This window comes from Pinus tabuliformis, chromosome Q (genome assembly GCF_031772625.1).
Source record: "Pinus tabuliformis cultivar Carrire ecotype Pingquan chromosome Q, CPIR1, whole genome shotgun sequence".
In the NCBI taxonomy this organism is placed as follows: domain Eukaryota; kingdom Viridiplantae; phylum Streptophyta; class Pinopsida; order Pinales; family Pinaceae; genus Pinus; species Pinus tabuliformis.
Genome location: NC_142296.1, coordinates 1,204,430,920 through 1,204,503,008, shown reverse-complemented (window position 1 = coordinate 1,204,503,008; position 72,089 = coordinate 1,204,430,920).

The window sequence follows — 72,089 nt, the reverse complement described above, 5'->3', positions numbered from 1 at the left end:
CATTAAAGTGATTGGAAATGTTATCCCTCCTGTATATTTTAATAGTTTGTGGACCTGAGGGATTATCCCACAAAAAAGTTTGAGTTCTTGTCCTTTTTAGCTCGTTAAAGTGATCAGAAAAGCCATCCCTTTTGTATTATTTTATCCTTTTTCAGACTTAAGGGATTATTCTACGAAAAAAGAACTTTTGGAGTTTTATTTTTTTCCCTTTTTTAGACTCTCTAAACATGAAAAGGATCGAGTTATCCTTGTCATTAAACTAGTTAAAACAATAGTGACGAACTCTTCCATTCTAGACAAGACCAAGTTTCACTGTCGCTAGACTCATTAAAACATAGCAATAGGTTTGCTCGAAGGGAAAATTATAGAAAAAGCATATGTTATCCTTGTCAAGCTTGAAAAAAATAAACAGGCACTGGTCAACAATGACTAGGGAAAAAGGGAAGAGGTTTGAAGAAATTTATGGTAGCAAGTCACTCTTGAACATGACACTTTCACTCCATCACCATTATTGAGTTGGGTTGGATTATTATGTTCACCAGTCATCTAACCATCGGTTTTTAACAGCACCCATATCTTCGGGTTAATGCTACCATTCCATTTCAGTGTCATCGACATGTTCAAGAGAAGTCATTTAGTTGAGAAACCATAATCCAGTTAATGGCTCATCCACTACAATACCACCAACCTTCATTTTTTCATGACCACCATTCCTGAACCTTGTGTCGTCAGATCGTTTTCACCTCCATAAATCATTTGCTTCATTTCGTGTCATAGATGTGGGATACATCAAGGCCCTCCTACAACAAGTCACTTCTTTTCGACATTAGCTCATTATCCAAGAAGTTGACTTAGAAACACCTCAATGGCAAGTTTCTTACTTCCGGCGATAGTTTGACATCAATGGCCTTCGACTGAAAAATTTTACGTGGTGTTCGACATCAGATCATATATTCACACCACGTGAATTATACTATAGTACCTTGAGGGTCATTATCATTATCAATGATTCCTCTCTTGCCTGTTAACAACTCACATTATTGGATGGTAATCAGGGTATGTCTTTCCAGGTTCAACTTCAGAACATCTCTTCACATGGATTAACTTGTACATTGGGTGGAGATTGAACGAGTTTGAAGACCCTAGATCTAGTTTCATCCATCTAGGCTATGATATATTTAGGGATATAAAAACATCAAATGTACAAAGGCACTGCACAAATGGTCATCCCATCTGAAGAATCACCAGTCTGCATCCACAGATGACCATCTGATCTATGTACATGAAACGAATTTATAAAGCTGAGCATGGGAATGCTTACCTCAGATAGATCATGAAAATTATATTACGATGATGTATTGTATTGTAACTTATGTAGGTCACCTTACAGTTCGAAACCTTAGATCCTCATGATAAAGCATTTCACCCAACATCAAGATTTATGACTTCATGCTTTAGGGGGCAACTGTTATCAACATATTTGGGAACATCAACCCCAAACTTATATGTCGATAAACTAGGGCTCTTCAACCCTTAAAAGAGTTGTTTTATACGCTAAAAGAATAGGGTCATATGATTCCATCATTCCCCAGAAGTTCCACCTGAAAAACAATCCAAAAATGGCCTAAACTGAACGAGACTAACTGCTCCACTAGTAAGGTGCAATGCATACTGAGTGTTACACTGGCCAGGTGTGGCACATACTATTTGGGCCTTCTATAGGGTGTGATGGGCAAGGATGGACAAATTTCCGAGACAGTTTTCTAGGTGGTTACCCATGGAATCTTCTAGAAACTTCTCCTATGACACTTGCCTCTCTAAATTCTCCTAGGGATGAGTAAGAGATCTAAGAAATCTACAAGTGGAAGCAATTGTAACAAGTGGAATGATAGCAGTCATAACCCCAGAGATGACTCACACACTTGCACACATCTATAAATGGATCCCTCATCTAAGAGATTGAGAGGCTGGAATATTGTGAATTGCAAGGAAGTGCTGATAGTTTGTATTTGAATAAAAGAGCACTGTATTGTTGGTGTGATCTTGCTATTTCATGAGGTGAAGAGGGATTGATGTTGGGAGGATGATGCTGGATCAAACAACTGGATTGTAATTCTCCCTTCTATTTAATAAAGCTCTTCAAGGTTTCTTCCATATGATTGTGCAATTTTGAATGTTATCATTTGTGAATGCTATTGTATGTTCATTATATATCTAATTCTGTAATGTTTATGTTATAATAGATCAAGATGCTTTGATGGTTCTTTGTTACTATGTTTCCATAAGTACTCTCCAAATGGGATAAGTACGAAGAGGAGTTGCAAGCTCTATCAATGGGAAGAGAGATCAAGCAAGGGATTAAGAAGAAGCTTCGGGTTAGTCCCCTCATCTTTCTCTTATCTATTGTGCATGAAGAAATCATTGAATTAGTTTAAATTGTTGTTTCTAGGGTAGCTTTCAAACCTAGAGGGCTAGTTGATTGAAAAGGCACTAATTTTCCGAGAAACATAGGGCATTATGCCCATGCTTGTATAAACCCAACAAGGAAATCATGTTTGTATTGTACTCAATTTGATGATGAAGCAGAAGACTGCGCTACATTGATAGTGAGGTTGCGCGAAAAATAGGTACTCTAGCTTCCTCCAACTCAGAATTTGCAGATGATGAGGTCTTAGTCACGCAAAGAAGACCCGAATGTAAACATGATGCATAGGAGAATTATGACCACTAACGATGATAAAGGTAAGTAATCAAAAGAAATTCCATGTCTTTGCAAGGCTCCTACAAATGACCCCAAATTTGATTTAGAACATGCGAAGGAGACATTCATGGAAGCTAACAAGAGCTTCACAGAGGCCTCCACTTCAGGTAATAAGGATCAAGTAGAACCAGGGATGGATCCTTCAATGCTCACTACCTTTCTGGAGACATGCATGAAACGGCTGAGCGACAGCAAGGCAGTAAAAGGACTATAGGAACTTATCACTAAGTGTGCGAGGTTAGGAGAACTGCGTGTGGTCCAGAAACTTAGAAAGCATGCATTGTGCACAGGAAGGGAAATGAGGCTGATGACGCAAATCAGTGAGTATGAAATGGATCAGGTAATCCTGGGTCTCAGATTAGACACAATTGTACTCCCAAGACAAACATGGGAATGCATGGGAAAACCTGTGCTAAAATGGTCTCCTATTCAGTTCTGAATGGTGAACCAATAGAATATCTTTCCCATGGGAAGATTTCAAGGGTTAATGGTGGATATTGAAGGTGTGAGTGTGCAAGTGGATTTTGAAGTAATAGAGATTGTTGACGACAATAATCGTTATCCTGCACTACTAGGAATAGACAGGGCCACCGATATGAATAGAGTCATAAATCTGAAGAAGCGCAAAATGATCTTTGAAAAAGGTTACTTCGTGTGGTATTACTACTAGATCCAGCTGAAGGAGCATGATACACTGAACTGGTGCATGACAATGATAGTGATGATGATTGTGATTTCATCTACAAGATAACTACACGAGAACAAGATTAGGTGAATCTGACTGCAAGCGGAAGGATTTTGTGGGAGCGCAAAAGCTCTTACACTTCAGATTTCGATGAAGAGATAGAGCGATGGCATAATCAGCTGCACAAAGTAACTATGCTTAATTTCAACATGATGGTTAGATCACTGTGTTGTGTGACAATAGAGGTAAGGGACCTGCCTCTGCTTGATGGGTTGATAATGGTGGATGAATTCCTGAATAAATTTGAAAGCACGGTACTAAAACAATAGCGTTTGATGCTCTGAAATGGGCACCGTTCGCAACACCCACAAGATGGTGGGGTACGCATCAGGGATGTTCTGAGGACTGGCGCTAATGAAAAAGAATGATGCACCTATGATTTAGGAAACCGCAGATACGACTGGTAGAAAAATATGACGGACAAGATAATCCATGTACACACCTCGCAAAATGGACCAGGCTTTGTGAGGAAGAGTCATAGCCCGAAAGGGTACATTTATTCTATCATACCTTGGATGTCATACCCATGAATTGGTACGCTGAGATAGAGCTTTGCCATGGTACGAGTGAATGGGAATTTTTGTGTGAGGGATTTTTGTTAACTTTCACGTTCAAAGATGATTGGTGGGATACTATTGATGATGTGCTACAATAATTAAAAGAAACTATCTTCAAAATATCCTAGGAGCCAATGGAATTACTTCAGCTAGAATGGGCGACATAGTTGAGCTACGTGCTCGAGTGTTACAATGTAAATGTTGAGGAGGATGATGAGCGCATGCGAAATATTAACATTCCATAAACAGAAGGCTATTGTGACATTCAAGGACCATCAATTGAGGATCTCGACATCACAACATTGCTAAAAACAAAGTAGGTAAACATTGGAACAGAGGTCGAGCCAAAGTATGCAACACTTGGGGACTATTATGACGATGCCATGGTGGATAAGGTCATTGAGTTACTTTCTGAATACCAAGACTTTTTCCCAACAAAAATTATGGACTTAGAAAGGATTGTGGGCGACATAGGAATGATGAATATCACCCTAAATACCGACGTGAAGATAGTTAAGCAACAGCCTTACCATTTGAATCTAAAATATAAAGAAAATGTCTACGAAGAATTAGACAAAATTCTCACAGCCAGAATTATTGAGCCACTGGAAGAATCTGACTAGATGAGTCCTATGGTAGTACAGGAGAAAAAGCAAAAGGGTGAAATAAGAATATGTGTGGACCTTAGGAAGTTGAACGATGCTTGTTTGCACGATACATTCTTGACAACATTCGTAGATGAAGTACTAGAGAATGTTGACAGTCAGGAAGCATACTCATTCACGGATGGTTTCTCAGGATACAATCAGATCAATATCATGCCGAAAGATAGGAGTAAAATGACCTTTGCAACAAAATGGGGCTACTTTCAATAAAACATTATGTCGTTTGGACTAAAGAACGTGCCAACCATTGTTTCGCGCATCATTGTGGCCGTGTTCAAGGAATACATCCATAAGTTCTTTGAGGTCTATCTAGATGATTGGACTATATTTCGATTACTTAAGCACCATGTAGAAAGCTTACGCTTGATGCTAGATACTTTCCATCGACATCATATTGCACTAAACCTTAAAAAGTGCACATTCCTTGTTTCCTTTGGAAACTTACTGGGACATGTGGTTTGCAAATAAGGACTGGTGGTGGACCCTATGAAGATTTCCATTATTCTAAACTTGGAAGCACCATGAAGTGTTAAACAACTATGCGCTACTTTGGGACACACTAGATACTATATGAAGTCCATCAACAGTGATGCCCAAATAATAGTGCTGATGGAAAAGCTATTGAAAAAGGATGTTACATATTGCTGGAATGATGATTGCATGAAGAGTTTGGACATCCTGAAGGGGAAATTGGCCTCCACTCCAATCCTAGTCTTCCCAAAATGGGATGTGGAATTTCATGTACATGTTGATGCATCATGTATTGCGCTGGGAGTCGTGCTCACATAAGAGGGCGCAGAGGGTGTGGATCACCTAATCATGTTTGCAAGTCGGAGATTGTTGAAAGAAGAAAATAAATATTCCACCACCGAGCGTGAGGGGTTAGCAATGTTGTACGTGCTCTAAAAATACTAACACTATTTACTCGGAGGACATTTCAAGATAAATACTAAACATTCTACATTGAAATACCGGGTGAATAAACCTATGTTTTGGGGGCGCATATGAAGGTGGCTCTTACTGTTCCAAGAATATGATTTTAAGGTCATAGTCAAGCCAGGACACTTGAACGTAGGACCAGGTCACATGTCAGGAATTGAGACAGGTGAGAAACCAATGAATTTGGAGGAGGGAATACCTGATGCACTACCCTTTGCAGTGCGCATTGCAGATGGACACTTTGAAGATATAATCTATTTTTTGACAACAAGGACTATGCCAAAGGAATACTCAGTCCAAGAGAAAAAAGGAATTAGTGGTGCATCCGAGGATTTTTCAGTCATCGTGGGGTACCTATACAATATGGGCAATGACAAGATATTGAAAAGATATGTACCTAAATTTGAACGAGGTCAGATCCTTGCCGAAGCAAATGGGGGCATTGTAGGAGGACGCTATGCAGGACATGTGACCACATAGAAAATTCTTCATGCCGGGTTATGGTGCCCAACCCTACACCAAGATTTGAAAGCACACTGTAAGGCCTATGACATATGTCAAAGGCCTGGAAAACCATCACGAATGGATGAGATTCCATTAAACCCACGAATGACACTGTAGCCATTCAAAAAATGGGCAATCAACTTTATGGGATCAATCAAACCTTTGGGAAAGATGGGCGCGGGCTACATCATCATTGCGATGGAGTACCTGACAATATGGGCAGAAGCACAGTCGGTCAAAGAATGAACGGTAACTATGGAAGCAAAGCTTCTGTTTGAAAATTTGTTGGCCCGATTTGGCTGTCTGAAAATCTTAATGAGTGATCACAGAACAAATTTCCTGAATGAAACCATCAGCGTACTCACAAAAAGTTCTATGTGTATCATAAAACAAAGTACACCATACCACCCACAAGCTAATGGTATAGTAGAAGAATTCAACAAAATACTAGAGATTGCACTGACCAAAGTGTGCAACGCATAGTGAAATGACTGGGACTTGCGTGTACCTACTGTACTATGGGCTTACAGGACAACGTGTAAGAAATTGACAGGACAAACACTTTTTCGGTTAGTTTATGGCATAGAAGTTGTCATACTGATGGAATACATCGTACCTATTCTGTGAATAACAATGCTCATAGGCATGATGGACTATGAAGCTGTATAAGAAAGGCTTTCGCAATTAAAAGAACATGAGGAAGAACAGTTTCTGGCTGGATTTCATCAGCAGGTACAAAAGCAGCGTGAAAAGGCCTGGCGCGACCTCCATATCAAGTTGCACACCTTGAAGGTAAACGACTTAGTGCTAATGTATGACAGTAAGTTTGACAAATTTCTGAGAAAATTCAAAATGCACTGGCTGGGACCATATGTGGTTAAGGAGGTCAAAGATGGAGGCATGGTCCAACTAGTCAAACTAAATGGAGAACGCTTCTCAGGCAAAGTAAACGGAAGTTGCTTGAAGCCCTATACGGGTGGGCCGGATATCCAACTAACCAGCCAAACCACAGTCTTCGTAACCCGAGGAGCAGGACAAGGGTGAACAACTGTAAACATATGCAGAAGATGTTGGTACAAAGGTAAGGACACAAACCAAGCATATAAGGTTCAGAAGCAAGAAGGAAGCAGCAGTGCACAGCAGACTTTCAAGCTGTCCGGGACCAGTTGGAGGGACTCTATGTCAAGGTTGTCGCACCTATAGAGTGACTCAAGGGTGAGTCATGATGTTTGTGTTGGTGGGCTGTTGGGCATGGAACCCCCCCACAACATGTTTTTTGACTCAAGGCCCAAGCTTTGGTAAAATATGTTGTAAGACTCCACGAATTGCAGGTGCGGAGCGCGAAATGTATGTTGAGTCATAAGGTTGTTCGACCTAAGTTTTGTAATGTAATGAAATGTCATGTCGACCTACCCATGGTCCACAGACCATGGGATTGTATAAATAGAGCAAGGCTCTAAGTTGTAAGGATGGTTAGAGGGATAGAGGAGCATGGATGAAGTCTAGAAGATAGTGCATAGAGAAAAAGTCTAGGTGTCTTGGGTCATAGTAGTAGGAACAAGCTCTACAGTTGAGTGTGCAGAGGCTTAGTAGAGTCTGCAACTGAGTGCGAAGACCGCTGTAGCTAAGTGCACAGGGTGAAGTTGAGTCTATAACCTAAGAAGAATAATAATAAAGAGAATTTTGATTCTAAAATACTATGTATCTATTTTTGTATGATTTTCCATGCATTTATATTGTTTTATTTATCTCGCACACTTATATAAATAATGGAAATCGTTAAGTATAATTGGGCTCATATAGATAAGTTAAGTAATTAGGAAATCTTAGGTTAATATAAGGAACTTGGGTAATAACATAAATCGTGCCTCGAACAGGGCTACGCAAAGGCAAACATTTCCCGTTGTGAGGTACTAATAGGTGCGCATAGAAATACACATGAGGGGTCAAACTGCAGACCACTCAAAAACAATGAGACATCTCTAGGGTGTGGAAACCTGGTTCTAGAACCCTCCCATACTACTTCAGGTGAGGCTTCAGTCCGCTCTCTATAGATTGTTGTCGAAACGGCCAGTAGTACCAGGATTTGTTTGGCTAAATCATCTCTGAACCTTGATCAGGCCCTTATAAGCCAACATACACTATAACTCAGTATGTTACAGAATCATTAATTTACGATAGAATTTTCCATGAATTTTTTTAAGAAACATTTTACACTAATTTCAATAGAGTTCCACCCTTAAATATCTATATCCCTAATTATGATTGTATGTGTACCAGATTCTCAAATGTCTAATTCTAACAGTGAAACACTCACTTTATTTTTTTTATTAGGGTTAAATGTTTGAAGTAGTATAAGAGTTGCATAAATTCTTTGAAATATTTTGCAAGTGACTTTTCCCTCATAATAAAAAAAAAAAATCTCGAATCATTCAATATTATTCCATTTCTAGATTAAATCTAAATTTATTATGGCCTACAACACACACACACACACACACACACACACACACACACATATATATATATATATATATATATATATATATATATATATATTATTTATTTATTGCACACAATATATTTTTGTCTCAAAGTAAGATAATTTTCCCATACAAATTGCACCACATGGGCATCATAGAGTTTTTCCTAATTTCCTCAATTCCATGTAAATATAGTTTCTTCATAAAGTTACCTCTAAATTCTAATTTTAATTATTATATCGAGCATACTCATGCAAAAGGAAATCAATGAATCGGGAATAATTTTTAAGATGAATATAAATATTGATTTCAACTACTCCATTTAAGAGGAATAAGAATAAATAAATTTCCTCATTGTATTTGCCATTGGAAATTACACTTTGAATGATCCAGGTGGATATTGGTGGCCACCTGCCATGTTCACCTCGACCCCCACCATTGTCTTTCTCAGCATTTTCAGTTTCCTTAATTGTAGCACAACTTACTATTTTTAGCAGTTTTTCGGGTCCTGAACTTCCGGAGCCGTTTTGAGGCCCTAAATGACGTTTTTTGGGGAATCTGGGGGCAACATCGGTCCATGGAATGGACCGATGTTGCCCGTTCCAACAATGATAGTGCTCGGATAGATCTTTCTAGTGAACTATTGTACGCGTCAAACGGAGATCATATGCCAAAGTTACGACCCTGGGAAGTTGATGTACCAATTTACCCCAAACGGGGCCCACAGTTTGGCGTTTCATCTCCTAGGGTTAGGTTTTGGAATGTTAAGGGTTTTTCCATTGTTTCTCAACAATAAATAGGCCTTCGAGCCTCATTGTAACACAGTTCAGAGGCATGTAGCCATCACATCTCTTCTCAGAGATAAGCTACCATCGCCCTAGCTGGTTTATTTCCATTTCTGGTTGTAAGCATATTTCAGTATTTTCCATTAATAAAATGAAGTATTATTTCCGCTGCATCTTTGTGTATATGGTTATCTCTGTAATTTGTTGCGTTTCTGTTTAAATCCGGATCAGTGGTATCATAGCGGTCTGCTTTTTTCTCTGTTTTTCTTTGCATGTCCCCAACAAGGTCGGGATATAAGGAGTTAGGGCTTGAACTGGTTGAACCTTTGCAAGACCAGCCTCGCAAATCCCGACGGCCTCCCATGGCGGACGAGAAGAAAGACGAGGGGGCAGGAGATCCCATCAAAATCTTGCTCGAAGAAGCCCTCGAGCGACAATGGAACGCGATGATGGACAGCTTTGCCCAGATCCTTCAGCGGCTACCCAGAAGCGGCGCATCGGCTTCTAGCAGTTCCTCTGGAAATGCCACACCCTTTAAGGTACAAGTTAATTTTGAAATCCCCATATTCGAGGGTCAGATAGACGCCGATGCCGTAGATAAATGGTTAAATTTGCTAGAGGGTTATTTTTTTGTTCATGAATTTTCGAGTCGGGAAAAGATTGTTTTTGCTCTTCTCAAAGCATCCCTCCACGTCAAGGACTGGTGGGAAACATACTGTGAGGAGAAGGATGAAAGTACTGGCTCATTATTTTCAGCCGCACCCACCTGGGATTCGTTCCGGGATGCCATCAAGGAGCAGTACTACCCTGTCGGAAGCTATGAGGATGAATACATAAAGTGGACCACGCTGCGGCAGGGAAGGGACCAAGACGTGCCGGAGTTCACCAATCTTTTCCATACCCTTCGCACAAAGTTGGGTATCAAGGATTCGGAGCAACATTTGATACTCAAATACCGTGGCTGCCTGCACAAGTACATCCAGGAAGAAATACAATTCCTAAACATCACCTCGCTCGGCGCAGCATACCGATATGCCGTCAAGGTCGAGCAGAAGTTTAAGCAAAAGAAGCGAGACTTTGGATCTGCGAATCGAAAGCAGGGGAAAGGTGCCCCTAAACCACAGAACAAAGGACAGAGCCAAGGCGGGACAGCCCAAGACAACCAGCCGAAGCTGCAAGCAAAGAACAACGCTGCGAAGCCGAGAAAGGACACTGGAAAATGGTGCGAGTTCCATAAGAGCTCCACTCACAACACAAGTGAGTGTCGGGCCAAGTAGTCACTGGTGGCTGAGCTAAAGGTTTCAGAATCAGATGCATGTTCTGACTCTGAGTCAAAACCCGAGAAGGGGTATGAAAAAGGGAAGTAGATCATTGATGCGGATCCCAGCGCCACTGTTGCTACCGCAAAGATCCAGAAAAATGATCCCGAAGATCCAAAGGAGGAGGAGCATCTCTTCCACTCCCAGATGTGGGTAAAGGGCTCCCCGATACATTTCATTGTTGATAGCGAGAGTCAAAAGAACCTCATTTCGGCAGAGGTCTTGAAGCGGTTGGGCTTACCGACCACAACACATCCACAACTATACACCATTGGGTGGCTTCACCAAGGGCGAGATCTTCGCGTGAGCCAGCAGTGTCGCCTTCCATACAACATCAAGCCCTTCACGGATGAGGTATTGTGTGACATTGCTCCCCTTGAAGTTTTTGATGTATTACTAGGACAACCATACTTGTGGAAGCGACATGTTGTGTATGAATCAAGGCCCCGTGCTGTTATTATTACATTGGGAAATAAGTTGTTCAGGATACCAGAGGTAGCACCACCTGCTGCCATCTCTTTGATTATTGCAAAACAATGCAGTAAGATCATTTCCAAAACCAGGAAATTTGTTTTCCTGATGATACGCCCTCAAGGGGAGAAGAAGACAGTGGCTGCGGCCTCACAACGGGGTCCCTCTGCACGACAGCTACAGATGGACAAGATTGTGGAGGAGTACGAAGACATTTTCACCTCCCCGGCAGGGGTTCCTCTGCACTGTCAAGTCAAGCACTCCATCGACCTGACCCCAGGTGCGCCGCTACCCAATGGACCAATTTATCGACGCTCCGTTCTGGAGAACAATGAAATCAAGAGGCAGATTCAGGAGCTCCTGCAGAAAGGTCACATCCGTCTGAGTTCATCACCCTGTGGGAGCCCGATCGTGTTGGTACAGAAGAAGGATGGGATGTGGAGACTCTGTATTGACTATCGGGCGCTGAACAAGATCACTGTCCGTAATAGGTACCCGATCCCACGGATTGATGACCTCCTAGACCAACTAAAGGGGGCGAAATATTTCAACAAGATCGATCTGAAGTCAGGATATCACCAGGTACCAATCGAACCCTCAGATGTGTGGAAGACTGCCTTCAAATCCAAGGAGGGCGTCTTTGAATGGTTGGTCATGCCTTTCGGATTGACGAATGCTCCTCCAACCTTTATGAGGCTAATGGATGACATCTTACGGCCATTCACCAACTCCTTTATAGTAGTATACTTGGATGACATTTTGATCTTCAGCCAGAGTTGGGAAGAGCACCTCCACCACATCCGACAGTTTCTCCAAACACTGCGGCAACACAAGCTATGTGCCAATTTGGAGAAATGCACTTTTGGCATGACCGAGGCCCAGTATCTGGAATACATCATTGATGAACAGGGGGTGCATGTCGATCCAACCGAGGTCCAAGTCATTCGGGATTGGCCCTCTCCAACCACTCTAACAGAGCTCCGCAACTTTCTAGGTCTTGCCAACTTCTACCGCAGGTTTGTGCTGGGGTTTTCTCATATTTCTTGGCCGTTGAGTCAAGTCACCAAGGGAGGGGTGAAAGCAAAATTCTTTTGGTTTGAATCTCAACAGAAGGAATTCATGGAGTTGAAGGATCGCCTCTGCACGGCACCAGTGCTCGCGTTACCAGATTTACAACAACCATTTGAGGTCGAGACAGATGCCTCTGACTATGCTATTGGGGCAGTCCTTACTCAACATGGACATCCAGTGGCATATCACAGTGAAACGCTTTCAGACACAGTCTGGAAGTACCTCACTTATGATAAAGAGATGTATTCCATTCTACAGGCCTGCCGACAATGGAAGCATTACATTTTGGGGAAGGAAACGGTCATCCACACAGACCACCAACCCTGCAGTTCATACAGACCCAAGGGAAATTGCAGAATGATCGCCATCAGAAGTGGTCTACATACCTGCAACAGTTTCACTTGAATATCAAGTATAAAAATGGCAGCACTAATAATGTTGCAGATTGCCTCAGTCGACCACCGATCATGGCACTGACCACCATGCTCAACTCTTGTGGGCACGAGACTTCTGATTGGCCACTTCTCTACGAAAGCGACCCAGAATTCGGCCACACATACCAGACACTCTTGGAGGGTCAGCATGTTGCAGATTTCCACCTCCAGGATGCCCTATTATGCCACCTCAGTCACCTTTGTGTTCCTTCAAGCGAGCGTGCCAAGATGATTTGGGAAGCACACTACAGTCGGGCTGCTGGGCATTTCGAGGTCGAGAAAACAGTGGCAGTACTGCAAAATTATTTCTATTGGCCGAATCTTCGACAGGATGTTGGGAAGTACATCCGATCATGTACTGTCTGTACCATTGCCAAACCGACCATTAAGAAGCAAGGCCTCTACACCCCGTTGCCTACCCCTAGTCGACCTTGGGAATCCATCTCCATGGATTACATGTCAGGCCTTCCTTCCATTAAGCATGGAAATGACTGTGTTTTTGTGGTCATCGACAGGTTCTCGAAGATGGCCATTATGGTGGCCTGCAAGAAGAATATCATAGCAGAAGCCACTGCTAAACTCTTCTTTGAACGAGTGTGGGTGCACTTTGGGATCCCACAGTCTATCATCTCAAATTGGGACAGTCGGTTTCTCAGCACATTTTGGTCCAGTCTCTGGTCAATGCTGGACACCAAACTCACGAAGTCCACAACCTTCCATCCTCAAATTGATGGCCAGACAGAGGTTTTCAATAGGATGATTGTGCACATCCTGCGCATGTATAACTCAAAGCATCCACGCACATGGGACGAGAGCCTCCCCTATGTTCAACACAGCTACAACCGAGCTCTTCACAGCTCCACTGGCCATAGCCCTTTTCAGGTGGGTTTGGGATTCCAGCCACTATGCCCCATTGATGTGGCCATGCCACTTGCAGCTACTCACATGAATTCAGCTCATGTCCAGTCCGAAACAGATAAGGCCACCAGCTTCATTGTGTGCATCCAACATATTCGCCAGCAGGTCCATGACATTCTTGAGAAATCAAATGCCAAGTACAAGCAGCGACATGATCAACATCGGGTGCCACACAAGTTTCAGGTGGGCGTCAAAGTCTGGTTGCATTTGCAAAAGGAACGCCATACTGGAGCCTATCGGAAATTGAGACCACTCCAATATGGTCCTTACACCATTACTAAGGCTATGGGAGACAATGCATTTGAGCTCAACATTCCCCCATTCCTTGGCCTGCACCCAGTGTTCAATGTGGACCACCTTCGGCCATACTTTCCACCATTGCTAGACACATCCGACATTGCAGAACAACTCAAACCCACAGAATTAAATCCAAATTGCATGGAACAAGCCGCAACTGATCGAATCATGGACACACAGATCAAGAACACTCGCCAACAGAATATCCAACTGTATCAAGTTGTTAAAGCAGTCCAACTCCTTCAGCAGGGCAAGTGGCTCACCAGGGAACAAGTTCAGCAGAAGTTTCCTCATCTCATGGTGGAGCTCAACGCAATGGAGACCATTGCTTCCTAAGGGGGGAGGAATGATCCAGGTGGATATTGGTGGCCACCTGCCAAGTCCACCTCGACCCCCACCATTGTCTTTCTCAGCATTTTCAGTTTCCTTAATTGTAGCACAACTTACTATTTTTAGCAGTTTTTCGGGTCCTAAACTTCCGGAGCCGTTTTGAGGCCCTAAATGACGTTTTTTGGGGAATCTCGGGGAAACATCGATCCATTTCAGTTCCAACAATGATAGCTCTCGGATAGATCTTTCTAGTGAGCTATTGTATGCATCAAATGAAGATCATATGCCAAAGTTACGACCCTGGGAAGTTGATGTACCAATTTACCCCAAACGGGGCCCACAGTTTGGCGTTTCATCTCCTAGGGTTAGGTTTTGGAATGTTAAGGGTTTTTCCATTGTTTCTCAACAATAAATAGGCCTTTGAGCCTCATTGTAACACAGTTCAGAGGCATGTAGCCATCACATCTCTTCTTAGAGATAAGCTACCATCGCCCTAGCTGGTTTATTTCCATTTCTGGTTGCAAGCATATTTCAGTATTTTCCATTAATGAAATGAAGTATTATTTCCGCTGCATCTTTTTGTATATGGTTATCTCTGTAATTTGTTGTGTTCCTGTTTAAATCCGGATCATTGAAAGAACATTATCCTCCTGACCATGAACAGATATACCAGTTCCCCCCGAGCTAAGATAAATTTCCCTCCTTCCAAAAAATAACCTGTTGTCATTCAAATTAAGGTAATTTATACCTTACCTCCCTAACATATTTTTCCTCAATGATGTCCTACTTCTTAGGCCAAGAATCAAGAAGGAAGTGAAATTGAGGATGATACGAAATGCTGAAATACAATTAAATTTCAGCATTTCGTATCATCCTCAAATGGATGGACAAAAATAAAGGACCAATCAAATCCTGGAGGAGATGTTGTGAATGTATGTCATGTATAGGCTACCGAATGGAAGAATTTTCTACACTTAATAGAGTTTGGTTACAACAAGGCGATAAATTACACCTATTTAAATAAGAATGTCTTTGCAATCTTAGGAAAGATTCTTATTGTTTTTCTCCCCAAGGAAAAATGAAAATTATATTTAGAGAATAAAATTACATTTTGAAGATGCTTTAGAGAATTCGACCATATTATTCAATGAAAGGTATACAAGAAAACAAAAACGAAAAAAAGAACCATAGTCGCAAAAAAAAATGGGAGCTAAGTGTGATGCGCTAAGCTACCCTTTTTTGCCTTTATTTTTGTTCACTTTATACCAATCATTAATGTTTCAAGTGGAGGTTAAAATAACCATCTAACTATCTTCCATAATCATAGAGAACTTGAAATTTCCAGGGAATGAATTAATTTTTGACCACCCGCCTCTGTTTTAGGAGGGTTATTCCCATTTTGCTACATTTGGATTTTAGTTTCCATTGAGTTGTGATTTCTCAGTCTTTGAGCCATAATTCCCTCTTTAAACTCAATTATTTCTTCCACTACTATATCTTGTGATTTCTACACAACACTATTTGTAGCTTGAATTTGAGATGTCTTACTCCTCTATGTCTAAGAGATGTTTTTTTGAAAACTGTTATTCCTTTCACTTTCAGGCCTTCTTATTTTATATTTTTAGATATTTCTTTGCCCTAGGAAATAAATTTTGTAAATTTCTTATTTGTAAAAAAAATTAACAATTATATGTAATGTTTTCAAAATATAAGATTTTGGTCCATTGAATTATATTATGAAGTAAAGTATGTGATCTAGTAAATCTTTGCTAAGGTCTACCTCCACACAGATCCTAGAAATGGTAAAAATTTCCCTTTCTGCTTTATCCATGTATCAAAATTTATGAATTTCCCCAATGTATTTCCAATTCCTTCTAATAGTTTCTCATTTCATAAATGCAAGGGAAGATTATGTACGGGCCCAAACAAGAATTTTGGAAACCACCATGGGATTTCTGTCAAAACTCAGAAAACAAGTGGTCATAAGAAGGTCTACATTTCCCCAAAACCATGGACTCCCTTTGAGAGTGAAATCCATATCCTTCAATATATGAAATTTCATAATAAGGAATCCATAGGAGCATAAATTAATACCATATTTTTTGGTCTGTGTGGTGTAAATCCATTAACATAGATCCTTCAAATTGGGCCAAAATATGTTAAATCTACATATAACTGCTCAACAATAAAAATCACACTTGGCACCTTGGTAATGTTTACCATCAAAATTCGAACTCGATTCATGTATTCCACTATGTAAGGACAAAGATGGGTTCTATTGAACTACATAATCGATTGTTGGAATATCCTATCTCTAAATTTCCCTCTGTTTCTAGTCTCCGAGCATTGAAAGGGACAATATCTAAATGATCCATGTCTACTAAAAAACCCCATAGATAAATAGAGACACAAACTTTTGCATTCTAGACTATACATCTTGGATGGAACATGAAAACGAGGATCCAACAAAAAAACCTTGCTGCAATATTCATACGATGGAAAAATCATGCTTGAAAATAAAATCATGAAGTCTAATATTCCTTATCAGATATGTTTTATAATCCTAACCAATCATATATTTGATGCTTTCATCCATAGATTCGAGAATCATGAGATAGATGGTTCCATTGATCTACATAAACAATTGTTGGAACATTGTATCTCTTTCATTATGTTTCATGGGGCCTTAACATTTGTGTGCTTATCAATTGGTAATCACGGTTTCATTCTCATCCCCAGTACTAGCATTTTATAACTATGCCCTAAAGCTATAACTTTTGAGAATCTTCCCCAGGGTTCAAAAATCGTAACTCTTAGGTAACATATTCTATATAGGATCTTCGCTTTCTTTACACATATTTTAAAATTTAAATGAAAAGAATTGTATGTCCTGTTCAACTAATTTTGGAATTTTATGTCATGAATTTTTATCCTTTTTTGGGTCTACAAATATCTGTTCTGATTTTCCCTAAAAATTCCTATACCCATGGCCGATTTAACCATGGTGGTAGGTGTTCCGAAATTTCATTTTGTCATCCTACCCAGTGTTAGAGACGTATTTGGGCATTGCAACCCCAATCACATATGTCCATAAACAAAGGGATTATAAACCCCTAAAAGTGTTGTTTCATACCCTAAAGGAACAAAGTCAACTGATTACATCATTTTCCAAAAGTTCCACCTGAAAAACTGCTCAGAACTGCTCAAAATTGGACCATACAGACTGCTACATGTTGAGGGTGTGATGCATCTCACCTATTGCACCTGGGGGGTGCGATGCATACTAAAAATCCCTTCTATAGGGTGTGATGGGAAGGAGTAGACAAATGGCAGAGGTAGTTTTCTAGGTAGAAACCCAGAGAATCTTCTAGAAACTGCTCATTTGACACTTGCCTATCTGAATTCGCCCACGGATGAGTAAGAGATTATGAAATATCCAAGTGGAAACAAGAACTATCAGAGAAATGACATTAATCAAAATAACAGAAGCTCACTCACCTACCTGCAAATATCTATATATGGATCCCTCATCCTATAGATCCAAAGGCTGGAATTTTGTATTTTGTAAGGAAGTGTTGTTGGTTTCTCTGTGAAACATCATATTGTTGGGTGATCTAGCATTTCATGAGGTGAAGAGGGCTTTCATGCTGGGAGGATGGCGCTGGGTCAGACCATTCGGTTGTAATCCTCTCTTCTACTACTTTTATCAATAAAGCTATTTGAGTTTTCCTCCATATTCTTGTATATTTCTGAATCTTGTATTGGTGTATGAATTTGTATGGTCAATATACATCTGATCCTATATTGTTTATGGTTATAGATCTCTATGCTTTGATGGTATTATGCTGCTTTGAGTCTACAGGTGTTTTTTGAAGCGGGACAAGTGAGGAAAAAGTGGAAATGCTCTGTCAAAGGAGGGAGGAAACAAGTAAGGAGGCAAGTGAAGGTTGAGGTTGGTACTATCTCCTTCTCTCTCATCTATCTCTCATAAACGAGACAAAAGTAACTTTAGTTTGTTTGTTTCTAAGATAGCTACGCGTCTTAGTGGGACTAGCAGCTCTGAATGGACACTAGTTTTCCCAGTAACAAAATGGCGAATCTGCTGGGTAGCGAATAGTTTGATTGTTAGTTATTGTTGTTTGCTTTATAAACTACAGACGGAGCCTGAAGTTAAGCCATCTAGCCTTCAAATTGATTTTTCTATGCAACTACAAAGTAGATCAACGCTGCTTCAGTCAATCTCTGGGTTAGTTTATGAACTGAACATTTGACTTGCTAACATTCTAAGTTCCCTGGTGGTAGCTCAAATAACCTCATTAGATCAGCCCATATACTTTTCTTTTACTGCCTATCATAAGCTTAGCCTAAACCCTTGAACCTAGCTGCAAACAATGAGAAAAAACCAAACTCAGTCTCATCCCTGGACCATCGCACTATCTCCCATTGCCAACCTAGATGCATCACACCTCCTGTGCGTTTTAGGTGAGATGCATCCCTGTTTCCTTGTGTTTCAGGTGCGATGATTTAGTGAGATTGTTTCTGCGTCCAGATTTTGGTTTTTTCATCATTGTCTTCAGCTTGATTCAGTAGTTTTTCTATCTATGATCAAATATCACTATTGAAACTCTCTTCCTTTGCATTAGTCAGCCTCCATTGATAAAGCATTGTGACTCTTTTTTATGTATTTTTCATCATTTACAGTTCTCCTTTGTAAACAGTAGCTTAATCGAACTGTCGTCTTTTGATTTGAAAGTGTCACAAGTGTTGTTTTGAGTCAAAGAAAAGAGTTTCATAAAGGCTTCATCTTGTAGATAATCGATTGCAATTTTGCTATTGTATTTGATTTGGATCATCAATTCTTTGAAGTGTCGAAAGCAGTTTTCAAGTCGAAGTTGAAAGTGTCGTCTTAGTCTTCCTTTCATTTTGAACAAGATATTGCTAAAGTGTCGCTTTGAGGAAAGATAGTTCAGATCTGTACTTAGTTTTCTTTTTCTCATTCTCACATTAAGGAAACTAAAAAACAAATACATGCATGTGCATTTGCATTTAGACTACATGTGGAAATTGATTTAGGATAGTGCATCTTAGTGTGTGCTCTCTGCTCTATGTTGAAATAATTTTACTTATCTTTCCTTAGTAGCTAGGATTTTCATTGCAAAAACAAAAGTAAACGATTGTTTATCATGTTAGATTGCATATTTAGGAATTGTATATCTAGATCATGCGGTGAACCTTAAAGGAAAACTTCTTAAGAAAGATCAACTATAAAATAAACCTCAATGAACATAAAAACGCTTTGGAACCTAACGCACAACATCTACAAATCTAGGCTAGAGACGTATTCCAGTGTCGTAAAGCCTGGTAACTATCGTTTTCATCGTAGGTTGGGTGATTCCTCATCCTTGTTATGGTAAGTGCCAATACAGACTTGTGCTCCCATGTACAATTGAGTATATGTTGGGAGACCACAATAGGCTATATCCTTTATCCTTAGGAAGCTGTGTCTACCGTCCTATCGATCGCAATGCACTGAACACAACATTCAGGATGATTGACTACCGCACATAAAAAGTATTCTACAGTTTTGCGATTGGTTGGTAATCCCTCTACTTAGATTTCCAGAGAACTCACTTCCATTCCTTTTCAGACTCCTTAAAAGAAAAGGTCCATCTAAGCACTTGTCACTTTAGGCTCATTAAAAATCGAAGGAAACTAGAGTCATCTTTAGCTTTTTCTTAACTCTTTAAAATTGAAAAAGCAAGTTGTGTCAAAGTGTTATAAAACTTATTTTAATTAGAATAACATCATTGTTCCCTCGTTGATCTTAGGTTGAGAAAATGGAGTCTACCAATCAAGGATTTCCCCTTGGGGGGAATCCTAGTCCCTTCTCATTTTCGGGAGATGATGGTGCTCCTCATATGGCTACTTTGTCCCTTCCAGTACTTACAATCGGCCTGCTAGTATGGATTTTCTCGACTACTATCATTCAAAACACTGTGATTCCTGATCAATCAAATCAGCAACCAGATGATACTAGAGTTACCTCCCAACCTTCTACTTCATTTTTTTCTCCCTCTCCTTCTTCCTCTTCGCTTGCTGAAGCTAGTAACACTAAAAACCAAGTAACTGAGAAGAAGAAGAAAAGGAAGGAGAAGAAGAAGAAGAAGCTAATGGTGAAAGGAGGCAACCATGCATCATCTAGCAAAAATCCACACACTGCATGATCCAAACCTAAATCTCCATGTGTCATTTGCAAACGGGACCACTATCATCATGATTGTCCTTGCATCCCACGGATCTTAAAGGACTGGTCTCCGCACTTGCAAAATCTGGTGTCTTCAACCTCTAATGATCATGTTGAGAGCACACCATCAGCTAGTGAATATGAGATCAATGGACAGAAGGGAAGATCTAAATTTCCTTGTAGATTGTGTGAAGGCAATCATGCCCTCCACTATTGTCATTTCCTAGATGAAGCTAAAAGAATCTTGGATAACCATCCTGCTTCACCGCAGCAACTTCCTCCTAGATACAAGAAACTCTTGTCGATTCCATCGCTAGTTGAAAATCCAACTGACACACCTTTGTTGTCGGGCGAAGCACCTATCATTGAAGATAAACCCTCTGAGTCCACACTAGACCAAAGTCAACAGGTCAAGATGGCAGTCAACCCAGTCTTGTCTTCAGAAGGTCCACCTTCAGATGATACAGTCCCCAAAGAGAATTAGAATGATACCTTTCAAATTCTTTTTGTTAACACAGAATCTGACGAACCTAGAACCAATCTACCCGTTCCTTTACTGCGGGAAGTGAGTTCATCAGAGATTCATCCAGCCATCTATTCAGTCCCTCCTCCAAGCAATCTAGTCATTTCCTTCGATTGGAATCTAGTAGGGAGACCACGCCTACCATCTAATGTACCATTTTGAATCATAGTACAAGCTTACAGAATGATCATGGCCGGTACTATCATCAACGAAATGGCCTCCATCGCTTCTACCATCGCTTCTACCTAAGATTCGAAATCTATTAGGCTTCAACAAAGGAACTAGTCGACCATTAGGGATCCTTCCAAATTTTCCTATAACTTTGAGAAGGAAAACCATTTATCTAAACATGATGGTAGTCCAAGCACCATTAGATTACGATGTACTCCTTAGACATTACTACATTTATAGCATGGGAGCTATTGTTTCCTCACTCTTTAGGGTGATGTGTTTCCCGTATGAAGCTAGATTGGTCTAGCTCATTGACTAGCTTTCATTTCCTGGTTCAAACATGGTTAATAGTCAGATACCATCCCTAACTGGTCTTTTTGCACAAGGAATGTCTCATCAACCTCCAGTCCATCCACCTGATGAGCGTGAGTGATTCGATGAATGTGACTAAACCCAGGGGCATGCACCCTGGTTTGCTTCAGTAGGAAAACCTCAGATATAAGGTAGGTTTCTGCATAGCATATATGAATAGTCTGACACACCCATCCATTTAGGAAAATGGGATTAGACTGGAAAAGGATTCCCTTTTCAAACATTACGTGAGTGGAAGCTCCCACCATTCACCTTTGTCTATTTCGATGGATAGAGCCAAGGAAGTGCTTTGTTTGCAAATGAGGATGGAACAACCTTGCTTTAACGTGAGAACTTCCATATGGTAACCTAGAAACTCTACTTCTCTTTATACCTAGGTGCCTGCAAACCTTTTGCATGCGAGTGAAAAAAGACCTTTTATTTTCGTAGTTTGTAGGCTTATTTTCTTAGTTTGTAGGCTCTCAACCCTTTAACCTCTTAGGTTGGTCATTCCTAGCTTGCATACAAAAGGCTCCGGAGCAAAGTTCCGCATGGGGCAAGCTCCCTAAAAAATGAACCTACCGATGAGAGATATCCTTATTATACGACTGACATGAGAAATGTTTCCGTAAAGTTCAAGCTCGTTAAAAAATAAACCTAGTTATGAGCATATGTTCCCCCAGAGTTCAAGCTCATTAAAAAATGAACCCACTTTCGGTAAATAACCTTTGTGATTGCATTACTATCAGCTTTTGAGCCTTGGTTGTGTTCTTACCATCACCTCCACTTTTTAGCTGATCATTCGCCTCCACTTGATTGTTTACCCTTTTGAGGAACAACTGTGATGAGTTATTCTGTTAGCCACCTTCATTATACTACCATGATTGAAAAGTTCCAAACCTTACCTGGAACTAGATGCTACCCTAAAATATCACTCATTCCTCAAAGACGAGTCTCTTTTAAGCTCTTTTTAGACTCGTAAAATATAAAAATATTGCCGATCAATTGGCCTATCTAGCTCGTTAAAGTGATTGGAAGTGCCATCCCTCCTCTAGATTTTAATCCTTTTGGACCTAACGGATCATTACACAAAAAGATCGAGTGCTTGTCTTTTTCAGCTCGTTAAAGTGATCAAAAAAGTCATCCCTTTCATATTATCTTATACTTTTTCGGACTTAAGGGATTATACTATGAAAAAGGATTACTGGAGTTTCCTTTCTGTCTCTTTTCAGAATCTCTAAAACTGAAAGGGACCGATTTATCTTTGTCGTTAAACTTGTTAAAACAATGGCAACAAACTTGTCCATTACAGACAAGAGAGAGTTTCACTGTCACTATGCTCGCTAAAACACAGCAACAGGTTTGCCTGATGGGAAAATTATAGAACAAGCATATGTTATCCTCCTCAAGCTTGACAAAAATAAAGAGGTACTGGGCATAAATGACTGTGGAAAATTGGGAAGAAAACTTGAAGAACTTTATAGGTAGCAGGTCGCTCTTGAACATGACACTTTCACTCCATCACCATGATTGAGTTGGGTTAGGTTATTCCGTTCACAAAACATATTAACATTGCTCCTCCATGCCATACATTTTTGGGGTTAATGCTACAAATCCATTTTCACTGTCGCTGATATGTTCTAGAGAAGCCGCTCAGAAAATTCACCAACCTAGCTTACGCCTCATCCGTTGTAATACTTTCATGCTCCATTCTTTCATGATCGCCACCCTGAACCTTGTATCATCATATCGTTTTCACCTCCACAAAATCATTTGCTCCATTTCTTGTCATAGATCTGGGATTCATTAAGGCCCTCCTACGATGGTCCACTTCTTGTCGACATCAGTTCATTATCCAAGAAGTCGACTTAGGAACAACCCTTTCAATACTTTGAAGCTTGCATGCCTCAATGGAAAGTTTTTCACTTCTGGCGATAGGTTTACATCAATGACCTTTGACTGAAATATTTTACATGGTGTTCGACATCGAATAAGGTATTCACACCACGTGAATTGTACTACAATACCTTGAGGGTCATCATCATTATCGGTGATTCCTCTCATGCATGTTAACAACTTACATCACTTGTTGGTAATCAGGCGATGTCTTTCCATGTTCGACATCAGAACATCTTTTCACATGGATCGACTTTTACTTCAGGTGATGATTGAACGAGTTTGAAGACCTCGAATCTAGTTTCATCCATCCGCGCTGTGATATATTTAGGAAAAATAAAGAAATCAAATGTATGTACATCATAGCTGCACAGATAATCATCCAAGCTATTGGATGATGGCTCTACCATAATCATCAGTCTGCCACATAGATGGTTGTCTATCCTATGTACATGAAATGAATTTATAAATTTGAGCATGGGAATGCCCGCCTCATCTAGATCATGAAAATATTATGAAGATAATGTATTGTATTGTATCTTATTACAGGTCACCTTCCAGTTTGAAAAACCTCGGATCCTCATGATAAAGCATTTCACCCGACATCTGAAGATTTACGACCTCATGCTTTATGGGGAAATTGTTATAGACATATCTGGGAACTAAAAACCCAATCATACATGTCCATAAACCAAGGGATTCTAAACCACTAAAAGTGTTGTTTCATACCCTAAAGGAACAAAGTCAACTGATTACATCATTTTCCAAAAGTTCCACCTGAAAAACTGCTGAGAACTGCTCAACATTGGACTATACAGACTGCTCCATGTTGAGGGTGTGATGCATCTCACCTATTGCACCTGGGGGGTGCGATGCATACTAAAAATCCCTGCTATAGGGTGCGATGGGAAAGAGTAGACAAATGGCAGAGGCAGTTTTCTAGGTAGAAACCGAGAGAATCTTCTTGAAACTGCTCATTTGACACTTGCCTCTCTGAATTCGCCCACGAATGAGTAAGAGATCATGAAATCTCCAGTGGAACCAAGAACTATCAGAGAAATGACACTAATCAAAATAACAGAAGCTCACTCTCCTACCTGCAAATATCTATGGATGGATCCCTCATCCTATAGATCCAAAGGCTGCAATTTTGTATTTTGTAAGGAAGTGTTGTTGGTTTCTCTGTGAAACATCATATTGTTGGGTGATCTAGCTTTTCATGACGTGAAGAGGGCTTTCATGCTGGGAGGATGGCGCTGGGTCAGACCATTGGGTTGTAATCCTCTCTTCTACTATTTTTATCAATAAAGCTATTTGAGTTTTCCTCCATATTCTTGTATATTTCTGAATCTTGTATTGGTGTATGCATTTGTATGGTCAATATACATCTGATCCTATATTTTTTATGGTTATAGATATTTATGCTTTGATGGTATTATGCTGCTTTGACTCTATAAGTGTTATTTGAAGGCAAACAAGTGATGAAAGAGTGGTTGAGCTCTATCAAAGTAGGGAGGAAGCAAACAAGGAGCCAAGCGAAGATTGAGGTTGGTACTCTCTGCTTCTCTCTCATCTATCTCTCATAAAGGAAGACACAAATAACTTTAGTTTGTTTGTTTCTAAGATAGCTACCCGTCTTAGTGGGACAAGCAACTCTAAATGGACACTATCTTTCCCGGTAACAACCAGGGCACCAATTTTGTTATTCTACTACCTAACTAAGACTTTTCCTGTATTACGAGTGGTGGCCATGATTATTAAATTGAAAATATTTTGTCCCCTTTTCCATTAGTCTCTTAGTATTCACAATATACATGGGAATTGCTGATTTAGTGAAACAAATGATTCACAGTTGCCACGTTTATGACTTAAACTAACATTCTCATCGTCGACCACTTTTATAGGAATTCATTGCTCCTCCCGACTTAATTTGTGTTTTGTTCTCTCAGTTACAGTATCACTCATTCTTTTACAAAATCATTAATTTATGTTAGAATTTTCAATGAATTTGTTTAATGAAGATTCTACACTAATTTCAACAGAGTTTCCACTGTTAAATATCCATATCCCTAATTATGATTGTACGTGCACCACATTCTCTAATGTCTCACTCTAGCAGTCAAACACTCAATTTCTGTTTTTTATCAGAGTCAAATGTATCAAGTAATAAAATGAGTTGCATAAATTCTCTGAAACATTTTGCAAGTGACTTTTCCTTCATAAAAAAAAAACATCTTGAATCATTCAATATTATTCCATTTCTAGATTAAATCTACATTTATTATGGCCTACAATAACATATATATATATATATATATATATATATATATATATATATATATATATATATATATTGCACACAACATATTTTTTTCTCTAAGTAAGATATTTTGGCCATACAAATTGCACCACATGTGCATCATAAAGCTTTTCCTAATTTCCTCAATTCCATGTAAGCAAAGTTTCTTCATAAAGTTATCTCCAAATTGTAGTTTCAATTATCAGATCTAGCATACTCATTATGAAGGAAATAAATAATTTGGGAACAATTTTTAAGATGAATATAAATATTGATTTCAACTACACCATTTCAGAGAAATAAGCATAAATAAATTTCCTCATCGTAATTTCCATTGGAAATTACGCTTGGGAAGATCATTATCCTCTCGACATGAATTGATATACCAGTTCCCCCTGAGCTAAGATAAATTTCCATCCTTCCAAAAAACAACCTCTTGTCATTCAAATTAAGGTAGTGTATACCTTACCTTCATAGCATATTCTTCCTCAGCGGCATTTTTCTTTTTAGTGTCTATCATCCCACTAGCATAGGTTTTTTTTTTATCCCTTAAATCCCACTTTTCTCTCCCGCAGTGCTTTAATCCACCCTTTCGTTAGTGCTTTTTTTCAACTATGCGATATAATATATTTTCTCTCCCATCATATTAAATTTTACAAATCAACCATTAGGGGTTTTTAGGAGTAATTTAAGGGAAGATTGTCTTGATATTGTCCATAAACCTTGGTCTACATCTTGGAAAATATCGCTTTGACTCCAGTGTTCCCTTCCCAAGTAATTTCTATCCTTTTTATCAAATAAAATCCATTTATTACATCACCATACTTCATTTTAAGTCGAGTTCACTATGGATTTCTAGCCACCATAACTAAAATAGTTCAATCTAGAAAAAAAAAATATTTACATAAAAACAGAGGGGTATCACATCTTCCCCTTCTTGAAAATAACATCATCCTCTATTATTATTATTGATTTGCTTCATCCTTAAAAAATGGTAGGTAAGGTTCCTTCATTTTATCCTCCTACTCCCAAGTAGCTTCCTCAAGTGTAAAGTGTCTCCATTGCACTTTAGTCTGAGTAGCGGCTGAATTTTGGAGCAAGATCTATTTCTAATCTAAGATGTGGAGTGGATCTCGTAGAAAATATCCTTTAGGTTCCACTTGTATCAAGTTCCAATTAATTACATGAGAATTATCATGGATATAATTCTTTAACAAAAACAAACGAAAACCATTATGAACATTAATACAACTGAGAAACCCTAGTTCATATTCTACTTCACCACCTTTGTCTAGGATTTCAAAAGGCCGAAAAATTTTTGGTGCCAACTTTGCAAAAGTCCTCGTCCTTCGAATAGCTTTTCTCAGATTTAATTGTAAGTAAACATGATCTCCAATTTTAAATTCTTTATAAATTCTCTTCTTGTTAGTGTAACTTTTTGTTTTTCTTGTGTTATTTTCATATTTTATCTAATCTTCTGCGTCATCTATTACATTTTCTGTAAATCATCAGGTCCCAATATTAATCTATCCTTTGGGTTACTCCAATTGAGTGGTGTATGACATTTTAGTCCATAAAGAGCTTCAAAAAAATTCATTTAATTAAATTTTGGTAATTGTTGTTGTAAGCAAACTCTGTTAAGTGCATAAAACACTTCTATTTGGTAGACTTGTACATGACATACATTCGCAACATATCCTCTAGGATTTGATTTGTCCTTTCTTTCTATCCATCTATTTGAGGATGATATGCCCCTGGATTATTTTTCAAGAAAAAGGATGGCACTTTTAGAATGTGCATTGATTATTGCGAATGATACAGGATATTTCTAGGATGATATGAGCTCCTTATCGAATGAGGATGATAAGAAAACTCCTTTAAATGTAGAAAATCCTTCCATTCATTAGACGTGTACATGACATACGTTTGCAACATATCCTCCAGGATTTGATTGGTCCTTTCTTCTTTCCCATCCGTTACAGGTAGTTAACCTAGAAATATCTTTCGAAAAACATCTTGAAATTCACTCATAACAACTAGTGTCCCTAAATTTTCATTTTATGGTTGTGGTTCATTTGTTTCCACTTGCACCATGTATATCTGATATCCTTTTCTTACATTCCTTTTCAATTGTAAGGATATAAATCGTCAAACAAATATTGGTTTTGTTTTCTCTCTAATTACTCAAGTTTTCCTATTCTGACCCATACAACTTATCATTTTCTCCAAACAGTTTATAACAACTCCCTATTTCTCCAACCAGTTCATGCCCATTAATATATCATGGGATCATAAAAGAAGAATGTTCAAATCCACTTATATTGGGGTAACCATTCAAGTCAATGTGACATTATTTCATTTGACTGGTCACCTTTCTCCTCGTACCAAGTGTTAATTGAACCAACCGCGAATTCTTAAATTTTTCTAGTTATTTACATTTTTCATTAATTTGGAGACTAATATAACTTAAAATAGCCCCTAGATCAATGACAACTAAAACATATTGATTTAGAATAGTACCTTCGATCTCAATCATATTAAATATGCTCAACATGTCTATCTTCTAGGGCTATGCTGATCCGAGGAATGTTTGTGGTGACGTCATTCACACTCATTTCTTCATGGACTTCTTGAATATTTTGAATAGATCTTGGATTATGCAGGCATTCCTTTAATAGGTAAGCTTTGCCACAACCCCAACACTTCAATGGTTATATGATCATTCGAAAAAAAAATAAGGTAAGAAGGTTTTTTCCTTTTCATATTCATTTCAAACCTGGTTTTATCCTTATGTTTCCACCTTTTTAAGCCTTCACTCCTATTTTTTAACTACTAGTTGCACATTCTAGCTTTTGTTATTGCCTTGTCCATGGAATTAGGATAGTCAAAATGAATCCTTTCTTTCTAAGGTGGTGGTAATTAATTCAAAAAGCTTTATACTTTTTTCTCTTTTCTAATATATGGAACATACCATAAAAATTACAATTTTTGTTGAAGACTCGTCCATAGTTAATTTTCCCTGCCTTAACTCATGGAATTCCTTGGCACGATCATCAAAGTATCACTCCCATGAAATTGTTTTCTCCTCCAACAAGCATACACTTTTCTCTTTTTCTGAGAAGAGAGTAGCTTTTCCATGTAGCTAGCACAGAGTGAGTATATTCTTCAAATTGCTCTCATATTCATATACTTGGAAATATTTTTTGATATTAAGAAGCCATGATTTTGCATCCTTCTTCACAACTCCACTACCACTTTATGCATGGTTCTCGTATTACCCTTTTCTAGAGAGGTCCAATTTTGAGATCAAGCAACTCAAGGTTCATGACAACCAATTCCTTCATGGCTTCAACCCTAGAAATTATATCCTCATTATCATTTACCTTGTTCTCATAAGGATTAGATTTGTATTCTTGAAAAGCTATAATTTCACGTACGAAAACATTCCACTACCCATTTATGGATGTTTGTTATGTTACCCCTTTTTTGAGGAGAGATCCAATTTCCAGATCAAACAACTAATCCATTTTTTTAAAGAATCTCAAAATGGCCTTATAAATTTTTAGGAAAAGTTTATTCCTTAACAATAGTAATTTAAATATTAAAGGCTCTTCCTCTAACGAAAATATTATTACATTGTCATTTTCGTTAACATATATATAAAAATTTTGCCAATACAAAATGACTTAAGCCTTTTCTTAACCATAACCATTTACTCTTTCATTTCTTCAGGAATGTTAGGTCCAAATCTGAACTCATCCTCTAACTTATCCCAATTTAAAGGTGTTTGGTAAATTCTTCCATATTGAACCTCATATGGGGCCACATGAATGGAGCTATGAATACTATTATTGTATGCAAATTTTTCTAAGACATAATAGTTCTCTCTTGTTTCAATAAATAACTAATTTTATTTTCACATGGTTTTTGCATGATATGCATTACTAAATTTGAGATGAATAGCCATGGAGGTTAGGAGGAATTGAAAAAATATGGAAGCTAACCAACTTAATTGGATTATATGCTTTAAGATACTCAATGCAAGCAAATGATCACTTTTAGGAAAACACGAGAAATGGATGGTGCTATAAAGGTTCTTTAAGTTGGAATGAAGTGGCCATTGTTGGTTACGTGATCACCATGATTGAGTTGGGTTAGGTTATTCCGTTCACAAAACATATTAACATTGCTCCTCCATACCATACATTTTTGGGGTTAATGCTACCAATCCATTTTCACTGTCACTGGTATGTTCTAGAGAAGCCGCTCAGAAAATTCACCAACCTAGCTTACGCCTCATCCGTTGTAATACTTTCATGCTCCATTCTTTCATGATCGACACCCTGAACCTTGTATCATCATATCGTTTTCACCTCCACAAAATCATTTGCTCCATTTCTTGTCATAGATCTGGGATTCATTAAGGCCCTCCTACGATGGTCCACTTCTTGTCGACATCAGTTCATTATCCAAGAAGTCGACTTAGGAACAACCCTTTCAATACTTTGAAGCTTGCATGCCTCAATGGAAATTTTTTCACTTCTGGCGATAGGTTTACATCAATGACCTTTGACTGAAATATTTTACATGGTGTTCGACATTGAATAAGGTATTCACACCACGTGAATTGTACTACAATACCTTGAGGGTCATCATCATTATCGGTGATTCCTCTCATGCATGTTAACAACTTACATCACTTGTTGGTAATCAGGCGATGTCTTTCCATGTTCGACATCAGAACATCTTTTCACATGGATCGACTTTTACTTCAGGTGATGATTGAACGAGTTTGAAGACCTCGAATCTAGTTTCATCCATCCGCGCTGTGATATATTTAGGAAAAATAAAGAAATCAAATGTATGTACATCATAGCTGCACAGATAATCATCCAAGCTATTGGATGATGGCTCTACCATAATCATCAGTCTACCACATAGATGGTTGTCTATCCTATGTACATGAAATGAATTTATAAATTTGAGCATGGGAATGCCCGCCTCATCTAGATCATGAAAATATTATGAAGATAATGTATTGTATTGTATCTTATTACAGGTCACCTTCCAGTTTGAAAAACCTCGGATCCTCATGATAAAGCATTTCACCCAACATCAGAAGATTTACGACCTCATGCTTTATGGGGAAATTGTTATAGACATATCTGGGAACTAAAAACCCAATCATACATGTCCATAAACCAAGGGATTCTAAACCACTAAAAGTGTTGTTTCATACCCTAAAGGAACAAAGTCAACTGATTACATCATTTTCCAAAAGTTCCACTTGAAAAACTGCTAAGAACTGCTCAAAATTGGACTATACAGACTGCTCCATGTTGAGGGTGTGATGCATCTCACCTATTGCACCTGGGGGGTGCGATGCATACTGAAAATCCCTGCTATAGGGTGCGATGGGAAAGAGTAGACAAATGGCAGAGGCAGTTTTCTAGGTAGAAACCGAGAGAATCTTCTTGAAACTGCTCATTTGACACTTGCCTCTCTGAATTCGCCCACAGATGAGTAAGAGATCATGAAATCTCCAGTGGAACCAAGAACTATCAGAGAAATGACACTAATCAAAATAACAGAGGCTCACTCTCCTACCTGCAAATATCTATGGATGGATCCCTCATCCTATAGATCCAAAGGCTGCAATTTTGTATTTTGTAAGGAAGTGTTGTTGGTTTCTCTGTGAAACATCATATTGTTGGGTGATCTAGCTTTTCATGAGGTGAAGAGGGCTTTCATGCTGGGAGGATGGCGCTGGGTCAGACCATTGGGTTGTAATCCTCTCTTCTACTATTTTTATCAATAAAGCTATTTGAGTTTTCCTCCATATTCTTGTATATTTCTGAATCTTGTATTGGTGTATGCATTTGTATGGTCAATATACATCTGATCCTATATTGTTTATGGTTATAGATATTTATGCTTTGATGGTATTATGCTGCTTTGACTCTATAAGTGTTATTTGAAGCCAAACAAGTGAGGAAAGAGTGGTTGAGCTCTATCAAAGTAGGGAGGAAGCAAACAAGGAGCCAAGCGAAGATTGAGGTTGGTACTCTCTGCTTCTCTCTCATCTATCTCTCATAAAGGAAGACACAAATAACTTTAGTTTGTTTGTTTCTAAGATAGCTACCCGTCTTAGTGGGACAAGCAACTCTAAATGGACACTATCTTTCCCGGTAACAACCAGGGCACCAATTTTGTTATTCTACTACCTAACTAAGACTTTTCCTGTACTACGAGTGGTGGCCATGATTATTAAATTGAAAATATTTTGTCCCCTTTTCCATTAGTCTCTTAGTATTCACAATATACATGGGAATTGCTGATTTAGTGAAACAAATGATTCACACTTGCCACGTTTATGACTTAAACTAACATTCTCATCCTCGACCACTTTTATAGGAATTTATTGCTCCTCCCGACTTAATTTGTGTTTTGTTCTCTCAGTTACAGTATCACTCATTCTTTTACAAAATCATTAATTTATGTTAGAATTTTCAATGAATTTGTTTAATGAAGATTTTACACTAATTTCAACAGAGTTTCCACCGTTAAATATCCATATCCCTAATTATGATTGTACGTGCACCACATTCTCCAATGTCTAACTCTAGCAGTCAAACACTCAATTTCTGTTTTTTATCAGAGTCAAATATATCAAGTAATATAATGAGTTGCATAAATTCTCTGAAACATTTTGCAAGTGACTTTTCCTTCATAAAAAAAAAACATCTTGAATCATTCAATATTATTCCATTTCTAGATTAGATCTACATTTATTATGGCCTACAATAACAATATATATATATATATATATATATATATATATATATATATATATATATATATATATATATATATATATATATATATATATATATATATATATATATATATATATATATATATATATATATATATATATATATATATATATATATATATATATATATATATATATATATATATATATATATATATATATATATATATTGCACACAACATATTTTTTTCTCTAAGTAAGATATTTTGGCCATACAAATTGCACCACATGTGCATCATAAAGCTTTTCCTAATTTCCTCAATTCCATGTAAGCAAAGTTTCTTCATAAAGTTATCTCCAAAATTGTAGTTTCAATTATCAGATCTAGCATACTCATTATGAAGGAAATAAATAATTTGGGAACAATTTTTAAGATGAATATAAATATTGATTTCAACTACACCATTTCAGAGAAATAAGCATAAATAAATTTCCTCACCGTAATTTCCATTGGAAATTACGCTTGGGAAGATCATTATCCTCTCGACATGAATTGATATACCAGTTCCCCCTGAGCTAAGATAAATTTCCATCCTTCCAAAAAACAACCTCTTGTCATTCAAATTAAGGTAGTTTATACCTTCATAGCATATTCTTCCTCAGCAGCATTTTTCTTTTTAGTGTCTATCATCCCACTAGCATAGGTTTTTTTTTTATCCCTTAAATCCCACTTTTCTCTCCCGCAGTGATTTAATCCACCCTTTCGTTAGTTCTTTTTTTCAACTATGCGATATAATATATTTTCTCTCCCATCATATTAAATTTTACAAATCAACCATTAGGGGTTTTTAGGAGTAATTTAAGGGAAGATTGTCTTGATATTGTCCATAAACCTTGGTCTACATCTTGGAAAATATCTCTTTGACTCCAGTGTTCCCTTCCCAAGTAATTTCTATCCTTTTTATCAAATAAAATCCATTTATTACATCACCATACTTCATTTTAAGTCGAGTTCACTATAGATTTCTAGCCACCATAACTAAAATAGTTCAATCTAGAAAAAAAAAATATTTACATAAAAACAGAGGGGTATCACATCTTCCCCTTCTTGAAAATAACATCATCCTCTATTATTATTATTGATTTGCTTCATCCTTAAAAAATGGTAGGTAAGGTTCCTTCATTTTATCCTCCTACTCCCAAGTAGCTTCCTCAAGTGTAAAGTGTCTCCATTGCACTTTAGTCTGAGTAGCGGCTGAATTTTGGAGCAAGATCTATTTCTAATCTAAGATGTGGAGTGGATCTCGTAGAAAATATCGTTTAGGTTCCACTTGTATCAAGTTCCAATTAATTACATGAGAATTATCATGGATATAATTCTTTAACAAAAACAAACGAAAACCATTATGAACATTAATACAACTGAGAAACCCTAGTTCATATTCTACTTCACCACCTTTGTCTAGGATTTCAAAAGGCCCAAAAATTTGTGGTGCCAACTTTGCAAAAGTCCTCGTCCTTCGAATAGCTTTTCTCAGATTTAATTGTAAGTAAACATGATCTCCAATTTTAAATTCTTTATAAATTCTCTTCTTGTTAGTGTAACGTTTTGTTTTTCTTGTGTTATTTTCATATTTTATCTAATCTTCTGCATCATCTATTACATTTTCTGTAAATCATCAGGTCCCAATATTAATCTATCCTTTGGGTTACTCCAATTGAGTGGTGTATGACATTTTAGTCCATAAAGAGCTTCAAAAAAATTCATTTAATTAAATTTTGGTAATTGTTGTTGTAAGCAAACTCTGTTAAGTGCATAAAACACTTCTATTTGGTAGACTTGTACATGACATACATTCGCAACATATCCTCTAGGATTTGATTTGTCCTTTCTTTCTATCCATCTATTTGAGGATGATATGCCCCTGGATTATTTGTCAAGAAAAAGGATGGCACTTTTAGAATGTGCATTGATTATTGCGAATGATACAGGATATTTCTAGGATGATATGAGCTCCTTATCGAATGAGGATGATAAGAAAACTCCTTTAAATGTAGAAAATCCTTCCATTCATTAGAAGTGTACATGACATACGTTCGCAACATATCCTCCAGGATTTGATTGGTCCTTTCTTCTTTCCCATCCGTTACGGGTAGTTAACCTAGAAATATCTTTCGAAAAACATCTTGAAATTCACTCATAACAACTAGTGTCCCTAAATTTTCATTTTATGGTTGTGGTTCATTTGTTTCCACTTGCACCATGTATATCTGATATCCTTTTCTTACATTCCTTTTCAATTGTAAGGATATAAATCGTCAAACAAATATTGGTTTTGTTTTCTCTCTAATTACTCAAGTTTTCCTATTCTGACCCATACAACTTATCATTTTCTCCAAACAGTTTATAACAACTCCCTATTTCTCCAACCAGTTCACGCCCATTAATATATCATGGGATCATAAAAGAAGAATGTTCAAATCCACTTATATTGGGGTAACCATTCAAGTCAATGTGACATTATTTCATTTGACTGGTCACCTTTCTCCTCGTACCAAGTGTTAATTGAACCAACCGCGAATTCTTAAATTTTTCTAGTTATTTACATTTTTCATTAATTTGGAGACTAATATAACTTAAAATAGCCCCTAGATCAATGACAACTAAAACATATTGATTTAGAATAGTACCTTCGATCTCAATCATATTAAATATGCTCAACATGTCTATCTTCTAGGGCTATGCTGATCCGAGGAATGTTTGTGGTGACATCATTCACACTCATTTCTTCATGGACTTCTTGAATATTTTGAATAGATCTTGGATTATGCAGGCATTCCTTTAATAGGTAAGCTTTGCCACAACCCCAACACTTCAATGGTTATATGATCATTCGAAAAAAAAATAAGGTAAGAAGGTTTTTTCCTTTTCATATTCATTTCAAACTTGGTTTTATCCTTATGTTTCCACATTTTTAAGCCTTCACTTCTATTTTTTAACTACTAGTTGCACATTCTAGCTTTTGTTATTGCCTTGTCCGTGGAATTAGGATAGTCAAAATGAATCCTTTCTTTCTAAGGTGGTGGTAATTAATTCAAAAAGCTTTATACTTTTTTCTCTTTTCTAATATATGGAACATACCATAATAAGTTTACAATTTTTGTTGAAAACTCGTCCATAGTTAATTTTCCCTGCCTTAACTCATGGAATTCCTTGGCACGATCATCAAAGTATCACTCCCATGAAATTGTTTTCTCCTCCAACAAGCATACACTTTTCTCCTTTTCTGAGAAGAGAGTAGCTTTTCCATGTAGCTAGCACATAGTGAGTCTATTCTTCAAATTGATCTCATATTCATATACTTGGAAATATTTTTTGATATTAAGAAGCCATGATTTTGCATCCTTCTTCACAACTCCACTACCACTTTATGCATGGTTCTCGTATTACCCTTTTCTAGAGAGGTCCAATTTTGAGATCAAGCAACTCAAGGTTCATGACAGCCAATTCCTTCATGGCTTCAACCCTAGAAATTATATCCTCATTATCATTTACCTTGTTCTCATAAGGATTAGATTTGTATTCTTGAAAGGCTATAATTTCACGTACGAAAACATTCCACTACCCATTTATGGATGTTTGTTATGTTACCCCTTTTTTGAGGAGAGATCCAATTTCCAGATCAAACAACTAATCCATTTTTTTAAAGAATCTCAAAATGGCCTTATAAATTTTTAGGAAAAGTTTATTCCTTAACAATAGTAATTTAAATATTAGAGGCTCTTCCTCTAACGAAAGTATTATTACATTGTCATTTTCGTTAACATATATATAAAAATTTTGCCAATACAAAATGACTTAAGCCTTTTCTTAACCATAACCATTTACTCTTTCATTTCTTCAGGAATGTTAGGTCCAAATCTGAACTCATCCTCTAACTTATCCCAATTTAAAGGTGTTTGGTAAATTCTTCCATATTGAACCTCATATGGGGCCACATGAATGGAGCTATGAATACTATTATTGTATGCAAATTTTTCTAAGACATAATAGTTCTCTCTTGTTTCAATAAATAACTAATTTTATTTTCACATGGTTTTTGCATGATATGCATTACTAAATTTGAGATGAATAGCCATGGAGGTTAGGAGGAATTGAAAAAATATGGAAGCTAACCAACTTAATTGGATTATATGCTTTAAGATACTCAATGCAAGCAAATGATCACTTTTAGGAAAACACGAGAAATGGATGGTGCTATAAAGGTTCTTTAAGTTGGAATGAAGTGGCCATTGTTGGTTACGTGATCACCATGATTGAGTTGGGTTAGGTTATTCCGTTCACAAAACATATTAACATTGCTCCTCCATACCATACATTTTTGGGGTTAATGCTACCATTCCATTTTCACTGTCGTTGATATGTTCTAGAGAAGCCGCTCAGAAAATTCACCAACCTAGCTTACGCCTCATCCGTTGTAATACTTTCATGCTCCATTCTTTCATGATCGCCACCCTGAACCTTGTATCATCATATCGTTTTCACCTCCACAAAATCATTTGCTCCATTTCTTGTCATAGATCTGGGATTCATTAAGGCCCTCCTACGATGGTCCACTTCTTGTCGACATCAGTTCATTATCCAAGAAGTCGACTTAGGAACAACCCTTTCAATACTTTGAAGCTTGCATGCCTCAATGGAAAGTTTTTCACTTCTGGTGATAGGTTTACATCAATGACCTTTGACTGAAAGATTTTATATGGTGTTCGACATCGAATAAGGTATTCACACCACGTGAATTGTACTACAATACCTTGAGGTTCATCATCATTATCGGTGATTCCTCTCATGCATTTTAACAACTTACATCACTTGTTGGTAATCAGGCGATGTCTTTCCATGTTCGACATCAGAACATCTTTTCACATGGATCGACTTTTACTTCAGGTGATGATTGAACGAGTTTGAAGACCTCGAATCTAGTTTCATCCATCCGCGCTGTGATATATTTAGGAAAAATAAAGAAATCAAATGTATGTACATCATAGCTGCACAGATAATCATCCAAGCTATTGGATGATGGCTCTACCATAATCATCAGTCTGCCACATAGATGGTTGTCTATCCTATGTACATGAAATGAATTTATAAATTTGAGCATGGGAATGCCCGCCTCATCTAGATCATGAAAATATTATGAAGATAATGTATTGTATTGTATCTTATTACAGGTCACCTTCCAGTTTGAAAAACCTCGGATCCTCATGATAAAGCATTTCACCCAACATCAGAAGATTTACGACCTCATGCTTTATGGGGAAATTGTTATAGAGATATCTGGGAACTAAAAACCCAATCATACATGTCCATAAACCAAGGGATTCTAAACCACTAAAAGTGTTGTTTCATACCCTAAAGGAACAAAGTCAACTGATTACATCATTTTCCAAAAGTTCCACCTGAAAAACTGCTGAGAACTGCTCAAAATTGGACTATACAGACTGCTCCATGTTGAGGGTGTGATGCATCTCACCTATTGCACCTGGGGGTTGCGATGCATACTGAAAATCCCTGCTATAGGGTGCGATGGGAAAGAGTATACAAATGGCAGAGGCAGTTTTCTAGGTAGAAACCGAGAGAATCTTCTTGAAACTGCTCATTTGACACTTGCCTCTCTGAATTCGCCCACGGATGAGTAAGAGATCATGAAATCTCCAGTGGAACCAAGAACTATCAGAGAAATGACACTAATCAAAATAACAGAGGCTCACTCTCCTACCTGCAAATATCTATGGATGGATCCCTCATCCTATAGATCCAAAGGCTGCAATTTTGTATTTTGTAAGGAAGTGCTGTTGGTTTCTCTGTGAAACATCATATTGTTGGGTGATCTAGCTTTTCATGAGGTGAAGAGGGCTTTCATGCTGGGAGGATGGCGCTGGGTCAGACCATTGGGTTGTAATCCTCTCTTCTACTATTTTTATCAATAAAGCTATTTGAGTTTTCCTCCATATTCTTGTATATTTCTGAATCTTGTATTGGTGTATGCATTTGTATGGTCAATATACATCTGATCCTATATTGTTTATGGTTATAGATATTTATGCTTTGATGGTATTATGCTGCTTTGACTCTATAAGTGTTATTTGAAGCCAAACAAGTGAGGAAAGAGTGGTTGAGCTCTATCAAAGTAGGGAGGAAGCAAACAAGGAGCCAAGCAAAGATTGAGGTTGGTACTCTCTGCTCCTCTCTCATCTATCTCTCATAAAGGAAGACACAAATAACTTTAGTTTGTTTGTTTCTAAGATAGCTACCCGTCTTAGTGGGACAAGCAACTCTAAATGGACACTATCTTTCCCGGTAACAACCAGGGCACCAATTTTGTTATTCTACTACCTAACTAAGACTTTTCCTGTATTACGAGTGGTGGCCATGATTATTAAATTGAAAATATTTTGTCCCCTTTTCCATTAGTCTCTTAGTATTCACAATATACATGGGAATTGCTGATTTAGTGAAACAAATGATTGACACTTGCCACGTTTATGACTTAAACTAACATTGTCATCCTCGACCACTTTTATAGGAACTTATTGCTCCTCCCGACTTAATTTGTGTTTTGTTCTCTCAGTTACAGTATCACTCATTCTTTTACAAAATCATTAATTTATGTTAGAATTTTCAATGAATTTGTTTAATGAAGATTCTACACTAATTTCAACAGAGTTTCCACCGTTAAATATCCATATCCCTAATTATGATTGTACGTGCACCACATTCTCTAATGTCTAACTCTAGCAGTCAAACACTCAATTTCTGTTTTTTATCAGAGTCAAATGTATCAAGTAATATAATGAGTTGCATAAATTCTCTGAAACATTTTGCAAGTGACTTTTCCTTCATAAAAAAAAAACATCTTGAATCATTCAATATTATTCCATTTCTAGATTAGATCTACATTTATTATGGCCTACAATAACAATAACATATATATATATATATATATATATATTGCACACAACATATTTTTTTCTCTAAGTAAGATATTTTGGCCATACAAATTGCACCACATGTGCATCATAAAGCTTTTCCTAATTTCCTCAATTCCATGTAAGCAAAGTTTCTTCATAAAGTTATCTCCAAATTGTAGTTTCAATTATCAGATCTAGCATACTCATTATGAAGGAAATAAATAATTTGGGAACAATTTTTAAGATGAATATAAATATTGATTTCAACTACACCATTTCAGAGAAATAAGCATAAATAAATTTCCTCACCGTAATTTCCATTGGAAATTACGCTTGGGAAGATCATTATCCTCTCGACATGAATTGATATACCAGTTCCCCCTGAGCTAAGATAAATTTCCATCCTTCCAAAAAACAACCTCTTGTCATTCAAATTAAGGTAGTTTATACCTTACCTTCATAGCATATTCTTCCTCAGCAGCATTTTTCTTTTTAGTGTCTATCATCCCACTAGCATAGGTTTTTTTTTTATCCCTTAAATCCCACTTTTCTCTCCCGCAGTGCTTTAATCCACCCTTTCGTTAGTTCTTTTTTTCAACTATGCGATATAATATATTTTCTCTCCCATCATATTAAATTTTACAAATCAACCATTAGGGGTTTTTAGGAGTAATTTAAGGGAAGATTGTCTTGATATTGTCCATAAACCTTGGTCTACATCTTGGAAAATATCTCTTTGACTCCAGTGTTCCCTTCCCAAGTAATTTCTATCCTTTTTATCAAATAAAATCCATTTATTACATCACCATACTTCATTTTAAGTCGAGTTCACTATGGATTTCTAGCCACCATAACTAAAATTGTTCAATCTAGAAAAAAAAAATATTTACATAAAAACAGAGGGGTATCACATCTTCCCCTTCTTGAAAATAACATCATCCTCTATTATTATTATTGATTTGCTTCATCCTTAAAAAATGGTAGGTAAGGTTCCTTCATTTTATCCTCCTACTCCCAAGTAGCTTCCTCAAGTGTAAAGTGTCTCCATTGCACTTTAGTCTGAGTAGCGACTGAATTTTGGAGCAAGATCTATTTCTAATCTAAGATGTGGAGTGGATCTCGTAGAAAATATCCTTTAGGTTCCACTTGTATCAAGTTCCAATTAATTACATGAGAATTATCATGGTTATAATTCTTTAACAAAAACAAACGAAAACCATTATGAACATTAATACAACTGAGAAACCCTAGTTCATATTCTACTTCACCACCTTTGTCTAGGATTTCAAAAGGCCCAAAAATTTGTGGTGCCAACTTTGCAAAAGTCCTCGTCCTTCGAATAGCTTTTCTCAGATTTAATTGTAAGTAAACATGATCTCCAATTTTAAATTCTTTATAAATTCTCTTCTTGTTAGTGTAACTTTTTGTTTTTCTTGTGTTATTTTCATATTTTATCTAATCTTCTGCATCATCTATTACATTTTCTGTAAATCATGAGGTCCCAATATTAATTCATCCTTTGGGTTACTCCAATTGAGTGGTGTATGACATTTTAGTCCATAAAGAGCTTCAAAAAAATTCATTTAATTAAATTTTGGTAATTGTTGTTGTAAGCAAACTCTGTTAAGTGCATAAAACACTTCTATTTGGTAGACTTGTACATGACATACATTCGCAACATATCCTATAGGATTTGATTTGTCCTTTCTTTCTATCCATCTATTTGAGGATGATATGCCCCTGGATTATTTGTCAAGAAAAAGGATGGCACTTTTAGAATGTGCATTGATTATTGCGAATGATACAGGATATTTCTAGGATGATATGAGCTCCTTATCGAATGAGGATGATAAGAAAACTCCTTTAAATGTAGAAAATCCTTCCATTCATTAGACGTGTACATGACATATGTTCGCAACATATCCTCCAGGATTTGATTGGTCCTTTCTTCTTTCCCATCCGTTACGGGTAGTTAACCTAGAAATATCTTTCGAAAAACATCTTGAAATTCACTCATAACAACTAGTGTCCCTAAATTTTCATTTTATGGTTGTGGTTCATTTGTTTCCACTTGCACCATGTATATCTGATATCCTTTTCTTACATTCCTTTTCAATTGTAAGGATATAAATCGTCAAACAAATATTGGTTTTGTTCTCACTAATTACTCATGTTTTCCTATTCTGACCCATACAACTTATCATTTTCTCCAAACAGTTTATAACAACTCCCTATTTCTCCAACCAGTTCACGCCCATTAATATATCATGAGATCATAAAAGAAGAATTTTCAAATCCACTTATATTGGGGTAACCATTCAAGTCAATGCGACATTATTTCATTTGACTGGTCACCTTTCTCCTCGTACCAAGTGTTAATTGAACCAACCGCGAATTCTTAAATTTTTCTAGTTATTTACATTTTTCATTAATTTGGAGACTAATATAACTTAAAATAGCCCCTAGATCAATGACAACTAAAACATATTGATTTAGAATAGTACCTTCGATCTCAATCATATTAAATATGCTCAACATGTCTATCTTCTAGGGCTATGCTGATCCTAGGAATGTTTGTGGTGACATCATTCACACTCATTTCTTCATGGACTTCTTGAATATTTTGAATAGATCTTGGATTATGCAGGCATTCCTTTAATAGGTAAGCTTTGCCACAACCCCAACACTTCAATGGTTATATGATCATTCGAAAAAAAAATAAGGTAAGAAGGTTTTTTCCTTTTCATATTCATTTCAAACTTGGTTTTATCCTTATGTTTCCACATTTTTAAGCCTTCACTTCTATTTTTTAACTACTAGTTGCACATTCTAGCTTTTGTTATTGCCTTGTCCGTGGAATTAGGATAGTCAAAATGAATCCTTTCTTTCTAAGGTGGTGGTAATTAATTCAAAAAGCTTTATACTTTTTTCTCTTTTCTAATATATGGAACATACCATAATAAGTTTACAATTTTTGTTGAAAACTCGTCCATAGTTAATTTTCCCTGCCTTAACTCATGGAATTCCTTGGCACGATCATCAAAGTATCACTCCCATGAAATTGTTTTCTCCTCCAACAAGCATACACTTTTCTCCTTTTCTGAGAAGAGAGTAGCTTTTCCATGTAGTTAGCAAATAGTGAGTCTATTCTTCAAATTGCTCTCATATTCATATACTTGGAAATATTTTTTGATATTAAGAAGCCATGATTTTGCATCCTTCTTCACAACTCCACTACCACTTTATGCATGGTTCTCGTATTACCCTTTTCTAGAGAGGTCCAATTTTGAGATCAAGCAACTCAAGGTTCATGACAACCAATTCCTTCATGGCTTCAACCCTAGAAATTATATCCTCATTATCATTTACCTTGTTCTCATAAGGATTAGATTTGTATTCTTGAAAAGCTATAATTTCACGTACGAAAACATTCCACTACCCATTTATGGATGTTTGTTATGTTACCCCTTTTTTGAGGAGAGATCCAATTTCCAGATCAAACAACTAATCCATTTTTTTTAAAGAATCTCAAAATGGCCTTATAAATTTTTAGGAAAAGTTTATTCCTTAACAATAATAATTTAAATATTAGAGGCTCTTCCTCTAACGAAAGTATTATTACATTGTCATTTTCGTTAACATATATATAAAAATTTTGCCAATACAAAATGACTTAAGCCTTTTCTTAACCATAACCATTTACTCTTTCATTTCTTCAGGAATGTTAGGTCCAAATCTGAACTCATCCTCTAACTTATCCCAATTTAAAGGTGTTTGGTAAATTCTTCCATATTGAACCTCATATGGGGCCACATGAATGGAGCTATGAATACTATTATTGTATGCAAATTTTTCTAAGACATAATAGTTCTCTCTTGTTTCAATAAATAACTAATTTTATTTTCACATGGTTTTTGCATGATATGCATTACTAAATTTGAGATGAATAGCCATGGAGGTTAGGAGGAATTGAAAAAATATGGAAGCTAACCAAACTTAATTGGATTATATGCATTAAGATACTCAATGCAAGCAAATGATCACTTTTAGGAAAACACGAGAAATGGATGGTGCTATAAAGGTTCTTTAAATTGGAATGAAGTGGCCATTGTTGGTTACGTGATAACTACTAATATTATGTTGTCATGCATTTACAAGATCATAGGTAAGCCTATCACAAAATACATTGAAGTAACCTCCCATTTAGTTTACGGTATATTATAGGGTTGTAACAAACCAAAAAAGTGGTGTTGTTCTTAATTAACTTGTTGATATTCCAAGCATTAAACTACAAACCATCAAACTTTTTCTTAATCTCATTTCAAAAAAAAATAATTAATATTATAAGGGTTCTCCCCATTACCAATATTCTTAGATAATTATTCCTTAAAACATACTTCCTAACCTTAAATCATAGCAATCCATAACTCTTTAAGATGTACCCCTCTCATTTAGATCAAAATAATACTCTATATCGTATGGTGGTTTAATTTGTTTGTAAGAGCTATCATTTATAATGTGGTTTAGAATATGGTCTCTTAAATATACCTTAAGTTAAATCCCTCCTCAATATGTTCCTTGAGTTACACACTCAACTCATTAGCTGATATGATTTTGAGGAGAGAAACCTATACTTAAGATCAATATTAATGGACATTCCTTTCCTTACTAAACCCACAAAATATTAAAATTTCAAAAAAGACCTCAACAGAAGAATAACCCATTCCTTAACAACCCCACATATCTTAAAATGAAGAATAACCAATTCATTAACAACCCCACATATCTTAAAATGCTAGATACTAGAAGGACATAAACATGAAGATATAGTAACCACTTGAGAGAAATTAAGAACTTAGGTTGGAAACTGATCTCTTCTAAACTTTTGAGGAAATGTTCCAATGTACATCAAATTCATGAAAGGAAAGTGGCTTAAGAAGCTTCGAAAAGAAAAATTTCTTATATTCAATGTCGTAGGATAGTTGATTGACCTTATACTTGCATGTTGTTCATTTCTAAGTACTTGGATTCAGAAAAGTGTATCATGGATTTCTATGATCCAAAACACTCTTTCCATATATAAATTGTGATTGCATTTTATATATAATGAGAAAAAAACTAACAATAATTGAATTTTATTATTATAATAGTCATCTGATGTGACAATATGTCACATGCAGGTCAAATTAATTTCCTTTGATTTTTTGTTTCAACCTTAACAAATTCTGCATATTATAAGGTGGTGGATTACATCTTTTAAAGAAATATCTCTGCAATCTTTATAAAGAATAAAGAATATTTTTCTAACTCATATAGCCAAATATTTAGGAACTTTTTGGAGGTAACGGTGCAGGTACACCCTCGTTTGAATTCTGACCACCATGTTCCAACGATTCTCGGGGAGGTGATGATTGAGGTACAGGAATGTTTGCAAGCTGATTACCATGTTCGAATAATTGCGTCAGAGGTTGCCGTGGAGGGGCAACCATATTTGGAAGTTCATATGATCGATTTGAAAGTTGATCAACGCGTAGATTGGGTTCATGGGGATGTCTAATTTCACATGGACGATTCTCCTGTTGATCACCCTGTATATTAAATTCCTGCGGAGGTTTAATTTCACATTGAAGACTTGTGAGCCGATTGAGGGGACGTCCAATATCCAGATCATGCAATCCACGATTCATGCGAACCATTTCCTTCAGGGCTTCCACACTAGCAGCCAGAGCCTCACTATCTTCTCCCATGGCGTCCAACGTAGAAGCCATAGGCTCATTATCTTCTATCTTATTCTTATAAGAATGAGATTCGTATTCTGGTGGAGGTATTTCACACGGCATTCTCACACGAATGAGATCCCTCTGCCGCTCTGTTTTTCGTGTTACCCATTCGAGGGGAGGCCCAATTTCCAGACCACGCAACTCAGGATTTATGGCAGCCAATTCGTTCAAGGCTTCCTCCCTAGCAGCCAGAGCTTCATTGTCTTCTATTTCTGTCTCATAAGTATGACATTTCTTGCATTTTGGACAGGGTTTCCCTGGTTCCCCAACACGTGGACTACAAAAGCAAAAATGACCAAATGAAGTTTTTTGTCTACAAATGTAACACATTTGGTTCCCACACCTACATGTCATCACATTGCATCCATCCGACTTAATTATGGGCAAGCTGCAAACGTTACATTCTCTTACAACAGCTTTTGTCATCCTCTCTTCAACTTCTCTACGAAGAGCCGCTTCAGCTGATTGTTTATCAACCTCTTCACAACGCAGTGGTAAGTGAGTCAAACCCTTGCATTTGATACATGAAGCTTTTAGACATCTGGGGTTTGGACAGTCCAGGACTTGTGCACACTTGTCTATTTCATATGCAATGCTACAAAATGGACAATAAATTAAATTCTCAATTTTGGCTTCAGCTAAATCGTCTTCGGCCTGGCGATATTCATATCTTTCAACAACATCATTTGCAATAGCTTTCCTAATCTCTGACAAAGGAATTGATTCCTTGCAGTGACCAATACTGATGCAAGATAAAGAGCCATGTGCCCTTAGACCTCCATAAAGGATTTCATTTACCTGTTTCTCTATACATTCAAAGCAAATCAGATGCCCATCGCCACACTGTACCGTATTTTCAGATTGATATTCGCGATAGCAACAACTACATTCTATACCCTTTGCCCCTTCTCCATCCATTTCATCTACTTGTAAATTCTCTGAAGTGCCAACTGTTTCGACAACCAATTTAGATCTTTCTGCTTCTGTGGTCCTCCGTTGGTCGCCTGCTCCCATGTCTTCTGAATCGCCTACGGTCATGCCTCCCAAAGTGTTTGAAGATTTTCTGATTGAAATTTCAGGAGGCCTGCCAGAGATGATCAAAATCACTAATGCAAAAGAATGATACCTCACGACATGATCAATGTATGTCACTTAAATATAAGTGTACCGACACACCGCTTTTGAAACGAAAAAATCTACCGACACACCTAGAAAACAGGGAGATTAATTCGACAATATTCTTCAAGGACCACCGAAAACCCTGAGATTTTGGTGCACGACTTCTTTTACAAAGTCCACCAACGGATAAAAACTATTCGGGTTAATGTGTTAGTTGATTAGGGCCATGGAGCATGAGAGGGTTTATGAACATTATTGTCATCGTTTAAGGGTAATTATTCATTCCTGTACGTTTGCTCATGCTATGCGATGGTGGAGTATACAAAGTTGATTTGGGATATTTAAGAAGATCAACTACACTAGTTGATTCAAAATCATCTGCAAATGATTTTCTATATTATTTTGCTAAAATTATTCTCACAATCATGTCATAATCATGATATCTCATTTAACAAAGAAGAAAGAGAAATATTTTAAATAATAATTTTAATAGTTTAAACATTTAAATAAATTCAAAATCCGTTCATATTTATGTATATTTTATTTCCAAATAAGGTTTTAATTTGATTATCAAAATAAGATTGGATAGTTTCAAGGATGGTTTTAATCGTTTAAAAATTTAAATGGTGGGATATTGTCAAGACTTTAGGAAGGAAATTATGTCGAGATTAACATTTTCCCTGCACACTACACTTATCTTATTTTGTCTATTTTATAATAAAAGTGCAAGTATTTAACGATACCAAATATTATTTTTAATAGTTTTGAGAAATTATTTAAAACAAAATTATGCTTTTGTTGTTTTTCAATTTACTTTAAAAAATGTTAAAAGTAAATAGAAAATATAGAAAATATAAACCATAAGCGTTGCTTAATTATTTTACATTGGATACAATATTTTGATACATCATGTTTTTTTCATATTTAAAATATATTGGTTGTGAATTTAGGCCAATGTGATTTGTAATATATTTAAGAATTCTTTTGGGTAAAAAAACACATTTAGATTATTGAGTAAAGTCTTTGGAATTGTCCAGTGTGTCTTATCATTATGAGAGTTTGATCTTTGCTTGAAAATAAATAATATAGAGATGAAGAGAAAAAATAACTCCTAATGATAGAGATGTGATGGTAAAATATGAAAAATAATATAATAATAAATAGTCGAAGGTTAATGTAACTTAAATTTTTATTTATTAAAAACTAGTTAACAACAATTAATCGATATAAATATTAAATAATGAAAATAAAAAGAAATATAATAAAGCTTAGTAAAATCAAGAACAATAACACTCGCTCGGGTGGCATGTTTTATGAGCAAGAGGGCTTTGGGATCTCAACCCTTAGCCATATGTTAGCCATGCATTTTGTTATGCGGGAACTTAGTGGGCTTTTAGCCCAAGGAAGGATGGTTATGGAGAATGATATAATCTCTTATATGTTGCGGCTCAAGGTTGATTTTTCTCGGCTATGGTGGGTGATGTGAAGAAGAGTGATGGATTCAGCAGGTGATTATAGTTGCAACATAGGTCAATGTGGAAGTTGAATGATTAGGGAGGTGAGGAGGAAACCTTTCAGTACGAACCCTGCGATTGGTTCGGTGTGCATATTTAGTTTCGGACCCAGGAGAGAAATCATGAGGGGTTGATGCTTTGGGTGGTGGTTGGATTTCTTTTGCATGGTTGATCCTCCCTTAGCGGAGATATCATGTAGAATTGGAGGTGTCACTAGGGTCTGCGAGTCTGCCTAAGGGAGGCCTTAGTTAGTTATTTTTGTCTGAGTCCAATTCTATTTCTGGTACTTGCGGCATGGTTATTCTCCAAGAGCCTAGGGGGCATCGCTGGTTGCTATTTTGCTTCTTGGTGGAAATTTGTGTTTCTTGTGTACTAGGTTCTCATATTAGAGTGGATATTGTCCTTATTCAATGGCCCAAAACCTATGGGAAGTGTATTCTACGTCTACTTTGTGACAGTCAGGGGAAATTAAGCTTGCTTTGTGTGTTTGATTCCCTTATTCTTTGCGAGCACTTTCTTAATACATCATTTATTTGGTTAATATGGCTTTGGTGCCCTCCAGAAATAAGATGTAAACTATTAAATCATCTGTTATATATTCTAGCTTTCCTTGGCAACACATGTGGTGAGAATGAGACAGGACGAGTCGTAGAAACTATGTATGTAATTATTTTCAGACTAGTAATATAAATTGAATGTTTTAATTTTTGAGAACACTATTTCCCCCTTCAGCTCATCGAGCATGTCAACAATCCTCGAAAAAGGGTACATGTTCTTGATAGTCACTTTGTTCAACTACCTGTAGTCAATGCATAATCTGAGGATACCATTTTTCTTCCTCACAAACAATATCGGTGTGCCCCAAGCTAATACACTTGGCCTAATGTATCCCTTTTCCAACATTTCCTTTGACTGCAAAATTAACTCAACCAACTCAAGTGTGCTCATCCTGTAAGGTGCTTTCAATGCTAGAGCTGCCCCTGGCACTAACTCAGTTGAAAAGTCTACCTCCCTATGAGGTGTAAACTTTATAATGTCCTCAGGGAATATTTCCTGAAACTGCTCCAAAACTGGGTACCTGTTCAACACATATACGTCCTTATGCTCCTTATCGTTATCACTAGAAATGTGTAGAGCAAATATCTTGTACCATTTCTTGCAACTATGTTTTTCTTGCATAGTTGTCAGCATCCTAATTGATGTGGCTTTCTTCTTACCTTGTAAGGCTTTTGGTTCCCCATTGTCATCAACGCACTTAATAGATTTTTCATAGAAGTCTACCTTGGTTCTATGAAGATACAACAAATCCATGCCCAACAGCATACTATATGAACCCAAGAGTAATACATTTAAATGTGTTGTTGTAGGCATACCATTCAAATCAAATTAAAAATATCTTACCTAATGATGAACTTGCTTCTTTGTACCTATAGCCAAGTACACCAACCAATACTCTACATGAAATTCCTTACACAAGCCACACTTATCCACCAAGTCAGGACTAACATAGCTATAATTATATCGAGTGTCAATCGAAATAGAAATTCTTACTGTCCATCTCAATGATAGAGTCTTGGTATTATGCCCACCTGTTTTCCACTACTACATAGATATGTGGAATACTCTAACCAAAATCTCCAATAGACTATGCCTCTTGTGCACTATATATCTTATGCCTACCATCCTTATGTTGCAGACAATCTCTCTTAAGGTGTTCTTCATCACATGTCCAACACTCCAAATAGCTAGTGCCCTCACCTCTGTTATTACTGTTGTGACCCATTTCCCTGTCTAGCTACATTAAATCTCTTCTGCGGTGCCAAAATTTCTTTCCCATATGCATGTTGAGGCCCTGTACTCTTAAGTTGCCATTTACCTCTACCTTTTCTCTCTCCCTTCCATCCATGCTGAGATTCATTCTTACACTTTGACTATTCATAGAAAATGTGTCAGTTTCCTAATTACTTCCTCAAGTAGCCAAGCTCATCGTACTCAATCCGATCTCTAAATGCTAATGGAAAACCACTGAAAAATATTTGAAATTTAGCCTTCTCATCAGTAATATATAGTACATACCTCAATAGCTCTAGAAACTTGGTCGTGTACTCTTTATCTACCATTCATTCCATCTTTAGCTCATAAAATTCTTTGGCCTTACTATCGTAGTACCTCTCTGACAAGTACTTCTTATAGAGAAGCATCTTGAACTCCTGCCAACTCAAATCATATATCCTGATGTCTCTGACTCGCTTAACATCTTCGCACCAGATGTTTGCTTTACCTCTCAAGCTGAAGATGGATATTTTGGCCTTCTTGTTATCTGTGTACTAACACAACTCAAAAAATTTGTTCATACCATGTATCAAAGCCTCTGCATCTTCTGACTCCTTCACATATCCATCAAAATTATGTGTGTTCTATTTCTTGAATTAATCCATCTAGTATATCCTATCATTCCTTGTGTTAGGATGATAGCGATGACAATCATGATGTCTATCAGAACCAGAACAAGAATAGTACATGTACTCATTTCCCCTCCTATCTGGAGTGTCCATCAACCTGCCATCTCTCACTTTATCATATTGATCTGACCTATGTCTACCAGGAGACCTACTGCCATATGCCCCATGAATTCGATCCTCATGCCCATGGCTAATCCGAAGCGGCCCTTGTCGCTCCCACTCTGAGAAATATGAAGAAGTATAGAACTAACTTGTGCCTGCTTCTCTTGTGCCTATATGGTCTGGTCATTACCTTCCTTATAATTCCTTAACTCTTTCTTTAAGCTTCTTAGTGTAACTGCCAAGTCGAAAGGATTCCCAACACGATACTGCTCTTCACATTCATAGGGAGAGTCTTCGTAGTCAAGCATCCTCCTATCCATTTGATATTTCTTCCTGCAATGCATAATATGTCAGATAAACCAAATCACAATAAATTGACATACCTTAGTATAGCTAGGGGAGGATACCCTATCTACAAGATCACCAATCTAGTGCGATACATGTATACCATAATCATAACGTCATATAGAAATACGCAAATAAATGTATCAACACATAAGCGTCACTCTAGTTAGTGTCCAGTCATCAATGCAATGGCATATCAACAATGCATGCTATGACCACATACATGACCGCGACCAATACTCCATTGTACACATTACCACATGAAATCATCAACATGCATAACCAATGACAAATCAACTACACATACGCATAAACATAGGTAGTCGAACATAAGAGATTAATTCTTGTAATCAACCTACAAGATTGATACATGTAATCCAAAATATTTAAGAATGTAACCTTACATACAAGGATGTAAGTAGGTAGCCTAAAATCAACATGTAAGTGTCATATAACCATATGTAAGTAGTCACATACTCATGACATATGCATTTCAGAAAATCAATATCAAATTCTCCATGATAACCATACTAAAACCATAATCAATCATCAAGAAAGTGCAACAAGCACATGAAATGCAAGTGTAAGAGACACACATGCAACTAAAATGCATCTATGGCCAACACACATTGCCCATCCAGTCTGAGAGTTAAACCATATTCTGATACCGCTTTTTAACACACTCCTCCCACATGGACCGAAGTAACCATGCCAACTAGGGTAAACATGAGACGAAAGGCTACTATGATCAAATTCAACCTCCTATACAACCTTAAGAAAGCGGAATCGATAGAAACATCACATACAAACATCCAACATCAACAAAAGAACCCTCAGGAGACATGTCAGCCACTTAGACATCTTGTCCCTAGGTCCCATTAGTGTTCTGAATCTCTTAGGCAATAGCCACTCTCATATTATGGGCAAGGGAGTGACCGGCAACCCAAAGTATCTCTCATAGGCTTGCCTACCTATGACCAGGGACCAAAATTTCCAATTTTGTGCCAGCAACCTGGTGATCTAAGCCACTTTTTCAAGCCTAGAGCCTAGGTCACTACCTAGAATGGAGTGATAGCTTAGAATTAGTAAAATCACATGGAAACAATGATGGAAAACAAATAAGTTGATCAAGACAATAAAGAGACCCCTAGTATCCATAATAAGAATTTTGTCAAACATATCATCAACTTGTAACCTACAGGTGTAAACAAGAGAATCAAGTGTAGGGATCTCATACTTATTTGAGAATCTCTATGAAGCATTGTTCCCTCATGTCATTTATTGCATTATCATCTATTAGGTCATAGACACATTATCCATTCATATATAAGTAAAAACATGCTGAGAGCCATACACAGATGTTGTCATAAAATATACATATAACCAACATAATAGGAACAAAAATAACATAAACATATCAAACATAAAAATCCATATATACATCAGTACATTTACACATGAAAATCAAGGGAATGAATTTCTCATTAATGAATGTGATGAACCAACTGGGGATGGGACTACCACATTCCACCCAACCATAGTTTGGCTTAGCCAAGTCTCTGTTCAGTTAGTCACTCTCGTTCCATATTCTAAGCATCAATGTGGGACTCATAAAACACATCAAAAAGCACCAATCAACATGGATTCCACCAGATTTCTCCACCTACACCTTGAGGAATTTGAGTGCCTCCTAGTCACTCATGCTTTACTGTGCATCCAGAGTCCAATCTAGGGATCACTATGCCATACACCAAGACATACTCTTTAGGCTTTACCATGCCTCCCATCGTGGGACTACTAGGCCCAACGGAGTGAAAATCCACCTCTTGGCATTACCATATATCCCAGTATTCACCAGCAAGGATTCGTAGGCCCACTAGCGCACACAATCTAGATTCACCGCAACCCACATTTTGCTTCAAGGGTTACTAGGCCATTGACTTCATGATCCACAGTCTGGTTCAAGGACCACTCAGACCACATGTTTATCAATTTAGAGATCCAACACACTCAACTTTGAATCCAATCTTGTCATCCCTCATAAACAAAATGAGAGAACCCATACCATCAAAGCTATCAGGAAATGGCAATGATAGGCTGAAAATATTGTCACACCTAGAAAAAACCATCCCATGGTAGAAAAGAAATATATGCAATCCCATGCATGCCAAATATAGCATGGGAAATACCATGCAAGTCGATACTTGCAACTAAGCCTGTTGCAGGTGCCTGATCCTACCTTTCCCTCCTTGATCTTTACCTCATCTTGCCTTCTTTTCCTTTCTTGGTCCAATGCCAAAGTGCTCCAAGAAACTATAAGTGTCCAAGACTATGAGAGAGAGAGAGTAATCGAAGATCTCCATCACTGAACTGACAAAAGGTTACCGACGGATCCTCAAAAGCCTTTTCATGGATGAGGCCCCTATTTTCTTCATTTTCCATTATTCTCCTTCGTTTTCCTCCTCACATGCAACCTGTGACCTTTCACCTCTTTTTTCTCATAATTTCCATTATTTTTATAAATAATTGTGCGAAAAATTCCATTTTCGATTTCCAAATCCTTATCCACTGCCTATGCCAATTTTCTTACCCATAAATAACCAAATGAACACCCCTTAGGATGGCTTGCCTAACATTCAGCTTGGAATAAGTGTCCCATCGACCGTGGTTATTTTTTTAACATTTATTACATGGAATTTTCACCACGTTGTTACATGGAGGGATAAAGGGTAAGGGCTTTCATAGTTGTGTAGTTTAACAGGTCAAGGTCAAGGACTTTTTCTTGATATTGCATAGTGCATAGAAGAAGGTGACTAGAAGGCACGGATCACGTAGTTCTAGAGCTCAGGGGTCAAGTATGAGCATTAAGAACTTGTACTACATAGTTCTAGAAGGCAGGGACTACACATTGCATAATTACAAGAGGGAAGGTCTAATTTTTAGGGTGGAAACTACGTAGCATATCATTCAGGAAGGCTAAGTGACGTCAAGTTTCTTAGGAAGGCACTTCTATATATTTGCCTAAGTGTGAGATCAGTGAGGGAAAAGTGAAAAAGGATAAAGCTTGAGCATGATCACACACATAGACTAATTGATTACACAACATTGATGACTCAAAACACATGAACAACATACTTCCCCCAATGTGATGAGTACAAGATAGCTTTTCTGAAGTGGCACACTAAAGATACACTTCGTGACGAAGGTGAAGACACTTGTGAAACAATGCTTGAACCTTTGGGAATGAGTTTGATACATGTATATATGATAGGAATGACTCATTAGCACCAATATTACCCCTTGAAACAAACAAAAAATACATTTTTTTGATGTGTGATGCTTTCCATGCTCAAAATATGATACTTGCGGTGATAAGAGGAAAGTGAAAATGACACTTGCAAAATGCGAATGACATTGAAAGAAACACATGTGAGAAAGAATATGGAATTAGAAAGACATGTATTAAAGTGGAAACAAGAAAAAGTGACAATGTAAACATGAAAGTGACACTTGTGAAAACGAAGGTGTGAAAAAGTGATAGTTGGAAGAACTTGCCAAAACATAAGAACAATCACAACGGAAAGTGAGAAGCTTTCAATGAGAGTGCACACTGACTATTGACATAAGTTGAACATTGCATAGGCACTAGCTCGATGGACTTGTACTGTGCCTATTCAATCTTGCATAAAAGAGTGCACTGATGAACTTGTTATGGATTTAGCATGTGTGAGCATGGTCCTTTAACACTTAAAAACTAAGAAGAAGGTTGGAATAATTAACAAAGAACCGATCGACCATAAATTGACTATGGAATGAACAATCGTATGATTCACAATAGGCTCCAAAATTCAATTGTAAACCAAAATTTCGAGGGTGTTTGTCACAATGACAAAAAAATTAGTTAGATGTGTGATTGAGTATTTTAGGTAATATTAAATTTCAAAATACGTGAAACCATGAATTCAAATTCAAGTAAGTTGGTAGTAGAAGATGTCAGAACATGTGAAAATGTATATATTCTAGATAAATGTATATATTCATTCACTTCTGTTTGAAAAATGAATGAAATATGGTTGTGGAATAAAATATTGGGACATATCAGTTTCAAAAACCTTGTGAACATCTCAAGACTATAAGTTGTTATAGATATACCTAGAATTTCTAAGCTTCACAATGAAATTTGTGAAGCATGTCAACTTGGAGAAAACAAAGTCTTCTTCAAGGAGAAAGAGTATTCAACTTCTCAACCATTTAAAATTATTCACAAATATATCTTCAGACCATCCAAGACACACACTTTAAAAGCTGAGAGATATTTTATGTTGCTTGTTGATGATTTTAGAACTATTTCATGGGTTAGCTTTCATAAGAAAAAAGCTGAAGTATTTGAAAATATTGAATATTTTCAAGGATATCATAGAAAATGGAGTAGACTTAAAGATTAAATGTCTAAATATCAAAATAGGAGGAGAATTAAATTGACGTAAACTCAATAAATTCTATGAATATCATGGCATTAGAAGACAGATCACTATTGCAAGGTCATGTTAGAAGAATAATGTAGCTCAATGGAAAAATATAACAGTTCAGGATATGGCAAGAATTTTTTTTTTTTTTAATGTTGACTATCAAATTGATTCTGAGTATAAGTAATAACTAGAACTATGTATGCTTTGGATATGTCTCAAATCAGAACTAGAAGCTCCAAACACCCTTATCAAATATGGAGAGGAAGACTGCCCATTGTTAGACATTTCAAAGTATTTGGAAGCAAATGTTACATAAAGGTGAACGAAGAGAAACTTGGGAAATTTGAAGCTAGGGATGATGGAGGTATCTTTTGAAGGTATTCCTATCGAAGTAGGGTTTAAATATGATGTAACAAAATAATGCACAAACTTATTGATAATATTGATGTAAACATAGATGAGTCACTTCCACACAATGAATTTCTTCGTCAAGCTTATCCTAACACTCATGTCTTTCAAAAATCCCCTCCATAAGAACAAGAAGATGAGTAATTTGAAGAATTTTAGGGGGAATAACATGAGGCTATGCAAGCAAAGACTCCATCCAATTATGTACAAAAAAAGACATTGAGGTCATTCAATTTTGGGAAACAAAATTGTAAGAGTAGAAACCAGAAGAAAACTTGTACGTGCATCATCTCAAGAGATGATATATTTTTTTTCACTCATGGAACCATATAATTTTTTCCATGTTAGCAAGGATGAGTACTATATCAAATCCATGGATGCATAATTGAATTATATTTAAAAGAATCAGACTTGGGAATATGTACCAAGATTAAATGACATACATGTAACTGAAACCAAATTGATATGCATAAATAAAGTTGATGGAAACGGACATATAGTAAGAAATAAAGAAATACTTGTCTTTAAAGGTTATGCATAGGTAGAAGGCATTGATTTGGATGAAATATTTTCTCTAGTCACTTTTTTGGAGGCCATCAATGTTCTCAAATTTTGCTTGTTTCAAAGATTTCAAGGTATATTAAATGGATGTAAAATAAACATTCCTCGATGGAGAACTCAAGGAAGAAGTATATGTGGAACAACAAGAAGGATTTCATTTAACAGAAAAAAATATTTTGTATGTAAACTAATGAAATCCTTTCATGGTTTAAAGAAGACTCCAAGGACATAGTACTCTAGATTAGATGCTTATATTCATTAACAACATCTCAATAAAGGATCATTTGATGGTAATATGTAATCAAGATTGGAGAAAATAGCATTTTGATCATTTTTGTTGATGTGGATAATATAATTTTTTATAGAAATGATGATTCCATGAGCGAGAATTTTGCGAGAAATATAAATAGAGAATTTAAAATGTCCATGCTAGGTGACTTTTCTTTTTTTCTTGGAGTACAAGACAATCAATCCAAGTAAAGAATATATATCTCAATACAAACATCTTAAAGAAAATGTTATATAAATTTGGTATGGAAGTTTTTGTACCAGTTTTCACTCCTATGGTTATAGGTTTTAAACTTAACAAAGATGATGGATCTCCTAAAGTAGATCAACTTATGTATAGATAAATGATCATTAACCTTCTCTATTAGAAAGCATGAATGCGCAAAATTATGCAGGTTGTGGAACTGGTGGGAATATTTCAACCATCGCCTATAAAATATAATGTATTTTCAATTAAAAGGATAACCAAATATTTTTTTAACTCTATGATGTAATATTGTACACACTACCCTTGATTTTTCTTGAACTAGTGCCCTAGATCCATTATTATTCTAAATGTATAGTAAGGTAGAAGTGTGATTTTATGAGGGTTTTAAATCCTCCCACTTAGTCACAAGTGGATCTACCTCCATCCTCAAAGTATCCATATGGCTTTCCCACTAGCTCAATGCCTCACCCTCTAATTTCAACCATGCAAATGAAATCATTTGTTCTTCCTCAATATTATGAGCAATAAAATAACCTTCTAATTGATAAAAGAAGTGATCTAAATTCAAAGATTCAATCTCCCCTTGATATGGCTTACTATCAACCTTTTATTCCAATTTAAATGAGGACTATGAAAGGTTCACGTCACTTGAAATAGCTTTATCTTTTTCATTTCCTTCTTTAGCTCCTTTTTTTCTTCACGATCTCTTAATCTCCCCTATAATTTTTTTTCTATGTTAGAAACCCCATTTTATTTGACTAGACCAGCCTTATTTCTAAACTCCAACATGAGGAGATTCACATTATGGCTTATATTTGTAATGTGCTTCTAGTCACAAAAAAAATCTCCTTTGTAGGATCATGAGGGTTATTAACAAGTTCGTTAACCATGAGTAGGGTTTTCTAATTTTCTGAATAGATGATTTAAATCCCCTAAAAATCCCCATAATATACAGAAAGGAACCATCTATGGTACTAATATCATCTTTATTCTACTATGCATATTCCACATGACAAATCATCATAACATGTTTGATAAATCTATATTTAAAAATATGAAATCTATAGTATTAGCGATTATTGTTATTTAGATTTATGGATATGTAGATTAATATTTATTTAGTATGAATGCATATTAAAATTTATTTAGAAATTATAGAACAAAAAAATAAGAAAACTCATGTACAGTTGTTCGACACAATATATAACTTGGAAAACTCTTTTTAGAGAAAAACTAACTAGAAGGTGAGACCACTCTCCTCTCTTTCTCTAAATATAAAATAGTTCCAAGTATATAGAAGAAAGGCTTTTATAATGTGGGATAATACATTGCACAAATATTGTCTATGTACACTCTCGCTATACCTTTTTACTACTCCCTCATCTATGGAACAAATTGACTCAAAAAGAATGGAACCCCTTTTACACCTAGTGGCCTAGTGAAGCCATCCTACTCGTGGTTAGGTTAGACACCTACATCTCTTAAGTAGAGCTACAATACTTACTCTTCTAGAGTATTATTTATAACAATCATATGGATATTGTCACTTCCATGGGTTATGGATATTTACATTCCATACTCTTGAACTATGGTGGCCAAAACAAAAAGGTCAACTTCCAAGTTGTTGTGTATGTAGAGAATTGCCTTATAAAATATTGTAATTTTGTAGTCAATATAGACTTTTCCTTAGGTGGAAGATCTAACTGTAGAATTTATGTTAAATTTAAGGTTTTTTTCCTACAGGTAAAAATCAAGTTATAATGAGGACACTGTGCACCTGAACGTTCTTTTATGAGTGAGAAAGGAGACTGTGTGAGAGAAAAAAGGAAGTTACTTCAGATGTGTTATAGGTTGTAACCCATTAGTTTGCTAGATAAAATAAAAGAAATGATTAGATGTGTCTCTATGGGCATAGCCTAGATTTGGTGAACCATTTGTTTTTGTGTTTCTCTTGTTCTATGCTTCTCCATGTTTTCGAAATTTTTGTGTCATTACTCTGATATTCAGTTCCTAACACAAGTAGGATAAATTAAGCATGTAGAAAATATATTTAGTGCTTCTTATGGAGTTGGAATAATACCCATGCATAGAGTAGCAGAAAATAGTGGAGCACTAAAGAAGTAACATTTTACACCAAAAAAACAATTATTTGATACCTTTGTTATAACCTCATTAGATGCTATGATTTTCAAGAGATCAACCTCTACTTAGAAAAGGTATTAATGGACCTTACTCTCACTAATAAACACACAAAACATTGTAATTAAAAAAATAAGAATGCCTCACCACAATAGTAACATATTCCTTAGTAACCCCCAACGTATATTAAAATCCTAGATATAAGGTCACCTAATCATCTACAAAAAATGAGCTATCAAGGGAATTGGAGAATTTATGTTCAAAATTCCTCTTCTCCAATCTATTAAGCACATGTTCCTATGTATATAAATTTTATCAATGGAGAGTGGCTTAAGAATATTGGAAGAGAAAAATGATTTCCCTATAACAAATGTTGTAATGTTAGTTGATCTTGTTATTGCAAGGTGTTTACCTCAAAATACTTGGATATAGGAAACCATTTCATGGTTTTCCATATAATAAAAATTATACTGCAAAAAACGTTTACAAGGCTAAGGGTATCCGTCAATGTGATTCCAAAGGATACACTAAAATAGAGAGCTACAAATGATGCATTAAAAGAGTATGATACAAAAAACTTTAATAGGGCTAGGGGTATCCATCAATATCATGATAGAGAATACTTTAAAATTTCATTTGCAATTTACTTTGCTAGAAATAATTATGTGTTGCATAGCCAAATTACACATTAAATTAGAAATAAATTCCTTGCAATAATCTATGTCGACCCTTATCAAGTTACTCACTATCCCTGAATATAAACTTTTGTACATATAGACTGTGATTCCATTAGGTAGATAATGGAAAAAAAAACTAGTAAAATGATTCAGTGGATTTTATTACTATAATAATATGAGGTTACAATCATTCATAGGTCACAATGCTTCACATGGATCGAAAATAGAACGCTTTTGGATATTCTTTATATCAAGATTAATGAATATCGCATACAATAGGGTTGTAAATTACACCTATTTAAATAAAGAAGTATTTTCAATCTTAGTAAGATTGTCCTAACTCAAATAACCAACTATTAAGGAACTTCGTGGAGGTATCCATGTGGGTATAACCTCATTTACAATCTTACCACCATCTCCCAATAATTCTTAGGAAGGTGACATTGGCTTGCAGGTAACATTAGCTTTCAGTGGATGTAGTAGTTGAGGTAAAACCATATTTGCAGGTTCTTACGAAGGTATAATTTCACATAGACGATTTACAAGTTGATCATCATATAAATTTAATTCTTTCATAAACCTGATTTGAAATGGATGAAAGCATTGTAAATGGTTCCTCTAGCCCTCTATGCACTACTACATAAAGGGGGGTTTTAAGACAATATTTGAGACAATTTTTGGGTGAATTGTCTTAACTTGAGACAAAAAAAAATTGGTGTATTGTTTTAAATATTGTCTTTAAGTGGGTGTCTCAAAATTTATTGTCTTCAAAAATATTGTCTTCAAAAATATTGTCTTAAAAAATATTGTCTTAATGATTATTGTCTTAAAAGATTGTCTCTATAAAGACAATATATAACACAAGAGTTATTATCTCTTAGGAGACAATTTCATTTTTGTCTCTCTTGAGGCAATTTCATTTTCTCTCTCTAGAGACAACACTCTAATTAGAGACAGTATGTTTTTAATACTACCTATTGTCTCTCTAGAGACAATAAATATTTTATTTAAAGATCACTTTTGTCTCTTTAGAGGCAATATGAAGCAATGAGTCCAGAAATATCTCACCATTGAAATAAATCATATAAAAAACCATTTAATTAAAAATAAGCTACAAAATCATTGATTAATTCATGTTAGCGCATGGTGGAATCGAACCACCAACCTCTTGCTTGTAAGGTAGTCGCTCTTCCATTGAGATAGCACACTTTAAAGAATTACATGAAGAGTTATGGCAATCCTGAAAAATACACTTATAGTAACTTTGTAAGTGTGTAAGTGAATCTTTAGAATCAGGAGAAAAAAGAGCATTCAATAAAATTTAATTTACTAGCATTTTCACCGAAAGGTGCAAGGGAAGACTGAAAGTGTTTTAGGGTCTTTTTAACCCTTCGAATATATACATATACATATATATATATATATATATATATATATATATATATATATATATATATATATATATATATATATATATATATATATATATATATATATATATATATATATATATATATATCTAAACAATTGAAATACATGCAGAAGGATATGCAGTCTTGGAAATGAAAACAATGTTAAAGGATAGGTGGGCCCAATAACAAAACCATTAATGGTTTGGGAGACACCTCTTCCAATTTTGAAAACCTGAAGTGGAGGAAAGAAATGCCGAAAATAATACAATGTATATATTTTGTATAAGGAAAGTAGAGTGTATTTTTTGAATAGTGAGTTGTGGCCTATTATGTCCCAATCACAAGTGGCTACTAGTAATAGACTATGAACTAGCATTTGCACCCTATTCTGCAAAGGAAACTCCGTAAGTCAGTATCACATATGGATGAAGAGCATAAATGAAAAAAAAGTCATATGTTAGGTAATCTAACTTTATCCAAATCAATTTCACTATTAAATGAAAGTTATACAACTACCTTACATTACCTTTGTCTTAAGGCATGCTTTTAAAAGCTAATCACTCTGACGGGAAGCAATATCTTCAAGGCAAAGATCAAGAACCTAAAACTCTTTTATTATGTACGAAGCACTTTCCAGTACAATGATTCAATACAATTATTCTTCATTTTGATTGGTTTCCTTTGTCATTGCATGAAAGGCTTCTTGAGCATAGAGACCGAAAGATGGAAACATGGTTATTCTGAGATATTCCTAACAAAAACCAAAGATCAACATCTAGATCACATGAAATAGGAAGGAAATGAAAGTGATGGTGGGCACCAGAGAAGGAAGGGTATTAGCAAGGAGGGAGGTCAGAGGGGGGAGGTGGGAGAGTTTGAAGGGGGCCTTTTCTGTTCTTTACTACCCACACAATTTTCATTCCCCACGATGTGTGAACCTCCAAATGACAGTGCGTGAACCACAACCATGAATATATTCCATGGATATTCAGTAAAAAAACATTACTATAATTTTCATCTATGCAATGATGTGATTTAACTCAAAGTTGAATGGGAAATGAGTTGATATTGTGTGAATATTTTGTACGTATTACCTGGACTGTCTGCATGGAATCTGATAGTAGCCCAACCTACTTTTGGAACTCCCACAATGTTTCTCTCAATAGGGTCAATGAGGTTAAAGTTGGGTGCATCTGTTGATTCATTGTAGTTTCTAGCACCTTGGCCCACCACAAAGAAATTGAAACCATGGAGATGGACAAGATGGTTGTATGCGCTGAAGATGCTGGTACCTTGAAGAATTAATTGAACAATTGTGTTGAAGGGAAGGACATTTACTCTAGTCTCATTCACATCCTTTGTATTATTGGGTGGAGTGCCATTGTAATAGAATGGGAATGGAGGATTGTCTGGAAAATTGGTCTTATAGACTCCTTTCATCTACTTGAAATAGTCGGACTGAAGAAGAGACGTGTTTTGGAGAACAAAAGAAATGTTGTTGATAGAGGTAGTGAATCTTGTTCCATTGGGTTCCTATCACGTGGCATTTCACATCCCCTTTGGATAAGGATTCAATCCCAGACCAACTGTAAAGAAAAACTTCCTGTCAATTGTTTGAGGAACTAGTTCAGGGAATTGTGAGTTAGTCAAGCTTCTTAGTTTTGCACTAAATTTGGCTACAAAGGAAGTGTCATTAAGTGCAGGGAGTTTAGGAATCATAACGATGCAAGAGGTATTAGAGTTGGAAATGTTGTAACTCACAATTTTTGCAACATTGGAGTTATCAAATGTTCCACCACCTGTAACAAATGGGCGAGTTTCTATGTAAAATTGGTTAACTCCTCCAACAGTAATAGTAACATTAGTAGTGAATAGCATAGTGGTGGTTTGGTCATGTGTTATAACAAGAGTGTTTGTCTAGAAAGGATTCACATAAATTGCATCTACTTCAACCACAATCATGCTTTGATTTGCAATGGAAAGGAAGAGCTCATCATTGAGGGAAGCATTAATGATTCTAAGGAGATATCTCTTCCCAGGATTGACATTTTGAGAAAATGTATCTACGCAGCATGCCATGGTTAGTAAATGAGTGAGATCCTCTTTTTGTAGCCAATATGTCACATAAATAAAAAATTTAAATACAATCATCATCACCATTGGAGCAGTTGTATAGTGGTCCACGACATCCATTCATAGTGTAGCCATCTCATACATTTGGACCTCCTCCTATTTGGAGGGCCTATTGAATAAAATTTTCAATATCTACATTCCACCATTCTCCTACAAGGTGGTATGTGTAAAACCATTAAATTCCATCTCGTATTTTCTCTGGCCATTGCTACAAGGTCGAGATTATCCGCAAAAGGTATTAAGATATATGAACTTACCTATAATAATGGTGACTTATTTGGATGACTTCGGAAATGGGTAGGGACCATGTGGCTTAGGATATATAATAATGGAACCATGTACACTAGCTCTTAACCATGAAATGTGTGCTTGCCACCATAGAGTTCCTCTCTGTCCTATGATGGTGAAGTTATAAATGTAACTCATTCCAGTTTTAATTGGACATTGGGTAATATAACCAGGACCATCTGCCCAACCAGACATCAGTTGTCGAATCCCATGCTTGCATCCATAAATAATATACGTGATATCTACAACTATTTAGTAGCTGCATGCAATCTAGATAATTACTATGATCACATATAAAAATCAATTCATAATAATCATCAAAACACTTACTTTATCATACATATCATAAATTTCTCCTTACTAAAATTTAAAAAAACCATAAATATAACTACCAATGAATATTCACAACTTCCTTAACGTGGTTTACCAGCTTTATAATTACTTGATCTCCCTCCTGATCAAAAGTTGTGCGTCCTGGATACTGTCCATTCACTGTGATCAAAGGTTTTGTGTTGCAAATAAGTTTCACATTACTTAGCCTCACCTACAACCCAATGCATGTATAGTTAGGTTAATATAATCAAACGCTATAACACCTGAGTAAACACCAACATAGTGTAAATGATTTGCACTCTATATGGTTACATTGAACTTGTAGTGCCTGGTTCCCTGCTAGTGCTTTCCACCTACTATATCCAGGTTCTGAATGATGACCAACAGGATGAAAATTAAGAAGTACTTCACACTCATTGCCCAATAAGGGCAAGGGAAGAATAGTGTCTTTGAGTTCAATTTTCCTCCTGCTAACTTGAATTAGAAACTGTGACACCTTAGCTTGAATATTGTTGTGATCAGCTCGGAAACCACGACATTTACACATGTACCAGGATTTCCCTGAAGATTTCCCCTGAAGAATGAAAGTTGTGGGTTATAATTTGGTGGTGAATTGGTCGAGTAAAAAATAGGAACACACACCCACAAACAACCTTGGACATTGCACAAATAAACAAAATTGTCTAATTTCTTCTATGGAGGTGAACCAACTCAGCTAAGAGAATTATTCATTGTAAGAATGAATGGATGTAATTCAGTTCAATGGAGATTAGTGTGAAATTGAAAGAATTAATGTAGGGTTAGGACATCCATGCTTTTGTAGCATGGCACGAGGTCATATATATGAGTTAAGATATGTTAATCAAAAGATCATAAGCTTGCTGAGGGCCACCATGAAATGATTGTCTCCTGTAAGTCAGTAGCACATATGGATGAAGAGCATAAATTAAACAAAAGTGATATGTTAGGTGATCTAACTATAACCAAATCAAGTTCACCATTAAATCAAAGTTATACAACTACCATACATTACATTTGTCTTAAGGCATGATTTTAAAAGCTAATCACTCTAATGGGAAGTGAAAACTTCAAGTCGTAGACCATAGATAGAAGAAACAAAAACTCATTTATTATGTACCAAGAACTTGTATGTACAATGATTCAATAAAATTATTCTTCGTTTATATTGGTTGGATTTTTCGTTGGATGAGAAGGTTGCTTGAGTAGAGAGAACAAAAGATCACAACATTCTTATTGTGAAATCTTCCTAGAAAAAACCCAATGTCAACATCTAAAACAAATGAAATAGGAAGGAAATGAAAGTGATGGTGGGCACCCGAGAGAAGGAAGGGGATAAGCAAGGAAGGAAGTCGGAGGGGGGAGGTGGGAGATTCTGAAGGGACCCTTTTCCATTCTTTACTACCCATGCCATTTTCGGTCCCCATGATGTGTGAACCTCCAAATGACAGTGCATGAACCACACCCCTGCATATATTCCATGGATATTGACTAAACAAACATTATTATAATTTTCAACTATATAATGATATGATTTAATGCAAAGTTGAATGGAAAATGAGATGACATTCTATGAATATTTTGTAAGTATTACCTGTATTGTCTAAATGGAATCTGATAGAAGCCCAACCTCCTTTAGTAACTCCCACAAGGTTTCTCTCAATAAGGCTAATGAGGTTAAAGTTGGGTGCATCTGTTCATTCATTGTAGTTTCCAACACCTTGGCCTACCACAAAGAAATTGAAACCATGGAGACGGATAGGATGGCCCTCTGTGCTGAAGATGCTGGTGTCGTGAAGAATTAATTGAACATTTGTTTTGAAGGGAAGGACTTCTACTCTATTACCATTCACATCCTGTGTATTACTGGGTGGAGTGCCAGTGTAATTCAACAGAAATGGATGATTATGTGGAAAATTGGTCTTATCGACTCCTTTCATCTACTTGGAATAGTGGGACAGAGGAAGAGAAGTGTTTGGGAGAACAAAAGAAATGTTGTTGACAGAGGCAACGAATCTTGTTCCATTGGTTGCCTGGCATGTGGAAATTCCTATCCCCTTTGAATAAGGATTCAATCCCAGACCAACTGTATAGGAAAGCTTCTTGTCCACTATTTGAGGAACCAATGCACGGAATTTTGAGTTAGCTAAGCTTCTCAGTTTTGCACTAAATCTGGCTGCAAAGGAAGCATCATTAAGTGTAGGGAGTTTAGGCATCATATCAATGGAAGAGGTATTAGAGTTGGAAATGTTGTAGCTCACAATTCCTGCAACATTGGAGATATCAAATGTTCCACGTCCTCTAACAAATGGGTGAGTTGTTATGTAAAATTATTTAACTTTTGCAACATTAATAGTAGCATTAGTAATGAATAACACATTGGTGGTTTTGTCGGGTGCTATAACAAGAATGTTTGTCTGAAAATGCTTGACATAAACTGCATCTAGTTCCACCACAGTCATGTGTGATTTACAATGGCAAGGAAGAGCTCATCATTGAGGGAAACATTGATGATTTAAAGGAGATATGTCTTCCGAGGATTAACATTGAGAACAAATATACATAGCATGCCATGGTTAGTAGATGAGTGAGATCCTATTTTTGTACCCAATATATCAAATAAATAAAAAATTAAATACAATTATCATTACCATTGGAGAAGTTTTACATCTTTTACAAAATTATTTCCATAAATAAGTATGTTAATTCAATTCTACCCATGGAGAACACATCTCGAAAAGGTACCCATTGTGTGCAGAGCCTCCATGAGGTGAGGAAATTTTTGCTAAACTTGGTCCTTGGTGAGATATTTATCAATCTCTGATGTGTCCAGTAATGGTGGGAATCATGGTTGAGGGTTGTCCACATTGATCACTCGGTGCAAGCCAAGCAATGGAGGAATGTTTTTCTCCAAATCATTATTTCCCACAGCCTTGCTAATGGTGTAAAGACCATATCAAAGTGGTCTGAGTTTCTGATGGGTTCTTGTAAGGTCTTCTTTCTGCAAATGTAACTAGACTTTTTCACCCACCTAAAACTTGTGTGGCACCCGATGTTGATCATGTCCCTGCTTGTACTTGGCATTTTTGAAAATGGAGAAACCATATATCAGACTGTTAGGTAGAGGCGCTTTGGGAGTCAGATGGAACAAATGCTTAACCTGAAAGTGCAACGATACCCCTGTGGGTGAGGAGAAGATATCCCTGTATCATTTCCTTCCTGTATCCACTTTCTTTTGCTGCGTGGAGGAACCCTTCCCAGGGGCCATGTATGTGGCTATGATCTTTCCCTTACTTTGAGAGTGAACCAGAAAGAAAACAAATTACCTAGTCTGGGAGATGATCTTACTGCATTTCTTGGTAGTGATCAAAGAGGTGGCAGTAGGTGGGGCTACCTCTGGTATCCAGTATAATGTATCAACCAAAGAAATAATCACGGAGTGATGTTTAGACCCATATGAGGCATCTCCCTTCCACAAGTATGGTTTTCATAATAATACATCATTATAGGAATTTAGAGGGTAATTTCCTTAGATAGAACGCTAAAGGACATCGCTCACCAATAGATCACATATTAGTACACCAGCATTCTTGACATGGTTAAAACCCTCAAAGAGGGAAACAATCCTGGACATGAGCCAACAAGACCACTTTAGGAAATTTATTAATGTAAAAGAAAGAAAATTTGCATAAGCTTCTCTCATCAACAGATACCTTACAAATGACCCTTCATGCTCTTTAAATAGAGATAATGGAGCAATCGGGTGTTAAGCCATGGATCAAGTGTTGGTAATACCAATGAGAGAATGAACCGTCAGATCATTTGATGTCTATAACATATTATGACTATCAGATTGTAAGTTACAAAAATTACATACTAAAGAAATACACTTTACCTAACTATACACTAGACTAAGTTGTACTCAACTATTTCCTATGTGTCGAAATATCCTAACATCTCCCCTTAAGAAAAACTTGGGATAGGATTGAAGGATGTATAAATATGACATAAAAGGAGAAGGAAGGAGGCATTAGAGCCCACCTCCCCTTAGTGACAACTTCCTAAACTCCAACCATAAATCAATTGTAGTAAACGTTTCCTCTCTCAGAACCTTTGTAAAAAGGTCTGCAACTTCATCATCAGTTGAAAATATTGCACTTCAAGAACATGGACATGAATGAGATTTTTGATGAAGTGCATGTGTAGTTCAATGTGTTTGCTACAATGATGTTGGATTGGATCTTTTCATAGTTAAATGGAACTTTGAGTATCACACCAAAGTGTAGTTGAATGTTTCTACTGAAAGCCAAACTCTAACAGGATCTGACGAAGCCACAAGGCTTCCTTACTAGCTTCTACAGTTCCACGATACTCTGCCTCTACTGAAGAAAGAGAAGTGGAACTTTGTTTCTTGTAATCACATGTAATAGGTCCAGAACCAAGACTGAAGACATAACCTACAGTAGACCTCCAATCATTAGGGTCACTAGCCCAATTGGAATCAGTGAAACCAACCAATATAGGAGATGATTTTGCACTATAATTAATCCCAAACTTAATTGTACCTTGAACATAAGGAAGTATTCTTTTAGCTTCTTTCCAATAACTTACATGTGGGTTTTGCATAAACCAAGAGATAAGGCCAACAACAAAGGAAAGGTCAAGATGGGTATGGGTCAGATACAAAAGTTTTCCAACAAGTTGATGGTATAAGGTATTATCAATTTTAGGGGAATTACAAGTGACTAAAAGTTGGGCTCTAGACTGAAAGGAAGAAGGGGTTGGGTTACAGTATTACACATGAAAGTGGCGTAGAAGATCACAGGCATACTTGGACTGGGAAAGGTAAATACCTTCCTTGGATTGCAAGACTTGAAGACCAAGAAAATATTGCAAGTGTCCTAAGTTTGTCATTTGAAACGTCTTTTTAAGGCTCAACTTCACATGGTTTGTAAGGTTGGGATCACTAAAATAAGGATAAAATCATCAATATGAAGACCAAGAATGATAAGGGACCTACCCACTTTCTTGATGTAGACAGTATTGTTAGAATGACACCTAGAAAAGTCGTTATCTAAAAGAAATCTATCCATTTTGGCATACTGAGCCTGAGGGGCTTGCTTGAGACCATAAAGGGATTCCTTAAGATGAAATACAAGGTTGGAGTCTATTTGTATAAAGCTAGGAAGTTTTTCTATATAGATTTCTTCATGTAAGTCCCCATGAAACAAGGCAGGTTTAACATCCATCTGATAGACTTTCTATTTAAAAGATGGAGCAAGGGAAAGAAGAAGGCAGAAAGAGCTCATTTTGGCAACAAGGAATAAGGTTTCAGTATATTCAATGCCTTCAACTTGTAAAAACCCATTAGCAAAAAGATGAGCTTTACGTTTATCAAATTTTCCATCTAGTCCAAACATAGTTTTGTAAACACATTTGCATCTAACAATTCTTTGTCCCTTTAGAAGAGGAACAAGATCCCATGTATCATTTGCTAATAATGAACGATATTCTTCATTCATAGTTGTGTCCCAATCAATATGGCCTGAAGCTTCTGCAAAGGTGTGAGGATCATAATTTGCTGAAGCTTGAGCCAATAAAGAATAGGCTATATCGAACTGAGAACATGTATGATGCTAATATGTAGGATCACCTGCAAGAGCGCCTACTGCATCTGGAGTAGTGCAAACTCATTTTGGAAGCTGAGGTGCTCAAGGAAAATCCCGAGAAGGTGGGGGAGGATTTCCATCTTCGCTGTCATCATCTGAAGAAGAAATATTTTCAAAAGTAGAAGGGATAACAAGAGGTGGCACATCCACCAAACTATGCTCATGGGCTGATATATTTTCACTAAACTTTACATCTCTTCTAATGATAACATTTTTGGATTTAGGTGGAAGAAGTCTATATGCTTTGATATCTTCAAAATATCCAACAAAAATAATTTTTTCACTCTTACGTTCTAAGGCTTTATGTTTCTCACCAGGAATATGGGCCCATGCTTCACTTCCAAAAACACGGAAGTGACTTACATCTAGTTTAATTGAGCTCCATGCTTCTTTTGGAGTGATATTATTTAAAACCTTAGTACAAGTGTGATTTACTATGTAATTTGCACAGTTAATTGGTTTTTCCCAAAAATTAAGACTAAGCCCTTTTGGTTGAAGCATGAAATTAGAAATTTCCTTTAAGGTGAGATTGTTCCTTTTAGCTACACCATTTTGTTGTGGAGTATATGGAACAATATGTTGCAATTGAATTCCATGCTCAGTGGAAAAGTTGATGAATTTGTTGTTAATATATTCTATGTCATTATCAGATCTTAGCTTAAGAATTTGATGTGTAGATTATTTCTCAACAAAGGTTGTTTGATTGATGGGCCGTGACCCAACTTCAGCGTTAGTCAACCAAGAAAATCCCTACACTACTCACCCTTTCGGCATCAGTACGTGGAGCGTGGACTGAAGTCTCACTCAACGCAGTATGGGGGGATGCAGGAACTAAGTTCTTGCACCCTGAGACAGTTGTGATATTTTTCTATCATTCCTAATCCTGCCTTCATGCAGATCAACAAGTTTTTAGGGCTTATCGATGTTCCTCATGTTCTGTCCTTCTGTACCTCTGACTGATCTTCATGTAGTCCTAACTTAATGTCCAAGCACTTATGTGCCTCTATGACTACGTTTCCCTAATCTACCATGCATTTAAATTTACATTTGCGTAAACCATCACTCTTGCTTGCCTTCAATTAATAGATATTATCAATTACATTTGCGCATCAAATAAGCATTATAATGTAAACCCAAATCGTAACATAATATAATTAGACTCTGATCTAAATTTAAACAAGAACACAAAAAATTACAGAGGTAACCATAAACACAAAGATGCAACAGAAATAATACTTCATTTCATTAATGTAAAATATTGAAATATGTTTACAAATAGAAATGGAAATAAACATCTAGGGAAATGGTAGCTTATATTTAAGAAGAGATGTGGTAGCTACATGCCTCTGGATTATGTTACAATGAGGCTCGATGGCCTATTTATTGTTGAGAAACAATGGAAAATCCTAGACATCCAATAGCCTAACCCTAGAAGATGAAACACCAAACTATGGGCCCCGTTTGGGTAAATTTGTATATCAACTCCTGGGGTCATATCTTTGGCATACGATCTTTGTTTGACGCGCACAATATCTCATTAGAAAGATCTACCCAAGAGCTACAACTTTGGTAGGATAAAAATAGGCCCATGGACCCATGTTGCTCCTAGTTGTCCCAAAAGACGTCATTTAGGGCCTCAAAATGGTTCTGGAATTTTAGGACCCCGAAAACTACTAAAAATAATAAATTGTGCTATAATTAAAGAAATTGAAAAGCGGAAAGAAACAATGGTGGTGGTCCAAGTGGAATTGGCGAGTGGCCACCAATATTCACCTAGATCTTTCCTCCCCCCTTAGGAAACAATGGTCCCCATTACGTCGCGTTCCTCCATGAGATGAGGAAACTTTTGTTGAACCTGGTCGTTGGTGAGTAACTTGCCTTGGTGAAGGAGTTGGCCTGATTTGACAACTCGATACAATTGGATATTCTACTGGAGAGTGTGCTTGATATGTGTGTCCATGATTCGATCAGTTGCAACTTATTCCATGCAATCTAGATTTCACTCTGTGGGTGTGAGTTGTTCTGCAACGTCGAATGTGTCTTGTAATGGTTGAAAGTATGGCCAAAGGAAATCCACATTAAACACTGGGTGTAGGCCAAGGAATGGGGGAATGTTGAGCTCAAATGCATTATCTCCCATAGCCTCGGTAATGGTGTAAGGACCATATTAGAGTGGTCTAAGATTTCGATGGGCTACAGTAAGGCATTCCTTTTGCAAATGCAACTAGACTTTGCCGCCCACATGAAACTTGTGTGGCACCCAATGTTGATCGTGTCGTTACTTGTACTTGGCATTTGATTTCTCCAGAATGTCATGGACCTGCTAGCGAATATGTTGGATGTGCTCAATGAAGTTGTTTACCTTATCTTTTTTGTACTGGACGTGAGTCCAATCTATGTGAGTAGTTGCAAATGGCATGGCCACATTAATGGGACATAGTGGCTAGAATCCCAAGCTCACCTTAAAAGGGATGTTGCCAGTTGAGCTGTGGAGAGCCCGGTTATGGCTTTGCTGAACATAGGGGAGGCTCTCCTCCCATGTGCGTGGATGCTTCGAGTTGTACATGCACAAAATGTGTACAACATCGACCCGAGACTAGACCAAAATGTACTGAGAAACTTGTCCTGATCTAAGATGATAGATTTTTGGATCC